The sequence below is a fragment of the Megalops cyprinoides genome, chromosome 12 (genome assembly GCF_013368585.1).
Source record: "Megalops cyprinoides isolate fMegCyp1 chromosome 12, fMegCyp1.pri, whole genome shotgun sequence".
Taxonomy (NCBI): domain Eukaryota; kingdom Metazoa; phylum Chordata; class Actinopteri; order Elopiformes; family Megalopidae; genus Megalops; species Megalops cyprinoides.
The window spans coordinates 23,519,861-23,591,949 of record NC_050594.1 but is presented as its reverse complement, the minus strand read 5'-3'; the positions used below and the strand labels follow the sequence as shown (position 1 = coordinate 23,591,949).

At 39.0% G+C, this 72,089-nt stretch overlaps 1 protein-coding gene across 1 annotated transcript; it reads right to left on the bottom strand.

The window, feature by feature from the left end:
* Positions 1 to 49,779: 49,779 nt before the first annotated feature.
* Positions 49,780 to 69,232, bottom strand: vrk1 (VRK serine/threonine kinase 1). The gene is made up of 13 exons (XM_036542578.1): positions 69,124 to 69,232; positions 68,007 to 68,166; positions 64,562 to 64,617; positions 64,286 to 64,355; positions 63,677 to 63,764; positions 63,487 to 63,595; positions 63,205 to 63,297; positions 61,692 to 61,824; positions 60,749 to 60,869; positions 60,111 to 60,169; positions 58,721 to 58,893; positions 51,179 to 51,272; positions 49,780 to 51,009 (listed from the first exon to the last, which is right to left on the bottom strand). Exons 2-13 carry the CDS (start codon positions 68,164 to 68,166, stop codon positions 50,894 to 50,896), a joined length of 1,272 nt encoding a protein of 423 aa, XP_036398471.1. The 5' UTR covers positions 69,124 to 69,232; the 3' UTR covers positions 49,780 to 50,893.
* Between the last annotated feature and the right edge of the window lie 2,857 nt (positions 69,233 to 72,089).

The following is a 72,089-nucleotide window of genomic DNA, read 5'->3' as shown; positions in this document are numbered from 1 at the left end:
CAGTTGTGATGGGTAGCTCTTTTTTTTTTCCTTCCACCTCTTCACCATCCAGCATCAAGTGAGGTCTACACACGTGTAACCAGGGAGCATTGTACCCAGAGATACGCATCTGGTTTCTGTAGCGGGGTGCGCAATGTGACACAAACTGAGGGGAGCAGGGGGCTTTGAACTTGGGGGGGGGGGTTGGTAAACAGGCCGGTGCGGTATGCGTCTCGTTCACGCCTCGTCGGTTGGTATGTAGGCCAGCGGGGGGGTGGATAAGGAAGCTTCCTGGCATCCGGTGCGCCAAACCCCTGTAGGCTTCGGCGCTGGCACAGGTGGGCACAGCCCCTGCGTTCAAGAAGACAGCGCGAGGGGTGTGGGTGTGCGCGCACAGGCATGGCAGGGGCAGGCCGGGCAGGAAGCAGGGGAGAAGCCACAGGGCGGCCCGCGTGGGCGTGGCGTGGTGTAGCGCCCGCCCGCCCGCTCCCTCCGCGCGTGTTCCGCGCAGACGCGAGTATCGCAAAAGGCACTTTAGCAGTCCCCACAGGCAGCCCGCGTGTGCCGTCCCAATTAAGCAGCCCCTATAAACAAGGGGGGAAGCGTCACCGCACCAGGAGTCTCTCTCGTTCTTCCTCCTCCCCGCGAAAGATTTCCCCCCATAATGCCATCTGATATCAGACACACAAATGCGCCGCAGCCCTTTTGATAGCGTGAGGTGTCGCGTATGAAAGGGCCGCTCCCTGCTGAATATGCGAGCGTCTTTGAAAAGGATGGCAAACTTTGGTTTATGCATACAGCAGTGATTTTTACTCTTCTTTTATTCATTTCAATTACAGCTGCTCCTCTGCAGGCTCTAGGTCTTTTATATAGCACTGTGTACCCACTGGAGAAGGAAAAAAATCTAGGGCTACATGTAGCAAATATTGCAGTCATGGACAAAGTATTTCCTCAGAAAAACAAATCCTGAGGACGTTCTTTGTCCCAATGTTCAGTGGAGTCACTGCAGGTAGTTACTTTATGTTACCCTTTCCGTCTATCTCGCTGTGCGAATTCATGCCCTACACTTTGTTTTGCTGTAGTGTGAGCCATTACAACTAATCTAAAAGAGACTATTTGAAATTCAAGTGTTTAAATATAGATACATACGCATTTTCAATGTGTTTCTCTCTTATATTGAGCAGGGACATCAGCGATTTGAAGTGTACAGGTTTAGCACACGGCACAGACAGATTCATTAACTAACTTTATCTGTCATTCTGAAGAATCGTTTTCCCGCTTCCCATTAAAATATGCAATTGCTGATCCACCCTCACTGTTTTACAACCTGTCTCATTCTATCTGGAACCACGGATTCATCAATTGTCATTCCAATTTTTCATGTTTTTCAGGTGTTTTTGTAAGGCAGCACCAGAACCTCCCTCATTTTTTTTTTAGCCTAGAACCCATATTGTATGCTGAAAACATTTATAATGACCCACCATAGTTTAAGTCAACACATGGCAAATTACTCATTGTATAACTGCAAGGAACATCACATTTTCAGAGGTAAATCATGTATCACTCCAGACACAGAGGACATCTTTCCACGCAAAAAAAGAGTTTGTTATAATTCACAAAGAAATATTAACGCAGTTTTGCTGATGTCATAGAAATGCACGCTGTGGTTGGCTGATCCATAAAGAAAGCATGCAAATGTCAAATTTGCCTGAAGTTATCTGAATTTCTCATTTACAGTCCCTCTAGTATAGATAATAGGTTGGTAGTGTGTACCCCCCCCCCCAAAAAAAAAAAAAAAAAGAAAAGAAAAACATTTATCAGAAACAAATCAAATGTAATTAGTTTGGTCATATCAAATGTCAGAGTAGAAGAACATATGGAAAAAATACTTAATGAACGCATGAAGTAATGTAACAATGTAACTGACAGTTATTCCAATTTTCACTCAATGATTTTTTTCCCCTTTCTCATTAAGCGCTAGCTTTTGATCTGTCTGTCTCTGTCAGGTCCACTAAAAGGTCTTCTTTTGTGGAAAAAAGTACAGGCATGTTTCTCTTTTTTTTACTTTAATGGAGGGATTGCATAATATGATTTTTAAAAGATAAAAGCGACTGTGTAGGAGAAGTTTAAGTCTTTCTAATTGCTTAAAAAGACATATTAATTTACTCCCCTCCAGCAAAGAAATTAAATTGCCTCAACACCTAATCATCCAACTGAAGCTTAAAAACTAAATAATAAGGGTTTTTACAGTCACAATTTAACACAAAATTGGAAATTTGTTTATTTACTTACTTTTTTCATTTACAATGTAAGATTTCTTCCATTTATCTTTCTTGCATTTAATACCATTATCTGTTCACAACCTTTCTCAATTAGAAACTCTTTCCAAACATAGCTTGTTCCTCAGAAAAAATACTGCCGACAGCATCATCCACAACAAATCAGCAAACCCTGGCACTAGCATAGTCACACAAAGTTTATTGAGTGAGTTTGTATTTCCACTCCCAACTGCAACATTTGACAAGCTGATTTTCGGTAATATGAAATGGGACTTCATTAGGCATCCACAAGGGTTACTTTTTGAGGAAACAGATTTTGGATGTCCCTGTCATTTCAGGCCTCTTCTCGGGGGGGGGGTGTTCCAGCTGTAGCATCACCCTATCCCAGTTCAGCTCTCGTGGTGCAATATTTTGCCCCTTGCGTTAATGAAATGTGTGGGATGCTCTTAGCAAAGTGCCGTAAAGCACAGACTAAGGACCACATAAGATGCCTGCTAAAAAGCACAAATCAGAAAGGATTTATTATACTTTGATTACGCACTCCAAAGACAACAGGTTCTGTCCTGCTCCAAAGCCAAAGGGACGAGTGGATGGTGCAGTTGCATTTGAAATGATTGTGACTCTGATTAAATACTTACTATTACAATACGTGTTGGAAATGATTTAAGTGAAGATGATGATGATGATAAAATTGTTATTATTATTATTATTATTATTATTACATTGACGCATTCGTAGAAGTCGTAGTTATAGGTGTAGTGGTAGTAGCAGTATTTTTATCAATACTTTTATTCTTCATAGACATTCAGTGGAAAGCTTGTAGCAATTGACATGGCACTGAGACTAAATGTCTTTGTAAGTATCAATTTGTTTCCATAGGAGATGCTACAGTCAGGCCTCATAATTAGCATTCAAATATGAATCCTGTATTCACAGACCATTTAAACATTAGTATGCTGCTACCTTGTAACAGATCTTTTCCTCGCCTTATACAGTAAGCTGTATATTTATTGATATTAAAATTACTTCAAACATAATTATTTTCCTTTTTAAAAAAAAAAAAGATTGTCTTCAGACATTGATATGAGCAACTATACAGTGGAATGTCAGAATAGTTGAAAACAAATTCTGTTGTTGTTTTTTCAGCAGCATTCTGCAGTCCTAGATATTGTAAACAAATGAGACCAATGACCTATAAAATGAGGCTTAGATGCCTCCAAATTCCACCTATAGTGCTTCACTCTCCGCCACGTCCAAACTGACAGGCATTCTTAATTTGATTGGCATATTCTATTTCTTATCATGCAACCGGGTCTTCGCAGTTATTTGTTTTCCGATTACCCAATAAGAGGAGGACATGGCATGCTTTTACAGTGATGTCACTGATTCAGATTGAATACACAAAATGTGGTTTACCATGCTCAAAAGGCAAATGCTGCCGGGGGGCGGGTGTGAGCAGAAAACAATTTGAGGTTGAAATTTCAATTTTAACCTCCCTTTCCCCTGTCAGCTAATTTGGTTGATCTAAGTGGTGCACTTTGGGCAGCATAATGTATCAGGCCTAGACAATCGACAGTCCCCCAGGTTAGCAGTACTTGTAACCTAAGATCTCACACAGGTTCCCATACACAGATTGCCTTCTTGAGGCTAAAACGAACCTGTGCTGCTGAGACCATTCCAGACTTTTTTTTAAATAAAATGCTGCTGAATTACAAAATGTCAATAATTTGTAGAATATTTACCTTCTTTAACATAGAACTATCTGAAATAAAGAGTGAATTACAAACACACATCCAAAACAGAGAATCAAACTTTATACTTACTTATTTCCACCAGGTGACTGCACATCCTTGCTCTTGTCATTTGCAATAGAAGTGTTCTTAAAAAGTTCCTGTTGGGTTTAATGTTCCCTCAGAGGAGCTTAAAGAGAATGGTGAAGTGGAGCTTTATGGCTGTTTGATCTAACCTTAGACGGAAGATGCTTTCCCCGCTGCTACCCCCCTCGGTGTATATTGGTGTCTGTCACTGATTGGAATTATTGCCTATTTTTGAAATGGATCCTTAAAAAAACAGCACAATCGTATCAACAACATTAACAGGGTTCTTTCACTCCCTCTGCATTTTAATGAACTTTTGGTTGCTTTAATTTCTGAAATGAAATTCTGCCCTCCACTGGTACAATAAAACGTGCAGAGAGGAAAACACTGTTCCAGCTATACTACTGTCCCCAGTGAGGGAGATAGGGGGTTCCAGCACACAGCTTCTGTATGGGAATCTCGTTACATACAGGCGGAGACCGAAAATGCTATCAGAAACAGAAATTTAGTACATAATATATATTTAAATATTTTTGATTCTTCAACAAATATTTTTGATTCTTCAACTTTTAATGCACATAGTAAATCTTTACACATCTTTACAAATCTTAGCACTTCAAATCTTACAAAACTGCACTTTCTTATATATTTGTGTATGGTTTCTGAATTGGTATATATTCTTTATAATGAAAAGCTTACAACAAAATGCAGACATTTTTTTCTTTTTTTTTTTGAAATTATAGAAATTGGGAGTATGACTTCAGGTATATTGCACTGTTTACAGTTTTGCGTGTACTTCATAAACATAATGATTTACCAGCTTGTGTGAATTCCACATAAAACAAGTTTAAGAGACCTGTTTACACATACAAATTGAGAAATTCAGAAGTTTACCACTTTATTTTATTGTCTTTTTTACAGTCTCTGAACTTCTCAGGATGTAACTTGCATCAACTTGATGTATCACTGACATTTGTGTTTGAACAAAAACATTAAAGCAATTTGCAAAAGAAACCTCAAAAGAAACTCACCAGGTCATGAGATCCACCCGGCTAAATACCTAAGTAAAGCGCCCTGTGCCTAGTTGCTTTCCAGCCTGAAACGAAAGCTCAGAGCCTCAGAGCTTTGTCAGGTGGCATCATTCCCTCCCCAGAGGTGTCAGCACTGCCCGTGTCACCGCGGGTGTTGCCAGGAGCGACGGGCGAGCGCTCAGAGAGCCAGAAGACTGAGGACAAACAACAATTCCCTCTTCACTTTGACTTCCTTCAAATGTGTATATCTCTTTTAAACTCTTTCACTTCGGCTGTGATCAGATTCAAGGTGCTGCAAAGCCACACGTCGCTCCCTAGGTGACTGATTAACAATGGCTTTTTGAGGCATGTGTGCTCATCTGAGGTTATAAATAAAGTTTTCTTTTTTTGTCTGTGTTTACTCTTGGGGATTTGTGGAGTTTCTCAGTCTCACCCTAGGTGGAGTTTGCACAAGTAAGCAAACAAGGAACTTCCACACGATAATAATAAATGTCCCCGAAAAACTCAAAATCACTCTACCAAATATATAATTTTACCAGTCCTACTGATTGCACTGGTGGGGATATCAGTTGTTGGGGACTCCTGCAGAAAACTCATTTCATGTGAGTGCCAAAAAACCGCGGGTAATTACATGCAAGGAGCACCTTTTTCTAACCTGAGCGCATTTTAACGAAGGCACCTGCATTTCCAGCAGAAAGAGCAATGCTCAAAGCGGTTGTCATTTTTAATCTAATGCGCCTGCTGCGAAGGCCGGGCATTTTCTCCTGTATCGGTGGCATCTGCAGTATGCCGTGCCGACGTGGCGGGGCCCGTGTGCGTGTGCATGGCATTTCAGAGCGTGAATCTCTCTCTCTCTCTCTGAGAAGCCGAGGGAGGAGGAGTGACACACAGCCTTGGCTCAAATCTGAGCATGGCTAATTTCAAAGAGGTGTAATCTGCCCCTGAAATCCCACCATGAAGCGTTCATTAATTTAGGCAATACACTCTCTGTCACAGTTCCTGTCGTGCTGATAATAAAATCACACTTTTGAGAGCAGTAATTTACCCTTAAACAAAAATCTCCCTCCATCCATCAGGGCCGCGGCAGTCGCCACAGTTAAAGTCTTTAATGACTTCTACTTCAAACGCAGCACATCTGCACCCTGCCTCTCATGGCTTGCCATCTAATGTGACTCTTGTTTATCTGTTACAGTCATGGGTTATACTGCTTCTGGTGTGCTGTCCGTGCAGCCTCCCACAAACAAGGAAATAGAACGGTTTGTAGCAGATGTTTTATATATTTGAAGGAGCAGAGTATATTTTTGTAACTTAAGAAAATTAATGTAAATGTCTAAGCATTATTTTGATATTTCAGTTTATACCTCTATCTGTTCATAATACTTAGTGTATGAATTATGAAGACAGTTAAAACATTCAAATTAAAATGTTAATATGGTTACCATCCACTCTCCTGGAAAACAAATTCACTTTATTTTGTTTGCTTGTATCAAGCTCCTTCAGACAATTTTTTGGCAGCTTTCTTATTATGCCAGGTAGGACTTTACTCAGCAAAACCAATAACAATTTAATATTTATGACACTACATAAAATGGCACTATGTGTGTGTGTGTGTGTATATATATATATATATATATATATATATATAAAATTTGTACAATTGTTTTGATCAAACATGAATATGAATATCTAGATCAGCGCTTAAAATGTAGAAATATGTTTCTACATATCCTGTGTGGGGGTCAAGATGAGTAAGTAGACAAACACTTGCCATAAAAGTGGAAATTCTGAAACGGGCACATTGCAAATCCATGCAAATTTGTAGACGGCAGTGTGTGAGTTTCTGCATAGGCAAGCAATCTTAGCTGTTCTAACTAGTCACTCCTCTTATCTTTTGTTTGTTCTGAAGTTACACATATAGGCAGAGTTGCTATCAGAAGCCAAAGAAAGAAGACGAAGGGGAAAGCAAGAAAAAAAAATCTGAAAGCGTTTGGAGCTATTGCTGAAACAATCCAATTACAATGCCTATCAAACTAAACTTCACAGGTTATGGCTTCTAATTGCCTGACAAAAATTGACACTTCAGTCGCAACACTGTAATATAATAGAAGGCCAAATTAAATTTGATCGAGGGGCAGAAAACGACGCTATCACTCAGCCGCGCGGAAAGAGGAGATCAACTAGCATGATATAATGGATCAAAAATGAAAATTATTCATTAATCGCGTTGGTTTTCCAATAATGGAAATGACACAGTTCAGACGTCTTCGTAAAAACACTATTAATTAAAGGGATGATAGATCTAACAAGCCATGGAAGTCAGCAAAGTCTTTTTTCGTTCGCCTGTTTAGGTGAGGGATGACACAGCTCTCTGCTCGCAACTTTCAACGGGGGTACCACGCCGTTTTGCACTTCTGAGCGGCACCGACTTCAGCGGCAGCTGCCTGAACACTGACTGAAAGCATATTTAAGGGGGGTTGTTATTCCCACATTACAAAAACGCCTCGATGAACACATGGTAAACTACGTCACCTATGAGCTGATGACCACGGTAAGTCAGGACTTTTTGAATTAAAGTAATTGGATTAAAGCATTCAGATTATTAAACTATTTTGTAAATGATCACTGCAAAAACCTGACCCCTGTTTCCTACCAGACACAATAATGTTCTGTAATTCATGCAACAAATGTTGAGTGAACGTATGAGAACATAAGAAGTTTAATGATGAGAACAGGACAGCCTAGGACACCTAGGCCTCTCATTTTGCCTGAAGTGCACACCTTGCATTCTCATCTGTATGAAAAACCATAGACACCTCTGCATCTTGATCCATGTTTTTTTTTTTAAAAAAAAAGAGATGATCCATGTCCCCGCCTCAGCATTTCTTTCCCCCATTTTAAATTCTTACACAACAGTGTACATAAACTTGTCTGAGCTGAATACATATCAAAATTTTTTAGATAAAAGTTGCGCTGTACCAAGCATTTCTGTGTAGTAGTAAATCCTCTCAGATCCTTGGTCCTACCTTCTGTTGCCCACCTTGAAATTGTCTGGGTATGTTACAGCAGACTAATGGAGAAGAGCTTTAATATTGTCTGCTTCCAGAATAAGTCCTAATTGAGCTAGCCTATGTCCATTAATACTTCCTGGTGTTAAAGTGAAATTTAACTAACCCACCTGGGCCCCACTGGTCTAATGTCAGAGCCCCAATTAAAATAACTTCCAAAGTCCACTTTACAAATGCCCTTTAAAATAATAATAATAATAGTAGAAAAAAAAACAATCACATCCTTTTGAGTGTCTCTTTGCTAAGACTAAAGAGATCAAGTGTCTTACGTCTCTCTGTTATAACTTGCATATTTGATACCCAGAACCAGTCTTGTTACCTTTTGTTTTGCATACTTCTTCAAAAGCATCTGTGTCCATGTTATAATGTGGTGCAGATGTAATGTGGTGCACAACAAGTTGCACAGTGCGTGACAGCAGCAAGGTGAGCAGACTCTGCACACATACCAGAGCCAGCACAAGGCCAGTGTGTTCCTCCACCATGGACTTCTGGTCATTGCTGGTTGATGTCTGGGATCAAATCCAGGCCATAGTGCACAGCCTGTGCTTGGATCTGAAATACTCAAGAGCACCATTCCCCCAGTAATGTAATCCAGATATCCCAAGATTGCTGAAATTCACATTGATGTCTTGAATCTACATTTCCATCCAGGTTCTTCTCAATGCAGATTCCACACAGTCCCACTTACTGTACAAACAAGGATGAAGCAGTAACAATAACAGTGAACATGCCACCTAAATAATTTAGAATCACAAGATCTGCTGAACGAGACAGCTGCTAAACCATACATTGCAGCTGTTGTCTGAACGCAGTTGAAAACATGTCCTTTTTGTCTTTGTAAATAATATGTAACAAACATTAGTGAGTTGAGTTGCAACATTAAAAACCGTTTTCTGGCAAGATGTATAATTTCATCCTAACAGGTGATGAAGCAGAGGGGTCACAAATCTGTGTCTGTGATATAGTCTTACTATATGCAATTAACTGCATTACTGTAGGACTGTTGTATATCAAAGGTTTTGAACAGGTAAAACAAGGCCACAGAGAGTCCCTCTACCTCTGATCTGCCAATGAGAAAAGCATTCATTACAACCTGACCCTCTCCTACAGGACACCCATACAGAGTGCTACTCTTTAGCTTTCTCACTAAATTTTCACAGGTGATTTGTTCACAACTTGACAGATAGGACCTCTGTCCTTCAAATACAATTTGAACTAAAAAAGACAGAGATGGGAATGACATCCTATGACAGCATAGAGGAGAATCACTCAATGGTATTAATGTCTGGATTTTATAATTGAGTATTGATGACCGTTTTTTTCTGTCCATTTAATCCCTTTCTACCTGGGTGAGTTTATGTAATTCTCCGGGCACCTAATCAAAACACCTGCTGTGAAGGTTGGATCTGCACTGAAGAAATAGGTCTGATCCGAGAATCTATTGTTTCTGTATTCATAACCCCATGCTGCAGAACGAATATCAGGTTTTTAAAGAAAGCATCATTGCCAAGCCTGATGTTTCTTAAAAATATCCAACAAACCACCTCTTCCTCAATTATCCATCGTTAAGAAAGTGAGCTGTGCTGTTTTTGGCTCATCTTTTGATTCTTTGACTCTGTGTAATTGTCTTAATCTTTTCAATAGAATGAATGTTGTCAGGAAGCATGTTAACAGAAATACCGAAATAAATACAGTAATTTTGCAATTATGGACCATAACACCCCTGTGTCCTGTCAAACGGAGTATCACTTCAGATACTTTTGCTTGTTATTTCAGTCAGCACAAATAGTCCTGTTCTTTTTTCTTTTCAGCCTTTGCTTTTTCTGTCAAATCCATGGCATTCCTGCTCAGTTTTCAGCATCTTTTGTGTGCTGCCCCTTCTCTTTTTCACTGTTCTGTTGAGTTGGAACCGAAAGCTAAAAAAAAAATACCGTAATACACTACCCTACCAAAAGTCATAGGATATATATAGTGATATTCCAAGTAATTAATGCATGTTGGCCCACCTTCAGCCTTAATGACTGCTTCAGTGTCTTATGGAAGATTGTCTACTAATTTCTGGTAGAAAGCTGTAGGAGTAAGACTCAAAACCGGAAGGCTGCTGGTTTGATTCCCTGCTGGGGCACTGCTGTTGTACCCTTGGGAAAGGTACTTCACCCAGAACTGCCACAGTAAATATCCAGCTGTATACATGGGGTAACTTGAAAAACTGTAACCGATGTAAGTCGCTCTGGAAAAGATGGTCTGCTAAATGCCGATAATGTAATTTAATGTTGAGGTCAGGGCTCTGTGCAGGCCACTGCAATGTTCCAATGTTATTCTCTTCAAACCATGCGTAGTCACATCTACAGACACATCCATTTTCCTGCAATCACACGGCATGTCCCGTGACTCTTGATGGGATAATATAGCTGTGCAGTTCCTCAGTCATTCAAGTTGTCAGCCATATTAAACCTACATGCAGTGATCTGGACTATTCCCTGCTTCCACTTCAGCACACGGGCTCTTCATCAAAGCATCGCATCACAGAGAAAATGAGAAGCAAAAAAATCAATGAGGGCTTTGGTCATTACACGCTTCTACCACACAAGGCTTTGCTTTGACCACTGGTCATAACAAAAAGAGGTTGGGCAAAGTGGAAGTAAGCCATCATGGTTCAAACTCAATTCGGTTTTAGGCCGAGATTGATTTTTTCCAGATTTTTTTTTTTCTCCCCAGAACGAAATAGTGATCAATGACCTAGTGCTGCTGGCATTTTTCCCCCCCTTCTCCAATGCATGGTTGGAGGGGGATTTCAAATGGAAGATCAGGTGGACACCAGCCAGTAGAAATGTTTAGCCAGCCTGCCCACAAACAGGGGTCAGACAGGGCCAGACATCACATAAATCAATCTGACAGATGCACTCAGGCCTACATGAGCATAGGCCTACCCGCAACCTGTGCCTCGCGCCCACTGCGCTGCTGGCAATGGTACTATTTTGATGCATGGTTCAAGGGTGAATTTGGATAGGGTCAGCTGACTTCATTCCAGGGCCTGGTTGGACGGCTTCGAGTGCCTTCTGGTTGCACGGTTACAGTGCCAGTGTTGCGGTTCTTTCGCATTGGCTTAGGCAACTTTGAAAAAACACCGGTGTGTAACATATTAGAGATTATAATAAGGTATGTTTTCTAGCCGTCATGTCTATTATTTTAGATGGTATATTAGTATTGTGTATAGTTTTAGATGTTGTATGTGCTAATAGGATATAACATTCAACATTTTAATGATTTTATAGAAAACCTTTTTTGAAAAAGCAAACAATGAAAGCTATTGGTTTTGTAGCTTCACTGGCAAACAGCTTTTCTGCTAGCTGTAAGTCACTTCTCTCTGACTAAAAAGCTACTGTTCTATTGCAAGGATCACAAGCAACAAGTGCACACAATTCCATCACTCTTCAGAGTAACGTAGTTGTATTTCTCAACACAGACAGAGAGAGAGAGGGTAGTTGTATATGTATAGCCACACATTACAAGTTTAATACACACATTATGTAGATATAACTTTATTCTTTGATCATAGGTTGAAGTTTTTTCTTCTAAACATGCTCAAAACAACATTCTAATCTGCAGCTGGATATATTTCTTCACTTTCATATCTGTTTTATTTTCCAAATATACCAGGTATTTTTATGTGTTTGAAAGTAATTTGTTGTATAAATTAGTAAGGAATATACTCACTCCTCTGTTTCCTGGTGCTAATTTCCACAACCAAGGAGATTTACAAAAAGGTTTACTCTCTGTCCCTTTCAGTACTTCTCTTTGTTCAAACTAAATCAAGCACTGAAGCAAACATTTTGAAAAGGCAGACCTAAGATATCAATCATTTGATTTCCCCATAATAATGCTTACACTTTGATAAAAAATGAATAAAAGGCCAGTTATTCCAGGGATAAGATGTCAGTCTGCATATTTATTGGGTAAAGCTTTTGTCTTTCAATTTAAAGAGTTCATCTTAGGCATCAGCTTGATGAGAGAGGGTGAAAAGCCTTTGGGAGCAGGCTATTATGTCCTGAAACATCATAGATCTCAAGAGCACATGTTTTAAATCATTGAGTATTATATTAAGATCACCTTATAGTGGCCATGTTGGGTCACTATCCCATAACATATAGCTAGTAAGGTAACATTAGGATCACACACCACTTCCATTCTATGGCCATCACTACCATTGCTACCGATTCAAATGAAGTATGCCATGCACTCTTGGAACAGAATGGTTCAGTTTCTTTGTAGCCTCCATAGCCTTTTTGGTCTTAAATAAACCATTAATAACCAAAGAAGAAAACATTTTGTCGAAGAACCTTACGTAATATCAATTACAACATTAATGGCAACCTGTACACATTTCTTGTAATAGCACTTTTCTGATAAATAAAAGGGTGATCATTTGTTATGAACTGGAAGTTATAGGGCCATTAACTATTAGGCAAGCACACTAATAGTAAGATGTTGCCTCTTTATTGAGCTTTGATCAGTCACAATCGCCCATTCTAGGGTTTCATTGACTATGCAATGGCTACCGACGGATGGCATTTGGTGAACAGAGATTTCGCCGCTCAAATGAATACTGTGACAAAGAGACAAAACAGAAAAAGATGATTATTATTATTATTATTTCCGTCACTTTTCTGGTTTAAAAGTGGACCTCAGAACTGAGCTGCATCCGTGGGTTTCATAAAGAGGGGTTTTATGGATCGTAATACTTGGCACCTTGCTTCCTCTGCCTTCATGTGCTCTTTTGGCAGGCAGTGAATGACTTCTTCCAACTGTTCCGACATGCAGTGTTTGTTGATTTAAACAAGGGAATAGTCAAATGTTTAAACAGACTTCCATTTTAAAGAACAAAGCATAATTCATTGAACACATCTAGAAAAAAAAATTGTTTTCCTAAGAGAAAAATCATGCTATGTGTTTAAATGAAACCAAAAAATACACCAAAGAACATGTGTACACCAAAGATCCAATTAAATGTGCTCTGCTAATTAGAATATTTCAAATTGGCTGCCAGCACTCCTGAAAAATGTAGAGAAATAGATACAATGTCCTTTGGCTTCCTGTAACTGGCTACTATTCTGAGACTGGCTATGAATTTAGTGTTTTTCATTGTCTTTGTCTTACAGTAAAGTAGTTACACCCAGATAATCTGTATAACACAAAATGCATAATCAATACCATCTATGAGGATTCAAGTTGACATATTGTATCATATTGTGAGTGTTGCCAAGCTGAGCATGTACATGGTCCACTACAGATGGTAACATCACTCCCTGAAGTCAAGACAAGAGCTCAATTAGTTTGGCTGTTACCTGTTGTTGGAAATTGTCATGTGGTTACAAAGGTCTCAGACACAATCCCTACTCAGACTACACTGGCTATATTAGCATTGTCCTTATTAAACAGTGTAGAATTTACAAAGCCTGTACACATATACACATTATGTTTCTACAGTATGTTTTCTAAAGAAAAAAAAAAATCAGAAAACACAGATAAAATGTAATACAATCCATCAAACATCTATCAATAAATTACAGCAACTTGAATAGACTTCTTTTTTACGGGTCACTCCACTGCAACAACATTGTATTGGATAAGAGAATCCAGATTTCAGAATTAGGCAGTTAAAGTTATTAGTAATGTATTTATTTTAAATAGAAGTTAAAGATTATGTACTGCTAAGATGAACTCTCCCAGTTCCCAGACAGGCAAACTTCATGTTTGAAGTTGTCAAGGAGTGATGAGAAGAAGAAAGTATGCTGGAAGGAGCAGAGGAGTCACACTGTAAGACAATATGCAAGATGCTTGGTTCTGTGTGAAAACTGGAAAATGAACCATTTGGCTGGAAAAGGAGTGTTTTCTTTGGAGGATTCATCTTCGGTTAATTTAAGTTCAGATGCATTTGCAAACAGACTCCAGCTTTAAGCTCTGCAGCTGGACAAATAAAGCAAATTAATTACCACTCTGATTTCTCTTTCAGATAGAGTCATATAAAGCTGATAGTCATTAGTCAATTAGATTGTTAATCCTGCCAGACAATCACCTCATTTGGGCTTTTGAAGGTGCAATAACCCTTTTGCTTTCCTGTCTAGCTTCCATTAATTAAGACCTTCTTTTTTCTAGTGATAAAATGACTTTTTTTTCCTAATAATTTTCACGTCAGCGGTAAAATAAGACACATTAAATGGAAAAAGCACCTTGCCTATGACAGCTTAGATGTTGTTTGGACTATGCTAGTATCACAAAACTAAATGACATTAGAATAAGGTGCTGTCACCATTTCAAAATGAGTTGGTTATTTACACAGAAGGAGAAACAAAACTGAAATTGATACTAGTAAGTGTCTGCTTATATAGACTTGACATGCTAAGCACTGAATTACAGCTATGAGTTTTGTGAAGGCTACTCAAACAGCAATGCATAGAATGTATTTTTCACATTACTAAAGTGCAAAACTCAAAGAAATACAAAAGTCACAGACAATGAAGTAAAATGAATAAGTAGACAGAGTGATAACCAAGTATGAGATTCTTATACTTTGACAGCTATTAAGCCATGAATATACACATTGGTCAATGCCTCTTAATACCTGTTCACTAAGAAACTTCATATGAAGTATAACAAAATGGCAGAATGAAAGTGATGTAATGATATATTCTGGCATATATATTTTTATTTATAGCCTAAATATAGAGATAGTGTCATAATAAGTGAATTCTTAAGGGTCTTTTATTAATTTCAAGACTAATCATCTTATTTAAGTTTTCATTACAGCGTTTCAGATTTTAATACAATTCATTATGGTCCACTAATCTCTAAAATGGATGAAATGACTTAATTCCTCATAATTCATTTTCACCAAATGCCATTGAAATAAACCCTTGTTACATTAATATTTTTTGCTCATTTATTCTTGATATCTTACTTTTCAAAGTTGCTGTGACACCTGGGATATCTACAAAAAATGAGGGGAAGGGAGAATTCCTCAAAGAGGAGAAAATTACATCGCTGCACAAAACTCTTCTGTTTAGGATTAAAAGTAAATTCTAATTTCTGTTTGGAGTCCCAAACCATAGTTTTAGTGGCAGTGTTGTCTGTGAAGAAGTGATAGAATACTCAAAGCACTGGATTTCTTAATTAGAATACCAGATATATTAATTTTGCCACTTTCGTCCCTCTACGGGACAAAGTGACTTATAACTTAGTTCCAAACAGGTCAGTCAAATCACAAAACATTAACTTCACAGCCAGTTTAGGTTCTGTCCAACAGTTGGCATATTATCTTAAGCAGGCAGTTATGCTGTCAGGGCAACAAAACAAAGTAAAAAAGCAGAAATTCAAGAAGAGAAAAATGTAGTGGGAATAAATGTATTTTGGTCATTTTCAGTAGTGGTGGTGCAGTCTGTTTTCTTATTATTCATCTCATCAATCCTGTCCAGAAGTTACACACACACATACAGGCACACACACACATAAACATACATAGTCTGTACAGTGCATATGCACAGTTCCACTGATTTCAAGCATGTGTTCCTGACTTTGAAAACTCAGTGAGACGATTCCCTGCGGGCGTTTGATTCCATGACACTGACCTTATTCTGGCCTCTGTGCGAGTGTGCCCATACCATTAGCGCGGTGGAAAGGCTTTTAAATGAAATCTAATCTTGTCTGCATCTGATCTGTCCACTGCACTGCGGTGGGACCCGGCCTGGATTAGCAACAAACATCCCCCCCACCATAGTATCTTTTTCTTCTGCGTTCAATATCCCCTGGCTGCAGGACCCATTTCTGTAATGCAGTCCCCGCAACAGGTACCCCCGGCAGCTGTAATTTCACTCAACACCGCTGCCCTCTAACCTAAAGAGTACAGTCCTTTATTGCTCAACTACATTATTTCACTCCCAATGATTCCACTTTGGAAAACATTAAACATTAGATAGAAACTGTCTCATTTCATCAGCTTGAGGTGTATATGTTTTGGTTGATATCTAGGACTATTTGATTACCTCTGAATCAGCATGTTTTTTATGCAGTTTAAATGTCAAACCAGTGTACCATAATGAATATAATCAAGCTGTAATTCTGCCAAATCATTACCACTGTATACAAATGTTTTCTTCCATCACATCCCTACATATAAAGGCAATAAAACTTTGACCCAAAGCACATGCACCCAACTTTTATTGTCATGTCCTCAGTTATTAAGAGATACAATGATGCTTTCATCATATCTCTTACGCCGAACCTGAACTACAATCAAGAGAGAGATCCATTTATTCTCAAAATGTATGATAATTAAATGCATAAATATATGATGTAATGTATGTGACTGATCACATATGCAGTCTTTGCTTTCAAATATCTACAAAACTTATTACATTACTAATTTCAAAAGAACTGCTCCAGCCATTAAATCACAATTTACATAATAAGGATCCGAATCAAGCAATCACTTATGAATTTCTAATTTTCTATACCTCCCATGACACTGAATATTTAATTCTATTTGTGAGTTGTGCATTGTTCAGTGTTCAAATACACAACAAAGATATGGGAGGTTTAACTGAATATGTAGATTACACCAATAACAAACAAACACATTATTCCTTCGGGGAAGAATCTGGTCCTAGCTGACCTGTTGCCATTCATTTTATTACTGTGGCTTGCGCATGGAGTCTATAAAGGTCGGTATAATACCAGTTTTATTGATCTGTCTTGGTGATAACACTGAAGATAAGAATGGTTAAAAAGTACCTCACTTAATGCTAATTTGGTCATTTATCTCATATTTGGGATAAAATAACAGATGTTAAATGCCTGCACTGATTATGGTCTCTCCATTTGGATGCGCTTCCTTTTTATTGAGAGGACAAAAAAAGGAGTGCTTCTCAGATCCAACTTTGCGAAGAGCTTTTCATTCTGTGACTAATTAAAATGTAATATTCTGGAGGGATCGATTGGCAGTGACCAGAATCGATGGGAAGGAGAGCAGCTGAGTGACACTGGGATGGATCTGTCTGACAGGATATAGGAGGTCATCTCACACGAGGAAAAGTGGCCCTCGTGTTTAACCACATGCAGGACAGGGAAGAATGTGAGTACACCCCAGGCAATTCTGGTCTGGCTGCAGAGAGTAGGATGCAAATTAAAGAAAGACAAATGGAAAAACTGGATCGTGTGTCCTGATTTCCTTTGAGAATCTGCACGCAGGATGTTGACAACATTTGTCTTGCTTTGGCCTGGGCAGGAGACTGAGAAGGATTTTAACACATAAGGAAAATTAATTTATGTTCTTTTTATAAGAATTTGTAATCAGTGATGAACGAATTACTTGTTGATATCCTCAAATCTCAGATTCCAACATGCAATCTACCATTTGATGAATACACTACCAGTGCAATACCCTACCCAAAAGTCATGAGACATGGGTAGTTATGAAGAAGCATTTCTTTATTCCAAAAAAAATGTATAGTGTGTGGGCCCACCTTTGGCCTTAATGCGTGCTTCATTGTTTTGAGGAAGATTCTACTAATTTATGGTTGTTTGTTGTTTTTACTTTCTCTCCTTTAGAACATTAGTAAGCTCCACTACTAACAAGGGCCATCTTGGCCTTGTCCTAATTCTCTGTTCCAAGACATTCCAAAGATGCTCTGTCAGGTTGAGGTCATGGCTCTTTGCCAGCCTCTGCAATGTTCTGATGCTATTCTCTTCAAACTACACATAGCATTACACATATTCACACCCATTCTCCTGTAATCAGATGGGGTGTCCCAGGACTTTTCAGAATAGTGTTTGCAGTGCCCTCCCTAAATATTGGGACAGTAAATAAACATTTTTATTCACTGACTGTAAAGAAAAGCAAGCAAATTGGAAGCTGAAAAAAACATGAATTCTAAAATAACCATAGCACAGACACTGGGCAAATCAAAATCAACAATTTGGAAAGTCTTGAAAAAAGAGACTATTGGTGTAGTCACCAACCAGCAGCCAATGACCAAGCTGCGCAAGGAAAACAACTGTAAAAGATGCATGAAAAATGATCAGAGCTGTTAAGAAAAGTCCTCCAGCAACTGTCAGTGACATCACAAAAAACCTCTAGAGTGCAAGGGTGAAATTTTCACAACCTTCTGTTTGCACCAAGAACAGATATGCTGGATTTGCTAAGCACAGAAATGAGCCAGTAGAGTTCTGGAAGTTGTATGGACAGGTGAGTGAAAAAAACCTTTGTGGTGGGAGGTGTGAAAAGCAGAAGTATCCAATGTACACTGTGTCACATGTTATGCATATTGGAGGTCGTGTCGTGGCTTAGACTTGCATGGCTGCTGTTGGAACTGGCTCACTCCGCTTTACTGATAATGACGGTAATGACTTCAGCGGCAGAATGAATTCAGTGTGCAGAAACATCTTGTCTACCTAAGAAAATGCTTCCAGACTTATTGGGCAGCACTTAGCTACACAGCAAGACAGTGACCCACAACACACTGCCAATTTAACCATGAAGTTTGTCATGGGAAAAATGTGGAAAGTTATAGGCCAAGCCAATCTCCTGAATTTAAATCCAATTAACCACGTATTTTACTTGCTGAAGAAAAGACTGCAGTCAGAACCCCCACCTCCTTCATAAAACAAACATCAACTGTGAAAAGAAGCTGTAAATTCTTTGGCAAAGCATCCAAAAAATGCCAAGAGTTTGGTGAAGTCAATGGCTCACAGGCATGATGTAGTTATTAAGGTGCAGTTGTACAGGATATACAACCAAATACTAACTTTCACACTACCTTATTTTACTTTAAGTTAATTTGCCCAATACATATGGACTGTATTTTTAATTATTATTATTGTTACCTTTTTTTTTGGTACTTACATGGTTAATGTCATGAAAACATTCCAGGGGTACTCTCCATTAGCCAATTAAAATATAGGACTTCATTCATGTAATTATAACAGAGACAATGTACATTTTCGCAAAAAAAAATTAATCATACATCGTTTTTATTTTGCTCTGTTAGATTCTCTCCTTGCTGCTCCTCCTGCCACCTCCTTGACCTGCACCAGCAACACTCCTATATTCAAAGCCCCCTCATTTATAAACCATTATTCAGTTCTGCTCAGATGGACCACATCCATATATTCTTAAAGGGATGGTTTAATTTAATCATTAGGTTAACAAGCTCCCTACTTTCCAAATGATGATCCGCTGAATTCTAGGGATTTGTTCTGGAAGGTGAACCCATAACTGGCTGGGCACAATAGGCAAGAGCAGACGCTTACTGATTCGAACTGGGATGGAATAATCATGAAAATTGCTTTGCATATTTAATCACTGTGAAGAGAGCAAGAAAAACACAGACACAAACACACACACACACACACACACACACACACACACACGCACACACACACACACACACACACACGCACACACACACACACACTCAGACAAAATGCTTTCCCCCTTTTTCAAGAGATTAATGTTTGACAAGAAAGAGGTACTTTGGTACCCGCATGCCAATTGGACTGTTTTGAAAAGGTTAACAGTGTTTTAGGTGGGGAAAATATCAGTGTCAGACCAATTTAAAAAGCACAAGTGAGTGTTTGTGGTGGACCCTTGAATACATTTTCCAGCAGTGATGCTCGCTAATGTATTCAGGTTAAGGAGGCCCTGGAATCAAATGCTTAATTGTGTTTATTTTATTCAATTTTCTCACCATGATGTTATATGAATTAATAGTGCCGTTTCTGCGTAATCTTTTCAAATGTTGCAGTGTGAATTAACATCTTCCTCTTTTTTAAAGCCCATCTGCTGTACATGTATGACCTGCAATGAAATGTATGTATGAATTAATTAATTAGAATAACTTAAGAAGCAATTATGCCAGTGTTTGTTCGTCTCAAGGGTGCTTCAGAGCACTTCATTAGAGGTGTGGTGCGTGAGAGTGCAAGGGTAACAGAAGGGTCTCTCTCCACATCTGTCCTGTGGTTCCAGCAGTGCTGTGGCTCGAGTTGGGTGGGATGGCGCGCTCGGAGGCCGAGAGAACCTTTACAGTCACCTGAACATGGCACCCGCTGTAAAGCGTCGCTCAGCACAATGGTCTCAGTCCCAAAAGGAGAACCAAGTGACGGTCACCTCGTCAAATACATGCATTTCATCAATCGCATGAACCAAAGTGTAAAATTACTTTTGAAAACACAGGTTCAAGTCTGACCCATCTATGGTTTTCAATCCTAAAATGACCCTCCAGTCTACATAGAAATGTATCTCATCCAGCAACCAAAGGGCCACGTATGTATACAGTATGTAAATGAAGGTATATTTATTGGAAAGACTATACAGACATAATCCACCACTGGTCACCAGTGGTCTGCTTTTTTGGGGTTTCTGACCATCGCTCAAGTTGCTCTCAAGTATAGTCCGGGAGGGGCACAAAAACTTATGGGGAAGTGCGTTCGGTTATATCTCCCTTCGCCTCGCAGTTGAACAAACAATGGCACATTTTTAATGTGGTACCTTGCTCCCCATGCATATTCATGAAGCCCACTCTTGGCAGTGACACGGGTACAGCGGGACGAGGCGTGCTTGTCGGAGTGTGTCACGTTTCCAGACCAGCGAATTTTTTTGATTAAAGTCCCTTATCCGTTTTATCATGCATATCCTCTCTCTGATTAAAGTGATCTGAGGCTGACACTCACAATGTCAGAGTGAACTGAGAAGCCCTCCTTCGGAGCATGTCTAGAATTCCTAATCCTCGCAGATGCGTTTGTCTGTTTGTATGTATGGCACAAGCCATATAGATATTGGTTTTAATTGCCATTTTAATTGTTTAATAGTGGGAAAAGAGTCTGCATCTTCCTTGAAGGCCAAGTGAATATGGTGTGGTTCTACAGAACTATGAGAAACATAAACAAAACAACTAAGCCTGGGGGTATTAATTATATCGAAATCATAACATTTAAAAGAGCCTGAGTGTTGGGGATAAAATCTACATAAAACAATTGCTTTTTTCCTTTATGAGTACTTCTCTCTTTTGTCTTTTTTTGAATACCAGATCTTAAAAATATATGATTTTTATATTATCAGTCTTTAAGTTGTCATCAACTGAACTCAGCCACCCCAACCAAAACAAGCTTTAAAATGACAGTAAGAGTAAATAAAGCCACAGAAGAAGAACAATTCAAACAGGAGTGACTCAGCACTCCTACTCAGCCTTTGTTTTGACTATGTATTCCAGCATGCACTGCTTCACCAAATGGTACTGTACATGACTTGGATGTATCACTATGGTGCAAAAACATATATAAGAAATGTGTTTGGTTAAATTCTGTCCATTTATCCATTGCAAGATATGTGACATTGGTTATGCACTGAACTAGTTCCCTACACCAGCCAGCCTATGTTTTTTTTCCCCCATTTCATGAGTATGCAATAAAAAATACCCTTTATTGATCGATGATTAGTATGATCAATAATTCACATTACAATTAGAAACAAAGCTTGCATGCGTTTGATACAGAAATTGTTTACCAATTTCCCTTTGGGAAGAATGCAAGTCAAAATTCAAATGCTTTCAGTTCACTCAGGGTTCACACTAGTCCCAGTATTCACATTCTAAGCCCAAATGGAACCCCATTTGAATTCTGATGATGAAAGCGCCACCAGAGACTTCATATATGCCATTCATACTGTGGCCTATTGCTTTCTGATGAAAAACCTGGGTGTAAAAATGGGTGTGACTTCTTTGGGAAAGTTTGGGAAAATTTGTTTGGTTGAATTTTGGTTGAATTATATTAATTCAAGTCTAATTTATTATCATGCCATTAAGATACATGTATCTCTTGAATGTGTATGCGCGTATGTTTTAACTGCATGCCAGGAATTTATAGTAAAGTAGGTTTTTCTCTGTTCTCATCTCATATTAGAGATGTTCAAACCCATGAACAGACAAGTCAGTCAAAGTTTTACAAATGAGAGTCAATTGTTCCAAACAAATTAGAACCAGTCACATAAACTGCACTTATATTAACTCTCATAGTTCAATGTACAGCATATAACAGTTGTTTTCTGTGAGCAAAAGGATCTCTTCCAGTGAGTTCATCCTTATCGTGTAATATGCTTGTTCTGGTTAATAGTTTTCAGAGTGTTTTGTTTGAGCTTTGTAAAGATCTGTAGTCAGACACCCAGAGTAGTTTAATTCTATGTCTGCCCACTTTGTGATCAACATCAAGGCTAAATCATGGCTTAAGACATTGATCTAAAGATTTATTCATGCTTTTAAACACACAAAAATAGCGATTCTATATCAATTCAATGTAAGGGAGCCATCTGTCAAATCGTTCTTGGCAAAAATTTTACAATTTGCCGTTGCCATGCTAGGATCCATTTCAAAAAGCTGCCAACATGTCAGCAGTCTGGTGACATTGGTGGTGACCAGGGCAACGTACAAGCAACAGCTGTTGCTGCCACATTGCAGTTGCCTGTCCTCCAAGCCTTTAATGATTCATAACTCTCACTTTTTATAATACAATTTACATTAATGCATTACACAAGAAACCGGGTACAAGATTTGAAATGCTCTTTCAGTAACTTATCGGTTATTTGAAGATAATTAGAGCAAGGATTCATCTTTTATTAAGTTGATTGTATTTGTTATAAACTTGAGACAGCAGAAGTATATAAATTTCCATATCAGACAGTGGGTAACTGGATATTTTTCTTATTTCTGAGTTTCAAAAATTCTTTATCAACAGAATGCAACGAGTGTTTTCTTGGTGGAGATGGGATGAGGTGACAAGACATTGAGTCATTGAGTCATTTTTAATTAGCAGGTTGGGCAGTTTTATTTGTACCCTTTGGCTGTGATTAAAGCACAACTTTTACCAATCTGTACATCAAAATCATAAATGGGGTGCAAACAATCTTTTCATTTTTGATACATTGGAAACACCTACCACAGAATATGAGATGCTTTGTTTACTGGTTCATCGCTTTTCATGAGGAGGTTGCCAGCATGTGCATATATTATTTTATGTAACATTCCTATGCAGGTTGGCTAATGGAGGGTGCAGATCCAGGTGGAATGTCTATCATGTGTGATTGTGTGGTGTGCTGCGAGTCTGTGAGTAGGTGTCTTTCCCAGTGAAATACCATTCTAATGAAACAGCTGGGGCAGACACAGTTGAGACTATCCAATCAGAAATTTTAATTAATGGAATTAGGAAATCACTGCAGTTTGGCACCATTCAGGGATTACATGACTTTTAAATCTGAAGTGTAAAAACTTATCTGACCTTTTCATGTTTTTTTTCCCCCTTCTTTTCCACAATTTCTTTGAATGTATTAACTGATGCTACAGTTGAAATAACATGTATATGAAAACAAGACTGGTTGTTACTCTTAGCAATACATAAGTAGGACTTTTCCAAAACCACTGAACACATTTGCTAATAAATGACGTCTGCCGTCTATGATTGTGGGTGCAATATGCCCAGACAACAAAGGCTGATGGAAGGACTGGTGTTGTGTATTTGATAAAACATACAGTAAAGGACTGTTTTACAATTTAATCATGTAGCGTGTTTGCATATGTTCCTTACCAGCATCTGAAATAGCAAAAGATGTAGTACTTGAATGAGTACTTTACACAGCATACTTTTATTTTTTGCTTGTAGATGGTAAAAAATATTTTCAAGAAAAGAAAAACTAAAGAGTCTGACCCTTAAGCAATTCAAGAATACGCTTGGCATGTTTTACCAAACAAGACAATAAATCATGGGATTTTCATAACTAATAATGAAAAAAAACAAAAAAAAAAACAGAAATCCACAAAAGGGGTCTAACTCCAAAACTGGAGAAAAAGGATCTGGAGTCAGTATTAGTTGTCAGCCTATGATCAAATGGTACAGACAGGAGGCAACTACAGAGTGCTCGCTGGCAAAGAAATATAAAGTCCAGATTTAATTCTGATACCAAGAAATAGAATTTCAAAGCTGGATGTCTTATCGTTGGCATGTCCCTTTGCAGGACTGATTTCCCTAGCAAAAGCCTGTCACCACCATTATGTCGTACATGGAACCAATTTACTGCAACAGCTAAACAGGGTTACTAGAGCTCTTGTACCCCTAAATGTTTGAAGTTATCAAAGGGGAAAAAATAGCATTTTGAATGTTTGGGGAATGGAAGACTGTAATTGAAAAGTATCAATCAAAAACAAGGCAAGGGCCAGGAGGGGAAGCTATTATGTTAACCCACTCCTGATGCCGCTGAGCCAAAATGCATTCCTTTGTATTAGTAATGCACTCATGCTCTCCAGACCTAAGCCTTAAGCCCAGGGTTCTGCAAATGTATCTCTGGACCAGGCTTTTGGATTATCAAATGGAGCATACAGCCATTACAGGACTGTTTTGTGATGGTATCTGGAAAAAGAGATAAAGGTTTAGTGGTCAGGTGTTTGCAATTTCTATACATGAGAAATGAAGACCTTTTCGTACAGTCCCCTCTTTTTCTTTTTTGGATTTCCACTGTCTGCTTTCTGTTCATTTCCCACGCAGCTCACTCACCACAGTCTGCCCTTTTTTCATACTTCTCATAGTTGTAATGCAACTGTATATAAAATCCAGGGAAGTCATTTCACTCATGTTGTGCAAATGTAGGTATCATTAAGGTACTACATAGGTACTGCATTTGTACAAAGCTAACAAAGAACTTTAAGTCCTTGGTGCTTGGCAGGGTACAGCAGATTGGCGGTTTCATATACAATACACCACTACGGTATGTCCTCAGCTTATTACATAACATTTAATCTTTATGCATAAAGCTTTGGTTTGATCTTCCATATGCATGCAAACCCAGAGACATCTTAACAAATACACAGAGGACTCATATGCAGTCACAGCGCTACCCTGGCTGTTTTGAATAGCCAACCCCAGGCCACAGACATATTCAAGTATACTTTTAAGGGTCAGCATTTTATTTCCGCTGTTCATGGAACAAGAATATTGTGCAGCTCCTGAAATCCTCTCATGTTCCTACCTTTCATCAGATTTTTTTTTTCACGGCCTTAGAATGAATTCAGAAATGTATTAGCATGTAAAGAGTAGAAATGACATATAGCCATTGGTTTGAGAAAATAGCCCTTAGTTAGGAATGCCCTTATATCAAGGTCAAACAACTGGCCTACAATTATGTATTCCCTTTGTCTGACACAAACTGTGGGTTTCCATATATTAAAATAAATTTTTTTAAGATTTTTTTTTTTTTTTATCTCCTGGAATTGAGCCACCACTGAGCTCAGAGACAACTGTTAAGCCACTTTCCCTAATACTGTAGTGCAAAAGCCTTACACTAAATCTCATATTTCTATATTTGAACTGACATTTACAAAAGAAAAAAAAAACTTTCAATGCACTTTACTTTTCCAAATAACACAACAGGTTTTCTTTTTAAAAAATATTTTCAGAGAAGTTCACTTTTCTTCTCTTTTAATCTATGTGCTTGTTTTTCCAAATCCTATCAGTTATTAACAAAGTGCAATGCCATCAGAGCTTGCTGGTTAGTTACAGTTCAATCGGCAAGGAGAAAGTTGCCATTGAACATTGCAGCAAAACATCTGCTTCACCAAAGTCCTCAGAGGCCTGACTGAATCAGAGGGTTTATATTTAGCTGCATAAGTAATATGTCTGCTTCAACTTGAAGAAATTCTCTGAAAATTGAAAATTAAGAAGAACTGAATGTTGGCTGCTGATTTGTAGGCAAAAATAGTAGCCAGTCAAATATTCCGGGTACATCACCCATCAATTGTATGGGCTTATAGATTTATGGATTATGGATTTATAATGTGCAATGAAAAGGCAGCACAATAAACACAAAAGATACCCTTTTCCTTCCTTGTTTTTCTCTACATGTGAACATACATAAGAAACAGTGACATCACTGCAGCACATACTAGAGGCACTATACATGTCTTAACCCCCCCCCAATTGCTCAAATCAAAAAACCGTGCCCCATGCAAATAACACATTCATCTTCCTCTTGATCAGTCAATATTCGCCCCCTCTCGCATCCGGACGGCTGTCCGTCTAGCCTTCCGTCCACTCGTTTACCCATCTTTCCCTTTAGGCCCTATCTATCTGTCTTTCCGTTCAATGCCTAGGCGCTTCCATAGCAGCCCCCCATTTCCACCCTCGCACAAAAAAACAGCACCGGCAAGGTTTTTAATTCAAATTTCATTTCCACTGCTCCGGCCCGTAAGCTCACTCAGCAGCCACTGGAGTCTAAAGTGACTCTGGGGAGCCCTCTCACAGTTCTATATGCAAATATCTGTGCACCTGGGCAGTGGAGCGGGCCTGCTGAGAGGTTACTTATGCAAATCTGATTGACTGAGAGCATATTGCTGGAGAACACACGCGGGCCTGAGACACCAGCAGTTATATTTCACAGGGCAGCCTCGTTCCTGCTTAAGGAAAGGGGGGGGAGAGAGAGAGAAGGAGAAAGGAGGGAAAGGAGGGAGAGAGAGGAAGAAGAAACGCAAGCCATTTTAAATGCCAGCAGGTTTGATGAACATCCTCGTCCCTGTTTCGGGCTCGTATTCCCACCACGCCCTGCTTGCTTTTACAGCGGCGGGCAGACGGGCAGACAAATGACACAGGCTCCGTAATTTTCTATGCACACTATGTAATGGGTTGAAATCTCAATATGTCCAATGTCTTACCTTCCTTTGAATGTGGCATTAACCCTGTGATTAAGTGGTAAAGGTTGGCTGGAACTCAATCACCAAACTGGTGCTGGGGGTGAATGTAGATAAATGACTGAAAAAAGGTCCAGCCTTAGTCCCTACAGATTTATTTGTTTTGTACATGAATTAAGATTTGCCAGGCAACTGTGATATGTTGTGATGAGTATTTTTTTTATTTAAGCATCTATTTTGCCTTGGCACTTCCTCAACCAGGATTATTTGGTCTGAGATCACAACATACACTATACTATTTCATGAGTATTTGCAACCAGAGACATTTTACTGTTCCTTTTATTTTACTATTGTCGTGTGTGCGTAAGTACTGTGTCCTACTAAGAAAGGACCTGAGAGTTGGAGATGTCAAAAATCACAGGTGAATGACCTTTTCCCTCATTTTTTTGACAATGTGAGTGATTTCATGATGCATGTCGAAATCTACACCAAAATTAAGCAAAGCACATGAAATGCTTTTATCTGACATTTAGTGTGCTCATTTCCACTCCTGTGTCCTTCTCTTATGATTTGAATGCACTTCAATCCTCATAAAAAATTTATATTGCAACCCTGATTCATAATCCAATCCCTAAACCAGTAAGTGATGCAGATGAAGGTAACTTATTATAAACTCACTTCATATGCCAATAGACTAGTCGCAATACTTATGCCATAGGTTTCTGTGTTAAATTCTGTTATTATCACCACCCACTTAATATCACTTATTTTCAACATGCATGAGAATGGGGTTATTAACAGGGTTTATCTATAACTTAGGCTGCAAGAAATATATTGTTTCTTTCTGCTCAAGCATTTTAACTTTGTTTTCCGTATGTTTAATAGCTGCGCTAGCAGACAATGTATAATAAATTGATTTCTTTGTGACCAATATATGAATTTTTTTGAGTTTAACTGTTGTTGGCTTGCTTTATATGGCAACCAGCTGTTGATTAGATTAGACATATATACATATATAATTTAATGTGTACAAATCAGTCCTAACCAAATAGGAAGAAAGAGTCTCAGACTCATTGGCAAAGTTGTCTTGGTGCTATGTGACAGTAATCTTGTCACATGGTGTTCAGTATCAGCTTTGGTTGAATTAATTTTTCTAACACATGTCATGGTGTCTGGCATCATTCATACAGTCTGAAGTATATTTTGTTTAATTAATTGTTTTCAATGTTACAACAGATACCTGTCTACAGTATGAGTGCTAACATGTCAATTTGGTCTTAAATGTGTCATGTGAAGTGGTAAATTGATTTTGACAAATTAATTTGATGGTGGGGGGTTACCTCTATGCACATATTAAGACCCAAACAAATCATTTTGAAAATGCATTTAAGTAGGCATGAAATATAAAATAGAGAAAATAAACAAACTGTTTTGATTATCTTAAACATGATAGTGAGACTGCTTGGAGGGGACAATCTCAGTTTTGGGGGGAAAAAATTTCCCAGTGGTTCCAGTGGTGAATGCAATATGTAAGCCCCTTTTGAAATGTGTTATGTTCCATCACTGCAAAACAAGGGAGGGCTGATGTTTGTAACACAAAGACAGACTGAAAGGGCTTGCAGAGGAAATGAGAAACAAAAGGGAAATGGAGAGAAAAATATATTCTTCCCAATGGTCCTGCTAATAATAAAATATTCCCCTCATTTATCTATGCCTCATGCACTTATAATAGCCCAATTAAGGGGAGAAAACGCTTGCCATCTTAAGGTGTGTCAGAAATTGATTATCTCACCATGAGTAGACACCACAATGTTCAAAGATTACCACTGTTAGCTGAATCAGACCGCTTATTCACACTGTCAAGGACTTTCAGGCCTAAATTACGCTAATAAGTGATCATTTTCACACTTGTTTAGTTTTAAAGTGCTCATGCAAAACACAATAGCAATAGAAAAAAGTGGGGGAGAGGATTGAGAAGCATGCGTCCCTCCCGTTTAATAAGGGCATGTGTGTCATCTTCGGCAGTCATTTTTTTCTGACGGTATTCCCGCTCAGACGAGTCCACGCGGCCCTGTGCTGCAATATCATTTGATGAGATTAGGAGATTTGTCCCTCACTGCAGTTTGACTTTACAATTGCTAGCAGCCCTTTAATGATGAGTCTGCCTGTAAGGCGCTGCGCTATCTTCCTATTTCACCCTCCCTCCCTCCCTTCTGCCCTCTCTTTCCTGCACTGACCCCCCCCCCCACCTCCCCGCCCCTTCCAAAAATGGAACAGTGGCCATATGACAGTCAGAGAGTAGCCGAAGGGGTCACATATGTGGACCCTGGGAAAGGTCATCTCTAATCCCGCCCCATAATGCCCCACTGCATCCTTACCCAGACAGCTGAGCAACAAAAGGGTCTCTGGTTCAGTGACTGACAGAATTTCTAATTGTATCCACTCATTCATGACAATTTGATTAAAATATTACGCCAAAGTCTCGCCCCCTGTTTGTTTCGTTCCTCCAAATCTAATTTTGATTTAAAAAAGAGAGATTACCTCCACAAGCATGACTGAGGATGCTATTAACTTCTACTTAATCTTTATTACTGATGTGATTTTAACATATGTATAGCTTTCGTCTCGCTCCCATTGTTTTGCTCCTTTTTTCTGGGGTAACGTGGACTAAAACATGGAAGAAGCATCCATTTACTGGAGTTTGATGCGCTGTCACAGAGAACTATGGATCTGAACAGGAGAAGACATGTGAGAGGGATTCCGAATCTTTTTAATAATCTTTAAGCACAAGCGTATTTTGTGATCTTCTGCTTAAAGGTTCTAAACGCTGTTAACTGACTGATTAATAAAATTGACTTCAAAGAACACAACTAAAAGTTACTAAAAGCACATCCAAACTGTATTTTTTTCTGTGAGTACTGGATATTCTTATTTCACATACAAATCATTTAAAATGTCAGATTTTATCATGTCAGATTATTTCAGCAAAGGTTTATATTGGTGTATGCCATAATTCTATGGCATCCATTCCTTGACATGACTTGTGACATGTTGAGATAAGCCCAAAATGCAATGGTGAATACTGGCAGCTCAGCGAGGTGGACCACTACAAACAAAGACATAGGTTCCATCTTAGCAAAATACTGTGGGAACATACTGATAGGTATTTGTATCTTAACCGGAATTAGAACTTACAAAGTCTCTTAATTTTGGATAGGGTATAAGTAGCAGCCTGGCTACCCACATAAATCGAATGTCTCTCCGTAGTAAAGGGAAATAACACTGCAGGTTCTAAGTATCAGAATATATGCTGATAAAATACTGGCCGCCAACATTATTACTGAGATTTAATGCATGTCCTCTGAGTTTCCTCAGTAATTTTGGAAAAATAAGGATGTTCGTCCTTGTTTTAGGTCATCAATTCAATTAGTTCATTCACCTTTAAAATGACAATAAATCTGTGAAGGTGCACGCTCTTCCTAACTGCCAAAGCACCCCCTTTATTACCCAAAAAACCCTCCTAAAGCCTGCCTAGCCTCTGAGCAAGGGTGAAAAAAAGAGAAAAAAATCCATTGTAATATGATAGCAGCGCGGGTGGGGGGTGGGGTGGGGTAAAGGGGTCTCAGCACTGAGGATTTGAAAAAATACATGTATCATTCACCTGATTTGAATTGTAGCTCCCTTTTTGAACCTCTGCCAATTCATTTTGTACATTAAAAATTGGTCAGGGATGATAAGATTCCATTTTCATGGTTGGCAATGCAGAACTGGCGAAAGAATACAATTACAGACCCCAGAGTAAACTCTCCGAATGTCAACTTGATGTAAATGATCAAGAACCGACACACAAAAGAACAGGCTTCAACTTCCTTCAGTCTCTTTCTTCTCACAGAGGGACCCTTTAACCTTAGCAGTCATGCTCTTGCAGTGCCATTACAAGTGCCGGTTATGTAAACTGGGAATCCAGAATCAGCTCAGTCTGAAAAGGAATTACTGCTATCAAACATGGGTCATTTTCACCCCAGTATGTAGTCGCATGTTGAAATACATCTGTTCCCTGTGACGATTTAAATGTGAATCTGATTTAAAAAAAATCCCTCACCATCAGCTTTCTGGAACAACATGCATGAATATTCACACGTAAAGATATGAGCCAGAGATAGGCTTCTATACAAACAGATGTTCCTGACTGCATCCAGGTGTTTATATTACGTTCAGACAAATATTTTTATAATGGAAACGATTTGTCTTTATAATGCACATCCATTTACACATCTATTTACAACTTATCACTAAGACCTTCAAAAAGGAAATAACTTGTATACAGTAGAATGAAAATACCTGTGGTGTATTAAAAGAACAGTGTCTCAAATAAATCCCAAGCCAGTCATCACTGTAAGGCTTTATATACTAAAATGTGTAGTCACTCCAAAATATACGGTCTGGCACCAATATATTACTAATGTACAATATGCATTCTTCAATATACAAAGCTTCTGTAATCATATAGTGTTTTTTTTCAGTACAATCTACTCTGCAATAAATTTCTCTGTCATCATAGCCCCTGCCTAACATCTAAAAAAACCTGAAGTTCAGTCACGCGCTATCTGAACAATGATACTGAACCACGGCTCGATGATTCATATTTTTCCCTGCTTGTACTATATGCACTTATATGTGTTGTTTGAATATACAAGCGCATGGATTGGTGTGTTGCTTGAGCTGTCTGTATCAAGCGGATCATGTAAATGTCCTAATACATTTGAATTCAGATGTCATCCCCTTTGACTCCAGTGCCATTTCAGAGGCCTGTTTGTGCCATCCGCTCTCTGGTGTCACCTCGCCGTGCCAGGCGAAGGAGGGAGCAGCTGGATGGTTCGACACCTTGTAATTAAGGGTTGTGGCAGCGGCACACTATGAGACATTATCAGTCTTTATCTCCCGCTCACCTCTTGCTCTCCTCTCTCAGTGGTCTCCGCTTTCAGCTCCACCTTTGTTTTGTTTTTCCCTCGTCCGACGCGCGAGACAAAGAGGCCGGAGGATAACATTTATGATAGAGTCACCTAACCGATGCCTCATCATTTTTTTATTAGGACACTGACGCATAAATTACATCTGTTTGTTGACTTGTCCTCTCAAAATAAAGAAGGTGCTGTTTACTTAAAATGGTTCAAGTCGGTGCGGTTGTAACCTGCGTGATGAGTGTGAAAGTTATGTAACAAAAGTTGCAGTGCTTTCCTCTCGTCGATAACCATGCATTTAATACCTCTAATTCCTGCTTTGTGAAAATGAATGAAACTTCTTATTCCCTTAGACTATGGCATTTAGCTAAGAGAACACAGCTATCAGCAGAGTGTGCTGCGAGAAAGCAACAGGGTGTCTAATTGAATAAGTTAACAACCAGATACAACTTTATGCATCCATTTAGCTGATGTGTGACTGACTCACTGGCAGGGCCTAAAAAGACAACAGGACCCAGAATAGAACTTTGGGGTACTCCAGTGGAGAGAAGATAATAAGTTCAACTGATGTGAAAAATCAGAGTAGAAATGTAAGAGAATAATGAAGCATGTGCAGAACTACAAATGGCCAGATCAGCAAAAGCAAAAAGAAAACATTGGTGTTCTAAAGTATGAAAAGCAACAGGGAGATCAAGGGGAATTAAAGACAGAGGAGAGAGAAGTTGCACAAGTTAAGGGAAGAGAGTTATTTACAGATGGAAAACAGCCTCAGCCAAGAGAAAAGATTGAAAAGAGGTTAAAAAATCCTCACTGAGCAGAAAATACAAGTCCACATGATAGCAATACAATAGGAAACGAGGACTTGGCCAACAGAGACCAGCACAATAGAAGAGAAGTCTCTCTGCCTGACAGACAGTCTGACAGAGTGGTCTGAAACAAGAGGTTCCTATCCATACAGGCAGAACACATTCTACTGTATTATGGTCTGTCTGGGATTTCATGCTTCATTTCTTATTCATTGGCAAATGTACCTGCTATTATAAATTTATCAAAACAAATATCAGATGAACCTGGTTACTGTCTACTACCCACTAAATATATGTCTGTCTCTATCAATATTTAGAGATAGTTATTTATACTATAAAAACTATATAATTACTATAATTATATAGTTTTTACTAGTTGTTTCCTAATTTTACTAATAATAGTTTTTAGAATACAATTTATTAAGAATATACCTTTCTGTGTAAAAAAAGGAAATATTAGTATTTATTACTTTGCTACTTATTACTACTTTATTACTAAGCTTCAAGCTTCATCTTGAAAACAGACAGCGGATGCAGGTCCTTTTTTCTGCTAATCTTGTTATCATATGTACAGCATACCTTGCTTTATCTTGTCCAGTCTTACCACAATATTACATTATTGACTACAGATGACAGACTACTATCATATATAGTATAGCCATAGTATTGGAGGGGAATGGTAAATGATGAATGAATAAAGGCGACATTAAGTGACACATTTGTGAAAGAAACAATTGTCTCAACTGAAACAAATAAGCAAAACTGACAAAAAATAATGATTAAAAAATCTGGTCTTTCTGGTATGTGTAGCATACAGTGGCATCAAGTACTGACGCTCAGTAACATAATTTGCCACCCAACCCGACAAATAGGTTTTCCGGACAGTGAAGTATCGTCATTTACTGTATTCTGCGTCATAATTTATTGTTTTTATTTGGCTTTAAGTAAGGAATGAATACTAAGCAAAGGAATCACGTTTAATGGCCAACCAGCGTATGATAACATACAAAATGGGTATAACTCATCGGGTTGTGTGTTATGTTGCTAGCAAGCTAGCTGTACATCTGTACATCTGCCCTAACACCCAAATGGAATCCGAGGATTTACATTCACTTCAATTTCAAATAATGTAACATTGATAGATAATCATGCAGCATACATACTGAAATATAGCTAATTAGCTAGCCATGTAACCTATCGACTGTAGTCGATCTAGAATAACTACCAAGCTCACAAATACCTAATAATATCTAGCTAACTGGCTAGCATACCAGCATGCTGTGTGCACTTATTTGTAAGTTGCTCTGCGTAAGAGAATGGAATGCATTGAGCTACCACAAGTCTAATCCCCAAAACCCTGCAGCCTGTGATGCTCTGAAAAGAGACATTATTTACATCTGTAGTTTGTGTTGTTTTTGCAATTTTAGGTTACAATTTTCTGTTGTCAAACATATAAGTGTGTGCCCTAAGCTTTTGCATTATTCCTTGCCACTTGCCTGCAATTTCATATACACTGGGTTCTGACCTCCCTTCTACAAACCAGGCCGTGCCCACGCCCATGCCATGTGACACTCTGAAGAACCAAATCCTTCTTAGAGCAAGATACATTTTAAAATTCAAAAATCATGAAAAAAACATCTCAAAAATCTCCAAAATCATGATGTTCTTTTTTATGATGAACAACAGAAACTAATTGTTCAGCAAAGTCGTGCTTGGGATAGTTGTAAAAATTGTAATTGTAAAAAAATTCTATTGGTTTAATTTGCTGTCAGTCACAAGAGAAGCCACCTGATACAGCAAATTGGAAATCTAATTAGTTTGGAAAGTATAGTATTGTCAAGCAAAGGAAAAGACCAATGAAGTATTGCAAATATTTCAAAATGAATTCCAGAGAATATATTTTGTTGAATAGTTAAATGACTTTTTTTTTCTTTATAGAACCACTTGATGTGCTTTTGAACCAACTGTATAGTATTACAAACTGTCACACAGTAGTATTCTAAAAAATAGCAAATGGTAATTAAAATATACAATCAATATAAACAAATACATTTGTAAACCTGAATTAGCATTTAATTATATAGGCCTTTTCATACAATGGTGAACACAATGTTCTGATGATACTTTCCAAGTTGTTAGATAATGTGGTACCAAAATTACAGTAGAGGAAACACACACAAAGTTAGTTACAACTCAATTAAAAAGCAGGCCTGAAAGCAAAAGTAAAGTCAGGACTGGCTGACTGATATGCAGCTAATGTTATAGCTCAGATGTAAAAGTTTCAGCTACATCAGTGTGCCTGCATTTGTATTCACATTGCAACAGTGTAAACATTAGTGTGTGTGTAATTGTCAAAGGGTAAATAAAACCTCTGAGATGGTTATACAAATATTGAAATGCAACCATGGACAAGTTCTCCATCCAGTTCAATTAAAAAAAACACTAATAAATCATGTCTTACTATTCTGATGACAGTTTTTTCTTTCCAAAAAACTTGGTCAACATGTATACTCATGAGAGCCAGCATACACATAAAAATGATAATCCATTTAAACATTTAATATTCTTTCTTTTTCATTCTCTGGTGTGATATTAACTGCTACCTGTGATACCTTGCACTTCGGTATAAACACCCTATCATACATTCAGCCAGTTCAAATAATTCAGAATGGATTTTGGTTCAAGTGTAAAAGGGCCTCTAGGCAGATCAACCTCTCTTGATACTTGCAGTCATTAATTCCTCTATAGTAGCTCCAGTTTCCAGTCAACTTTGTATTTGTGGCGCAACAAAATACTATACATTAAAAAGGTGTAAATATGTCTTTAAATATTTTCATCAACTGCCTGAACACGTTGTACATATTCAAACACATTTGCGCTGGACATACGTAACTACTAGGAAATTACACAGTTGTATATTGGCGGTGTGCAGACATCATGTAAATGGGAGTTGACACCATTTGCAGAGTGGAAATGAGGTTAGGCAAGGAGAGGCAGAGCCCAGCAGAGCCGGAGTCGTTGCCAGAAAACTGACGATCTCTCACCCCGAGTTGTGAAACAGCCTCTGACACACATGTAGCATCGCTGCCTCTAATGACCACATGGCCATTTCTGGGAAATAAAGAAATACACTCCGACAACCGTCTGATAGGGCTAAAGCCGCAGCCTGGAAGGAAATGGATCGGAAAGGGTTACTTCATTATGCAGCAAATTAGAAAAATTCATAATTTATCATTACACCCAGCCGAAATGCCACCCAACTGAGCCTCACCCCTGTGAAAAACATCACGCGGAAAAAAAAAAAAAAAAAAAACTGTCAGAGGCCTGCAGCAGCCAACGGGCAAAATTAATATGCAAATGTATGCAAGAAATTAAAAAGCAGAATTACACAGGCAAATGAGGTAGCTACACTTGAATTGTTAGGATTATGAATAATTACTGCGAATTTCCTGCTCCTAATATAACTTGTTTTTTGATAAACAAAGACTTAATTATCGAGATGCGCTGGAGAATTTCCGTGGTACTCATTAATCTTGCAGAAAAAACAAGTCCCCGGTGGCCGGCAGTAATGAAGAGAGCGTGCCCTGAATCGGCAGAAAGATCAGAGGCACCGGGGTGCCAGGGTAGCAGGAATAAAACGACAGTGCCACTGTCCCTCACGCGTACCCAAGAGTGTCATAACTTCTTCCGCTAACTATCAAAGGGACTTATTTATGCTGGCAACTGAGCCATAAGTCCAATTTACGAGGCCTGGAGCGCTTGAGGAATGATCTGTTGATGTGCTCTGGAAATGCCATTTTGTCGGTTCCCCAGCTTGGTCCCCACTGATAGCGAGCGGTAATGGACCCGAAGGTGGCTGGCGGAGGAAGGGGGTTGGCACGCCGCAGAGCCGACTGGGGGGAAAGCTGGCACTTTGGGGACCTATGCCATAGGTCCTACAGTGAGCCTGAGTCCAGTACTGACACTGGGAAAGCTCCCGGAGGAATGCGGCGCAGATAAACAGGGATGCGAGGTGCAGATGGCTTTAATGGGGCCTGTAGGTACTGTTTGTTCATCAGGGAAATCACTAATCTTCCAACCTTTAAAATGAGCGGGAGACAGACAGGACTGGCAGAGGAGAGAATAAACAAAAAAAAAAACCTGGAGTCAAGGGCACACTTCCTTTTGCCGGTTTTGATTATCATCTGATCATCCCTGTTGGTCCCAAATGTGTATTATGAACTCTGAATAGAGTTAAATTCAGAACAAGCCCCTGCTACTACTTTTGTCACATAAACATAATTCTAAATTGTATGACAAGGATTCTGACCAAGAGCATGCTTGCCTGACAGAGGGAGAATTGTATGATATGAATCAAGAAATATGCTCCAGACGTTTTTGCAAATGAACCGGGTATTTCGTGGCAAATGAATCCTCAAAAATGTTACGCTGCAGAAAGCTGTGCCTTGCTTAATTGCTCTTAACATGAAATATTGACAAGGAGAAGTGCATGACTGTATACTCAAATATCTCCAAGTATAAAAATAGTAAATACTGAAGACCCAGTTAAATTTGGTTGCAATAACAAGTGCAATATTTCAAAAAAGGAAATCACTTGCATAGAGAATTAGACTGATTCCTGATCAATAAAGGCCCCGCTTATGCAGTTTTCTATTGTTATAGGCAAATATTAGGTGCTGTGATCATAATAGTCATAACTGATGACCTAGAAATACCATATTGTACATTATTTTAATAGATTTTAAGGTAGGGTGTAGCACAAGCTTAGCGCTTACTGTAAATCTCACTAAGTTTCAACAGGAATCTAGCACTTCCCTTTCCTAAGACTGGAATGAAGGATTAAATGAATATACAATAAAAAAAGAGATTACAGCTTGCCTCCCGGTAATGGCAATATATAGACAACTTTTTTAGGTCAACATGACATGCTCCTCCATTAATTAGACACTACCACTGCCATTTTCCAGCTACATTTCAAAACTGAAATCCATCTTCCCTGCTATAATCTACCTTTATGCTGACAGGTTCCTTTGATGCAGTGATCATTTCCTTTCAGGAAGCACTTCCTCTGAGCAGTTGCCTCTTTCTCCACACTGGATGATGTCTGAAGAAGGTCTGATCAACATGAAAAGGAAAATATAAGTTGGGGTGCCATGCCACATATTTTGATAAAAATATGATAACAAATCTTTCCTCTAATGTCAAAATAGTGCCTTTCAAATGGGAGAAAGTGTGGAAATTAAATGAAAGGAGGAAGTACTGCTTTGTTAGTGGGAGGGAAGAGGCCATCGTTAAACCTTCAATGTCTGACAGGCCTTGGAATTTTTCATTTGGTCTAGAAGAAGCAGCTCTTTTATTTGCACTGAGACTTGGGCAGCCTAAACAATGTGCATCCTTGATTAAGGCCTGTTGCCATGAAAAATAATGGCCATCGTGTCAACAGAAGCCTAATGTGGACCTTGAGGACACAGAGAGGTCCCTCTTGTTTTGCACCGCCCAATGCAAAATGTCAGTTTAGTGATTGTAAAGTAGCCACAAGAGGTCATGGAGCCTCCAACATTAATAGGCTACTAAGACCCAATTAAAAATGGGTGACCCAGAGGAGCATGGCCCTCTTTCTCCTCTCTCAGTGGGGCTTCATTAACAGGAAGACGTACAGAATTGGTCTCCGAGGACACCTTGGACACACAGGCATAAACACAGGTCTTCTTCTTCACACAATTACTGCGCCACCAGCGTGCATAGCCAAGGCAAAAACGAACACACATTAAGCTTTTAAAAAACACAGGTAGTTTCTTGGAAAGTTTGGGGTCAGCATTTTGCACCCTATAATATGACACATTTGAATACAACTGTGGACCAAGTATCAAGGGTCATCATGAAAAAAAAAAAAAAACTGAAGGATATCAAAATGATTTGCAAAAAAGCAATAAACAGTTCTATTGTGCAAGTGAAAAAAAAAAATATTTCTAATGCCATTGACTAGAATGGCACACTGTGCTGGAGTGAAGCTACAAACAAGAACACAGTTGAAGTTGTATGTACATTAGTGTATTTTGCATAGCCAGGAGCTTGTACCTGGGCAACTTCCATAGACTCCCCCTTTAGAGGGAGGCTCATTTAGGGATAAAAGGGGAAAAACAGTGAAGAGTGTAAAAATACTTTAGAGCCTGGAGACCCTTGAATTGCAGCAAATCTTGTTACTGCATAACGTCTTTGAACAAGCCAAGGCTTGAAAAATCAAAGTTGGTTGTGTAGTGGCACTTGCCAAGACCTAAGATTTCCATCTAAAATGGTTGGCCAGCACTTTTGTCCTCCTTGTTTCCTGGCAGACACTAAACAAAGCTTAATGAAGAGCCCTGTAGACATGCCTTGAGGCAGTCTGGCAGTAAAGTGCTTTGGCAATTTATATGTTTGACCAAGGCTCTGGGACCACAGGGCCCTGGTAATGCTGTTTTAATTGGGGCCCGGGCTTCCATCGGTAGGCCAGGTTTTCTAACACATGTTCAGGTTATGTATGAGATGCTCAATGAGTTATAAATGGGATTTATGGCTTCTTGCATAGCAGAAATATGTCCCTTGGATAGTTAAAGGGGATAATATACAGCCACAGTCCAGATGTGGGCACCTTTCCCTTTTTATTTATTTTTCTTTAGATGTGACGGTTTTAATGTGGGCCACACAGTTACGGTCCACAGCAACACAATGCTGTGGTCAGGAAAAAGGCTCTGTGTGACAAACCTGTGGTTCAGAGTACAACACCTTCAAAGTTAGATGTAAGCTTTGAATCTCCACCTTCCTGCAGTGTGAGGGAAAACTCAGTGGTGCTTCTGCAGTCAGATGTGGTTCTACAATTAGCACAATATGTGGAAGATGATTAACGGCATCGCCATATCACACGTGAAAGTGTTGTGGAGCTGAGCGCTTTTGTGTGTGTGTGTGTGTGTGTGTGTGTGTTGACAGACTCCCAGGGAGAAAGAATCAGCTGGCTGTTGACTCCGAGTCACAGCGGGTGGTTGAGGAAATACAGACGCTCCCTGTGCCTGTGGCTGACCACCACTCCTAAAACACATTACACTGCTACTGTGGTTACACTTCTTCCAGGGAATTCTCAGGCAGTGATCCCTCCTAACACTGTTTAAATTCATGTAATAGTTTCATCAGCATGTCAGAGATGGGAAAAAAATGGATTTAGTAGTCTTGCATATTTCAGAGGATAGCATACAGTTCTTGTTTTGTCCTGTGCGGGGAGATGGTGACAGTTTGTGAACTCTTGTTAGGAAGCGCCATTAGCTAGCGTGCAGCATTTGAGAAGCACTTATAACTTGCTTCCACTGAAAATGGCAGGATGTAAAGCCAATGCTTGCAAATGGACTTGTATGATGTGCGCATTTAGTATGCATGTGTTTCTTGAGAAATAACCATACATTCAATCATAACCACACCGTGTTAGTTAAACCCAATGCTGGCTGTCTCTCAGAATTAAAAAAAAAAGTTCCCTACCATCAATCTATTCAGGTTTAAGGCCACAGGAAAACGAACATGTCCTAGCTCAAGGGAGGTGTCTCACTTCACAATAACTCCCAGACGATGGGCACCGGAGTCAGGAATACAGAAGATTACAAAAACAGCTCAGGCTCATTGGATGAGCGGGGAGAATGGCTCCATCGCGTCCTCTGAGAGAGCTCCCTCCAGGGTAGACTGCGGGCGAGCTTCAGGACAACATCAACACGCTATCACCACTCCATGGATAAACAGTCTGGAGAGGACCTCACTATCCGCTGTTAAGAGCCCATCTAATTGTAAATTTATGGTCCTATTAAAAGTTAAACTTCCCCTAAATAACCATTTCCTTACCAAGACAGACGCTCGGGAAAATAAGCATCCAGTCCATCGACGGGTATTTGAAACCCGCCAAAATCAGTACAAAAACAAATGGGAGTGTTTAGAATAAAAGAAATCAATATGCAATATTGAATATTTGCAACAATATGCAATGTGCTTCATCCCAGATTACCATAGCTGGAAAATACCTTGTTGCTTCTTGTGAGTTTCTCAACATATGTGTTGTGCATATTATCATCATTTTCATTGAGACTCTAGTTTTAAATAAATATAACATGTTTGGGGGGTGGGCAGGGCAGTGTGATTAGGCTGTCTGTCATTCTCTATGGCAGGAACATTACAAAATCAACTTCATTAAAGGGTAAGGCTGCTATTATGAAGTGGTGTCCATGTCCTACTTAAGCTACAACAGAGACACAAGTCACAAATCATCATGTACAACTTTTCTAACCGATGAGTAAACAGTAGATTGGAGGACGGACATACTAACAGACAAGAGGCTGTATTTCCACTTATGGAGAACAAGCGCAAACATATAACACAAATGCATGCTCTCCACGATTGTGTACAATATGTTTGACTCAGCTAATATTATTCATTGCAAATGCATATTGATTCTATTAATGAATTCCAAATATTTTACAGGGCTAAAACAAAAGCACCCAATGATTTGCAATTAACTTTTTTTTTTCCATTTCTCCCCTTGCTGGATCCCCTTTGCTTTCCCTGTGTGTTATTGTGTTTGTGTGTTCCCATTTCCCTAAGGAAGCCCCCACCCCCTCTCAACATACACACACACACACACACACGCGCGCGCACACACATGCACACAAACTCCTCACCATCCGCCTAATGAAGTCCCTAAGAAAGGAGTGCAAAATGGCCTTGTTTTTTCATGGTAGCCTTTTGGGCCGTGGACTTAATTGGGGGCTGAATATCCAATTAATGCAGGAGGTAGAAGGAGCTCATGTGGACAACATAAGGTGACAAAACTGATGTTGTTTAGTGGTCTGCTGGGGGGTGCTGGGGGGTGGGGGGGTGCAGCTTTAGGAAGTGTCTCAATGGGTGCGTCAATCAGCCAAGTGGCTGAGGGGTATTCATTAAACGGTAGACCCTGATAGTTTGGGCCTGCTTCCCCTGCCTGATTGTGCCCATTTTGCCTGTAAAATACACACTCACGGCTGTTTACAGAGTAGAGTTCGGGATGTGTTCGTGCCTCACCCAAACAAGAGTCCTTCTTGGACCAGCAACTAGGTCACAAACAAACATGAGGACAGGCAGCGGCTTCTTTGGAGAGGAGAAATCACATTAATGCCACAGGGAGGGAGTCCCTCAATCCCAACTTCATTAAAACTAAATAAAAAAGTGAGGTCATTCATCTCTTTCCCTATGAACCTATAAACACAAATAGGTTAAGTCTCCTTTTTTTTTGCTTGCAATTCTTTTTATGTGCTATATTTCATTCCAAATTAAAGTCCAGTTCTAGTGATGTGGTGTATTGAATTGGAATGTAAAGAAATTTTAAATTAAACATGAAACAGGGCGGTACGTGACTCGGTTTAAATATTGAGAAGAGGAGAACTATCTTGCATTGCAAAACGTCAACAACAAAAAAAATGTAAACCTCACCTACTTCACCACTTCAAATCAGATCTAATTGCTTATTGATCAAATGCCCATTATAAAAGCTGTACCTTATGTCAGTTGATAATGTAAGATGATTTAGTTCACAATGAATGGGGGGAGAAGGGCACAAAAAGGCTTTCTGCTGGGGCCCCAAATAACACGCAGGCTCTAGATCATTGTGTCTGTTATTAATTGGATAACAATTAGCCAGGTTTAACCCTTATTAATGAACTCTCTGTTAAGATGACGGCACCCTTGATGGCGCCCCCCTACAGTACGCCACACAACCCTCTTGTGATAGAAACGGCACCATGAGGCCGACAGTGACAAATCGGCACTAAATTACAATACAACTCCACACAAAATAGGAGGAGAAAGAGAAAGAGGGCTGAATAGCAGCTTTAGTTTCTCATTGAAGTACAGGTTTTGGTACAGGTGGGCTTTTCGTAGAGGTGGCGACTGGGAGAGAAGTGATATCATTCACAGTCCCCACAGCCCATACGGAAATTAAATATAGTGCAATATACCGAGGAACATGTTGTTCAGGTCAAGAATATTTTGCAGATACAATTAAAATCTGTTAATGCAAATCAGAAATATATCAATATACTAAAATGGCAATAATGAATATATTTGAAATATATTCTCAATATACATATATATATATATATTTTTTTTTCTCATATGGGATATAGCGCTATCCTTCCCACCGGAGGAGAGAGGTGGGTGAGGTCGTCAGAGAAACGACAGGTCATAATTAAGCGCCGTGCTTACACTTGTATACATCACATGATAAAATGCTTCGTAAAGCATAAAGCCACACCAGCTAATGACTTCCGCGGGTCTCCGAGTCAGCGACTAATTGAAACCTATGTTTGAGAGTGTTTGCATTTCAGAAGATGCCAAGAGCCGCACGAATGCGGAGAGGAGGCATATTTTGTTCCATGTGAATGACACTAAAAAGACAGCCCTAGCTGCAATACCATAAGTGCTCCTGTTAGTAGTGTACATAGTCGATCACAGCATTATCAAGTCAGTAGTGGGGATAATGCACACATTTAATAATTGTGTTTGATGCTGGTAACAAAATTCAGCCATATAGGCTCTTTGTTTTCTGGGTAGCCACACACAGTCAATTATTTCCAGTAAACAGCAGAAGTGCCATTTGAGCGTAACTCTGCAGTCTTTACAACAGGCGCCATCTATTAGTTTGAGTTGCTAACTCTGATTTTTGGTTATGCTCACAAGATGAAACTCTCTCCCGCATGAATAATTATTTTATCTGATAATGCATCCTTCCTGCAGAGAAGGCACTCATACGTTTATATATACCACGTTGAGCTGAATTCCCAGGCTAATTCACATATAGTGACCTACTGATGTACGTGTGGTTTTAAAAGTTACAAAATGAAACTACATGTGCAGGAAACATCCACCCATTTTCCTCACAAAGTGATGTTACATTTATAGGGTAGTTTTGTATCTCCGTAATTCTGGGGGATTGTTTTATGGTTTAATGACATCTTGTAGCGTCTTTTCCATTTATGATTCTTTGTCTCCTGTAAGACTTCACTGTAATGTGCATGAAGAGAGAGAGACTTAAGAGAACACTTTCTGAATCACAGGATGCGTTTCCAAGGGTACAGTAACCAGGGCTGGGTCACTATGACGAGGAGAGGGGGGACAACCAAGCTGAGGTGTCATTGTTCAAAATGTGTGATCTGGGAATAGCAGGAAATGACACCGAAACACACAGGGAGAATATTAGTGCCAGGAATATTATCAATTTTAAATCCTCATTAGATATTGTTAGATACTCAGACAAATATAGAACACACGGAAATGTATTTACCTCTTTAGAACTGAGTATCTGGATTTAACTTTTGAGATCACTGTCAAACGATATGCCTTTTGTGTACAATTTACAGCATTATGTCCTTAAAGTATGAAATATGTTTTGAATATTGCAGCGATTGAGGTCCCCTTATGAAGGGACGCACATTTGAATGGCCTTCCAGTAGTTTTTCTTATGCTCTTGACCCATGTTACAGCATGCACTTTTGATATTGAATCTATCACTCAGTACTGCACACTTTCTGGAGGCCCCCCAACCTCTTTCTCACCCCGACCCCTTTGCATGCTGCTCCTGGTATGTATAAATAGGTTACCTCTTCACCCTGGCTACCATCTTGTATATATATATCATATCTGCTCTGCTGCAATTTTTCCATGCGGGTCTGAAAAGTTAGGAACACCCTATTTTGAATTACATCCATATTATTTTGGTGGAGAAGCAGCAGTCCTTTAGACTTGAACTTCAACTTGACCTGATCCCAGATCGGATATCAAAACACAGCACCATCTGGCCCTGCCTGCCCTGCTGTGGCTCCAGAGCACAAGGTTAATATCATACGGTTAGGAGCGGAATAGAGACTGTAATTATCTTCAATTCCAAGACAGAAAATCCTATTATTTGATCCCTGTCTGACAGATGGAAAGGCAGCCATATCCACTCCCATTCCTCAACAAGCCAATCTGGTGGCTATAGCCAACACTGGGAGACAATGGTGGGAGAGTGCAGTGGTAGTGTGGGGTTTTTCTTTTTGGTGAACTACGCTGGTGAAACCTGAACCACAGCTGACAGCTAATTACCCCCGCGGCCAAAAAAAAAAAAACACATCCATGGCTGTTTGATGCTCAGCGAGCAGGGAAAGATGTTCAGAAGGAAGGGACAGATGAAGACATCCAGAGAAATGCTCCTGATGTGAACACATCAGTCATCGGAAAACCCAATCCTAATTCAGCAAAGTGTTTCATGGTACGATTGTGCTATTTCACAATAATTTCTGCATTTCCCAAATGTGCTGTTTTCACATTATCTGAATTACTTTTGCTATACATATAGCTTACTGGATGCGAATAGGCTTCCTTAAAAACTGTTAAGACACTACAGCATTAATTTGCATCAGAGGCAAGGAGAGGCAGTACGCTCAAAAACCCGCTACTGTATACCTGGAAAATATTCATTTTTTTAAGGAACTAATTTTTAATATAAATCTAGAAACTCACTTTTAGATTTGCAATACAAATGTACATCCATTCACACAAAATTTACTTCAACAAATTGAATGGCATGAAAAAAAAAACATTACAAGCGCAGCGTCATGTTTTTTTGAAAACTGTTTCAAGGTTACTTGAACCAAGAGAAATGCCTTAATTAGCTGGCCCTTCTTATGTATTGTCTGATACTCATAATGTGATACAGTTACACTGATTTACAGGGCCTGACATCAAGCTAGAATGTACCATGTATAGACTGCATCTTGACACCGCAGATACTATTCCCATTCACCATGGGCAATGCGAATGCATGTTTCCCAAATAGACTGCAGAAACTGAAGTCACTGAGCTGAATTTTCATGTACTATCAGACCCCTGAGATTTTCTTTACAGAGCAAGAACCAGCAAAAGCTTATTTAATTACAGTCTATCAGGCACATCAAATGTGTATCTTGGTTTCAAAAGAAAGTGGGACAAATCAAGTACTTGTACTGGAAGCTCAAATTAAATATATAAAGCTAATGGTGTCACGTTTTAAGGCTCTGTCATAACAGTGGTTTATTATCATTGTTGTAATTGCTGAAATAAATATTAAGGAAACGTTAGATAGGGGATACCCTAGATTTTGCCACCCACCACACAGTCAATTGGAATGATATCCCTACATCAGAAACCGAGGGTGGCTGTCCTCAAAGTACAGGGAAAAAATAATAATAGTCAAATAACACTGGTTACATTAACATTTGCCATTTGCCACACAGGCATGTCAAATATGGCATCTTCATGGTGAGTATGGTAATATGGTAATATACTTAAATATATAATTACATAAATATACATGGTAATATAAGTATTATGTATACCAGAATCAGATACAATATACTGAATGGAATTCGTACTTTGTTTATCTAAACTAAGAGTTCTTGAAAGAACAGCTTTTTGTGGTGCCAGGTGCCACTCTGAGCTGGCCAGGCATTCCTCCGCAGAACACACAGACTGACCGCAACCATCTTGTCGTGGAACAAAAAAGCCACCACAACATTGTTCTGCAGGCCGCAGGGCAGGACAGTGCCCCAAGCTTGCCATCAGCCAAGTGTTGAGTGAGTGAACACAACTCCCCAATGGTCTGCAGCCTTGAGCTACAGGAGCGAAGCACAGTCCGGGAAGGTTGTTGCTTTGGGGGATTCCACGAGCTGGACCTTGTCATGCTCTAAGTATCGGGGGCAACATGCAATCCCTTCCACACCTCTTTCAGCACTGATCATGTGAAGGTCTGAATTGTTTCAGCGAGGTTAAAAGCAAAGAAACAAAGGGAATAAAGTTCACATTGTGCCCAAGCTGTAGTGAAGAGGCACAGTAAGCAAACACAACATAAGTAAGATTGAACGACTGCTAATAAGAGCACTCCAAGAACACTACCTCTGTTAATACATTTATTAACATTCAAAACGTCATCTATTCGCATATTTGCAATGCCACGGTTCACTGTACGTGGAGCTGTGACATAATTCGAGATGAGGTTGCTCGCGCTCATTTGAGCCGATATTTGTTGTGTCACTTCCACTTGATGAAAGAACAATTAGAGGGAGGCGGTTGGTAACGGAGGAGGAACGCAACTTTGAGTGTCCTCTTTAGGACCCTTTCAGTGTTCATTAGAACATCCACCGACACTTCATTAGACATCTCTCTGTATACACGAGATATGTGTTGATGTCACATTAATTAAGACCGCAGTCTATTTGTTACCACAGCGATGTCAAACGGCGGTTGTCTCGCCCATGTTTGGCGCTCCCCGCTTGTCCGAATGAAGAAAGCCTTCGTACACAACGAGCGGCGTGAGCGAACGGGGGGGGGGGGGAACGTTTAGCACGAACAGCTCAAAGTGAGGGGCCGCCCAGGCGCATCCGCAGCCTTACCGCTGATAAACATGTCTTTTTGATGACCACTAAATCCACTCGATGCCGCCAGGGGTAAATCGAATTAGTCTCTCAATTTGGCCCGCGGACTTGCTTTGGCAGTTTCGTCTTGGAGAGGTCGGGCCCGGAGGATGAGAAACAGAAGTCGCTCCTCCGCCGTTTTCCCAAGCACACGCCCATGGCAAGAACCGAGCGTCTCTCGCCCTCCTTGGAAAAACAGGGCCCGAAAACCTGTTTACTTCTGTGTGTTTTTCCACTGTTTCACCTAAAACAGAAATTAAATGTGTATCTACATTTTATCATGTCTGGTATCGCGTTTGAAAATAGTAGGTAGTGGAGTGTTTAACATTCTCTTGTCAAGCGTCCCCCTGCTGCGACAATAAATGCCTGTCCAGTTTTGTTCGCAGCGGCGCTCGCAGATTAGAAACAGCGGGAGGACGGTGTAGTGTGAATACAATACCGATAAGAACGCATGTCTTAGCCCCACTGCTCCACCGCTTCTCGGAATGTGAGAACCTGCTGTTTTCTAATATTTACACACAACTAGAATCACAAATGCACCATAACTGAATTGAAAAAGGCTTTTTTTTCCACCTAAAATCTGTTTTGTGGGAGAGAATAAATAAGAACATAATAACAGTGAAATTTATGTTACTTCCATTCTCTTCTCCAAACTCCCGGAGAATAGGTGTAGAAAATGGCAGAGACTGAAGTTTTTAAAAATCAAAGGGGCCATAACAAAAAGAAACAAAAACTCGAGAGAAAACACGACTCCCTAAGCACTTCCTGTGCAATTACATTATGAGTCAAAGATACATCAGCCAGCAGGTGTAAATTAGAGCAAATTAAAGAATTCACTTCTTGTTCTCCAGTGTGCGTGTAGGCTTTATTTCTAACACTTTTCTCATAGACTGACCAACTTCCAAACAACAAAAAATATGATTGTTTACTTCTTAAAAACTAACTTTAAATGCTACCTTATCTGAAGACTAGAAGTACTTACTCAAAATTAAACGTGTACAACAAGCTTGTCCTAAGCTGTTTTAATTAGCTAAATTATTGTTTAACCTCAGCAAGGATTTGAACCCTCTTAAATTACTTTAATCTGCTCTATAGTAATCTACGATGGTGTGCCATTAAAGAGTGAATAGTGGTCTTACTATACAAGCAAACATGATCATTTTGAACTATACAAGCTTCTTTTACTGAACAATATTTACCAGTCCCGCAAAGCACTAATAGAGAAGCAAGACCAGCACTGCTTTGTGCTTCTCATATTCTCAGGATATTTAGGACCTGAGAGCAGAGCTCTAGGACAACTTTGTCTTTCCCCTTTACATGCACCGGATATTCAACTATTAAATAATTAATTTCTTAGACATTCCCTTTATATTGTTTTAAATCAATTACTTAGACACACCTGCTAACTGATCCTAGACCTGACTTGAGTTCATGATTCTGATTAAATTTCAAGTGTGGTGGAACATGATCACCAAAACACCTTTCACAGATGTGGTTTTAAATAAAATGGTAATACAATTAATACATGCATTTTTCACAATGTGCAAAAAACAATATATAAATATTCATATAATTATAATGCATCTATCATATACACAGGAGTGTGAAACCCTGTACATGAGTTATTTAAGATCATTTCAGCAATTTTCCCTTTACCACCCTTTACTACTGGAAGGAAAGAAAATATATATCCCTAAATTCCCTAGAGTGTATTTTAGCTTGCCTGGCTGAGTTCAAACCTGTAAGATTTAGCATCTGAACGGTTGGATCATTCCCCCCCTTTCAGAGTACACAAAGGGCAAATGAACAAGGTAACGGCAAGAGACAGCCCTTACAATACAACATGCACAGGGATTTATCTTCTATAGACAGATGTTCAATAGCAGTGTACACTCACATGCAAATAATAACCCTTCAAGCACAGAAGCAAACAATTACCAACAGAGGTTCTTCCACTTCAGTTGCACTGGACTTGGGGGAGGTACTGCATGCTGTTATCAATTTTAGTACTGATAACTGCTTATGCCACTTCCTTTGTTTAAAATGCCAACTTGGTTTCAAAACACGTTACTGCCCAGAAACACCAGTGCAAGTTTGAGGTTGTCACCTACACTTCCTATGGAAGAGCTGAGGACAGAGCTTACAACAGCACTGAGGGAAAAGTCACAGTTACTGCAGGTCCACTTCTAATCCCAGGAGTGGGACTGAAAGTTAAAGCAAGCACTAGATAAAAATGCAGGTCAATCAATGGCCACAACCGGGCACATCAAATTGTGAGCCACAGCGCAAGCCGCGAGGAAACAGGTGGCACTGTTGTGTTTAAGTGCTGTCCCCCCTCTGCAATCATTATGTGCTACTGCCCCCTACTGAGGAGTGATGACTATGGGCCTCCAGGTCAGGGCCAAGGAGGGAAGCACACACTGAGATGCACTTAAATACTGCTGTATCAATCCATTCCACTGTCGCTGATAGGCTCCTGCCGCTTGAGTGTAGAAACATATTTAGAGAAACATCTTCCACAGCCCTGTTCTTGTTGGGAGACCTGTTCTTAACAAGAGCTAAAGAGACACTGTTTCCAAGAACAGAATCACATTTGTGATCTGTAATGGGACGGGAGGAAAAAAAAGAAGATCGAAAGTATTTATTTAAAAATGCCCATCTACTGAACAATACAGAGTGTTGGGATACAAGTACAAAACAGGAACATGCCACCAATACTTATATCTACTACACAAGCAAGAACAATTTTCGTGTGACAACCCTGTAAGAATATACATCAACATTTTACAAAATGAAAGCATTTCAAAATGGCCGTAGTCCCCCACTCCCTTTAGATTTATGCATGTTATTCATCTTGACCCTGAATACACCCATGTCACATTTACATGTTAAAGTTTGACAAACCGTTCTAATTTGTAATGCTTTCACAAATTACGTCTGTTAATTTAGGTTCTGCAAATCAGTTTTAATTATTTTCCCCCGGACAGAATTTGGAAACACTGAGGAATTGGGCACGAGCTGTCAGCCCGGTTCACGGCAGTGTCAAACACGCAGACAAACTGGAGTCTGACACTTCAAATTCAGATCACTGATCTCTGCTAATTTGGGTCTACTGCTTTAATAGTGGCAGAAAAACGACACTGATTGGGAACATTCCTCACTATTTATTGATCTTGAACTGGTTATGATCAGAATAATAATAAAAAAAGATTCTAAGACTCTAAACCAGTAAAACTGCAATTTGTGGAAAATGTGGCAGCAATTTCTTTTGAGTTTTAATGATTGAATTGCTTTAGCAGATATTCCGACAGGGAGAACGCTCGGGTGAAATGTGACAGACCCAAACGCTTCTTTGTCTGCTTTTGATCAAATACTGGAGGAGATACAACACAAGCCACAGACCTGGTGCGTGCTCAGTGGCACCTGCAACATGTCTGCCTGCTTCAGTGCAGGCATCAAAGCCCAACTTGCCTCTCCTAGAGAAGTGGAAATTGGAGCTCATGACTGCTTTCATGCAAAACAACAAGGAAAGGATATGGCGAGGGACAAGAAGTGGGGGGGGAAAAAAGATTTCTACATCGCAAAGCAATCCCCACCGGCCTTCTTCCCACATCCAGATGAGCCGTTATGGGAGAGAAAAGTACGTATGATTCCAAAGATATTATTTATTATGTTACAGAAAGGCTATTGCAAAGAACAACAAAAAAAAAAAGAATTTAAAAAATAATGAACAGAAATTGCAGCTGAAACTAGAGGTGGCACATGGTGGTGTTTTCAGGCATTCTTCTTAGGCCTGCCTCTGCCCCTTTTCAGTGCCAGACCCGGGGAGGTCTGAGTCCCCATTTCCACACTTTTCTTCTTTGGAGAACTCTTCTTCACTCCTTTCGGTTCTGTGGAGATATCAATTAAAGAGTGTACTTCCACAGTAAGACAACTGAGCCACCTTCAAGCCCCGACAGTGCCCTTGAGTGTCATAGTGTTATAGACGCAAATATGCTGGCAAGTATTTCGAGAGAAACATGAAACATGCATTTTTCTCAGCAATGAAAAACGCCTCACCTTTCTTTGGGGATCGACTTTTCTTTGCAGGAGCACTGTCCGTTTCATCTCCAGACTCCACTCTCACATCTGCCTTCTTTCGTTTTGCTGTCTTCTGAAATAAATGTCACATACACAAACTGTCAGTTCAACACTAAATATACCATACAAAAATTTATCATCAAAGGCAATACTACACAGAGACAGTATTTTAAATATATGTAGTAGTTATAAGAATATAACAGATATCAGTATTACAATCACAAATCTACATTTAAAACAAAAAAATAACAGGCCATAACGCACATTTCTGATCGTTGATTAGTTGACTAATGGATGAATTGGATTTGATAAGATTTTGCTAGCAAAAATACACATAAAAATACATAAAATATGCAAATATATGAAAGTCTTCAAGATAAATATAAAATGCATTTGTCAAGTTTGATGGCTGGCAACTCAGCTAGATCCTAACAGTCTGCATGTGTATGTACGTGTATTTGTAAGCTACTTGTAGCTGACTTGCTGAATGTGATCTGGATGCCCGAGAAACAATGTTCTGGGTTTTCTTCATAGCAGATTTGATTCAACTAACCTAGGTAACGAGCCAACATTAACCTGCATTTTCACCAGCACTGCTAGCCTTTTAGCTATATAAATGTGATCGCTGGTGAGAGAGCAACCAGTAAACTTGCATGATTACGTTAGTAAACTAACATAACATTGCTGCTGGCAGCTAGTTCTTGTAAAAAATGCACACACAACTCTGTTTAATCAGCCCTTGTTGATCATAAAGTGATTTATATTTATATTGTTATTTATACATACAAACTTGGCCGTGCTGTGTTCTTGTCTCGTGGATGTATGGACCAGTTTAGACTGACTTTAAAGGCACATTATGTTAAAGAATCTGCCACTGCAACAATATATTTATGTAACTAAATTAATAAACCTCCCATTATTACACAGTACTGGATAGAACAGCAATGCCTGATTTTAATCCAAGTCATTTCTGTGTTAAAGCTGGACTACCGTTTGTGTGTTAATGGCGGAACTATGGTTTGTTTGTTAAAGTTATTTATATGCAGGCCACTTCATCAGCAACAGCAGGGGCAAAGCCTGAGGTAGATTAGGCTAAAAATCAAAACATGCAAGTATAACAGATAAGTCTCTAGCTAGCTATCATTCTCATGGTAAAAAGAGACATGTTATAGTGTAATAGTGTTAGTGATTTATAGTTTGAGTGCAATAGTGTTATACTTGCCATTCTAATTCATGTCCTACTTAAGTTCTTTTAAAAAATAAAAAGTACTAATCTCTACCTTTATCCAATGTATATGTGGATATAACTGTGCAGGGGTGAGCATGGCCCCACACAAGATCTTGCTACTGGACTACTGGAGCAAATCCTGCATAACAGGAGCAACTCAGGAAAAGAGGAGCAGTATAATATGTATGCTCATTCCTGCACCTTATCTTACACTGAGACTTGGGTTTCAGCATGAGATGTGTCATTCTGCTTACTTAGATTAATCAGATCTGTCAGATTAAAAGCATGTACACTAAATAACACTCTGCATAGTTAGATTAAAATGAATATGTATGGAAAGGAGTATAACATGCATCTCATGATCCACCTTATTGCTTCTCACAATACACTAGTGGGCCATGACCAACAGTTTTGGAGCCACTGATACAGAGCGCCACAAAATGTTTCACAGACAGGCTTCTGAGAGGTGACGTCCAGAACTCATTAAACACTGATCATACTCTGCTACCACTCAAACCTTACCAATGAGTCCTTCTGCAAAATATTTTGTGGCACTCCAATTGTGTGGCTCCCCAGCAGCATAAGACAGTCCCAAAAAAAAACACTGCCATTATTACAGCACCAGCTAGCCACAGGTAAACTGATTTCCATTTTCTGAAACCACAACCCAGTCCCACCCTTGTTTCAATCTGGGAGAGAACAGGCCTGTACAGGTCTACTGTAAGTTAACTGACTTTGGATTGTCAATTTTGATTTACAGCATAATTGAGCAGTGTTAAAAGATAGTCCAAACACTGATGGTGGTCGAGAGATTGACTTGGTGAGGAAGTAAGAACGGTGCACAGAGGAGTATCATATGGAATTATACAATTCCATATGATACTTCAATACTATATAATAGTATATCTCAAAGTAATTCTCTCACTCCCTCCCTCTCTCATATATATATATATATATATATATATATATATATATACACACACACATACACATAGTAGGCACTCTTATCCAGAGTGACTTTACATAGATTACACTTTTACATGTTATACATTTATAGAGGTGGATATGTACTTAGGCTTGTACTTGTAGGTACCTTGCACAAAGTAACAGTAGATGTGCCCCAAGGGGGAACTGAGCCAGCAACCTTTGGGTTACAAGCCCTGCTCCCTACCACTACCACTACACCACACTACTGCATCCTACAACCAATGTTCTAAAACAATGCACTGCATCATGAGGCCTGTTTAAAATGTGACCAAATGATAAAGCCTAACACACACACACACACACGCGCACACACACACACACACACACACACACACACACACACACACACACACACACACACACACACACACACACACACACACACACACACACGCACACACACACACGCACACACACACACGCACACACACACACACACATATACACATACACACACACACACATTCCCCAGCTTGTGTTTTTTAAGCAGTTGCTGAGTAATTGAAATCTCTGAGGGGGTTTTTGGTTATTGAGCTCAATAGTTTGACAGTCAGTTTTTTTTCGTCTTGGACTCAGTGCCAATTTGGATTTGAACCATATGAATTTCAGCCATTTCCCCACACTTGAAACTTCTGTACCTTCATATCTTGGCTGTTAAATGCTGAATCAGCAATATTACGTTCAACTAACACCTTTGCCTTATACATTTGCAGTACTGCAATCTTGCATTGTTTTAGAGCTTAAAGGGATTACTACTCAAAGACTCCAATTGAATTTCTGAATGGATGCAATTTACAGTCAAAACAACTCACAGTTGAGCTTCTTGGGATTGAAACTATTTGACCATGTGTTTGTGGGATACATTAATTATTTAGCAAAATAATGAAATTCAGTTACATTAATGAATATACTTCTTTCTGGGGGGGGGGGGGGGGGGGGGGGCGACAACATATTTCTGAAACAATGCCTACCCCATCATTCAAAATTCATGTTACACACACACAAAACATGCAAGCTCTGCTCTGCCTACAGAAACTTCAATACAATAAAACAATGTGAATATTCTCATAATTAGGTAACGGTATCAAACCTTTACGAATATGTGGACTCAGGTGTGTCAGTTTAGCCATCTATGAGAACAAGAGACAGCTAAGCATGGACTTTTCACACACTGCATTCCTTCCAGTTTCAGTTAAGGTATTCCAGCCACAGGTTTTTGAGGAGAGTGCAATTTTTAGCTCAGACTTCATTCATAGCACATCACTGGGGGCGAGACTTGTTGAAATCGTGCAATGGCTTTTAGTGGGTCAGGTGCTTACAAGCTATGTTAAATGCTCTTGAAGGCACGTACGAGCCAATTCCATTTTGTGTCAAGTCATATTTTTGCAAGGATCTCACCAAGCATTAGGTTTAGCAGGCCGAATTTATAAGGAGGACAGAAAAAAATGCAGCATGGTTTCTATGGAACCATACAAATAAATAATCAGCCAGACAGTCGTTGAAGACCAAACACAACCAAAATGTGATTCAAGTTTATGGCAAGCCGGAACATTTCTGCAAGGATCTGAGAGGGTATCAGGTTTCACTAACTGAGCTTATGAGAACTGCTGGCAGCTAACAACAAAATCACCACTGATCATAATGATGTTCCTGCAGCAGTTTCCTGTGAAATCATAACAAAGAGGCAGCAAGAAAGCCATGGAATAAGACCGACCACATTACCTCTCAAAAACACACTTCAGACAGAACCAGGGAAGAGCATCATGAAATTATTACATATGTTCTAGGTATTACTGAGTTCTGTTAAATATGAAAGGAGATCATTTCTGTTTACTGCATGTCATTCGTGGCACCAAATTCAAATTTCACTTATTTCACTGTCGGATTTATACCCCATTCCGTCACAGTGAAGTCCCATTACTCTGCATAAGTGTTCCCTTGTCAATGACGTTATTTGGGCCTTTTTAAAAAAAGGAATACCTACTACTGGGAAAAAAGCAACCAAAATGAACTACAAACACAAATTTTAAGGTAGGTTTCCACACAGAGACTGAAGCTGGTGGGTCAAACTTGTGATTTCAATTTAAACATACAAACGAAAATGAAAGCACTGCCTTTCTCCATTTTAATTTTAATCAATTTTATGATCTGTAATTTGTTGTTTCAGTAGAAATAGCAGAATGGAGAATAATTCTGGCAATGAAATCATCCTACCTCAACGAGATGACGAGGAAGATACACTTAATGACAGCAATCAAACCCTCTCTCGGTCTTCCCCCCTCCCCTTCCTTCTCTCCTAGACTATATAATGAACACCCCCCCCCCCCTTCTCTGACTTGAACTATCATGGTTACTTCTTTTTTCCCTCCTCTCTTCTCCCTTCCATTTCGCCAATTGCTGCCTCATGATTACCATCCAGACCCCGCTGAGCTGAACAGATTGGCTCGATAATTACATACAATAACTGCAGTGGGCAGGTAACCCTCAGCTGGCACAGGCCAGCTCCCCAGTGGCACCTTCCATATGCAAACTGCATTGTGGGAGTGCGACGAGTCCGTCCCTCCCTGCTGCAGCGCGGCTTGCTGATTGCCGGCCCGCGCCGACTCCAAGGTTACCGTGTCAGCAAATTTGTGATACATTAGCAGGGAATAAACACAGACACTCAGACCTGTCGCAGAAGAGGAAAAAAGGGGGGAAAAGAATAAAATATTGAGGAGGAGGAGGAGGAAAGAAAAAAAAAACTGCAAGGTTTTGTGTAGGAAGCTGTTGTCGTTTTGGTACAGTTTTGACATTTTTGATGGAGCTTGTTGAAGGAAGATGTTTTACAAAGAGGTTTTCAAAGCCACTGCATTACTGGCTTGGATGATGCAAAATGGAAATATTCATAAATTAACATGACCGGTGTGAATACTTTCATTTCATCTCAAAGATCACAGCATACTTAGTGAGCATTGCGGATAAATGATGAGCCAATGACTGATGTTACATGATACTCCATGTGGAGGTAGTAAAGGTCTCATTAGCAAAATGGAATGATTTAGAGTCCATAAAAACAATAACAGGGTCTAACAGAAACATCTTGTAACTGGAGATTTTGTCCTTTCATTTTCTTAACAAACAGTGCAACATTTTCCCATATTTTCCTTAAAGTTCATGCACTCATTCACAAACTGTTTTAAGAGGAAAAAGAGGGTGCAAAAACCCCAGAAGATAAAAGATTGTAAAATAGTACAATTAAATATGAGAGCCACTGTTCTTGGCTTGAAGCAACTTCTAACAAGGATTTCCAGCATGCACTGCTAACTGAAGAGGTACCGAATATTCATTTATTTACCTCAAACAATTTTCTTCAGGTATATAAAGAATTTCCATTTGTCCTGATGTCTGTAATGTACTTTTCTGTGTGAGGCTGATATTTCATTTTATTTATTATATATTCATCATCATTTCTGTATTTAAGTGGAAAGCATTATTTTAATTTTAGATTATATATTTATGAATTGCAGAACTGACTGGTTTGATTAATTTGATCAATTTTTCAACCATCACTGAACTGAACTGAAAAGCCTGTCTTGGAAGGCACTGAGAGTTAGATAACAAAATCTGTGTTTAAAATGCACTGGGAAGGCTAATTACTCAAACTTAACCATAGACAAATTGTCTACAAAACCTTGTTGTCCACACTACAGATATAAACATCAGTGAATGCAGCTTGAACAGCATCTGAATTCCTAAGTGTTTATAGTAAGTTCTAAGCTATGCAAGTTTTGATAAAAAATGAAAGAAAATTATACCAAGACAGAGAATCAAAGGGAATTTTTTTTAAAATTACACACTTTCAGCAAGTAAACACTTCTTAAGCACTACAAGCTCATACCACTAATAAAAGGTATCTACATAAATTGCAATATCATAAATTCTTTTAGATATTTATCTTTATAGCCTACTTAACACATTATCAAGATGACATGTGATCATTAATATTCATTGTATTATCTATTTGGCTGCATATATTTAATGAATGAGGCTTAGACTGTAAAGACGTTGGGTAATTACATGCTTGCCAGAAAATTTACATCATTTGAATGGTTTCCCAAGATCCATTTTATATGTTTATACATACAACAGGAAAACCTCCACTACATTGATAGGTACACCAAAGAATTACTACACTACAAGCAGCAAATATGTTTTGATGAGGTTTCTGTGACCTGGCAAACTCTTAAATATATACATTTGTTTCAATAGAAAAACATTATGCAAATCCTATTTAAGTGACCGAAAGAATGGTGACTGTAATCTCACATGAGACAGGAGAAGCTATATTTCCACAAAGACCTGCAAAGTTCCTTCAGGGAAATTCAAATGAAACATCCCACTCATAAATTGTCATCAACCTTTGAGGATGAATTATGGAACACACAAAGACAAACAGACCGGAGAACAATTTGACACACAGCCTGTTATGATAAAACATCTGAGAATTTGTAGAGACTGGGTCAGTATATGCAACCTGAAGCATGTGTGCCTGTTTTGCACCAATTTCAAGTAGTTCTGGAAAGTGTAGAGGCAGTTTATCTCCCCCATGGTTTTCAACAGGTAAACAAATAAATGGGCTCATTTTAAAGGCTGAACATTAAAAGGGACCCTCTCTCCAATACACTTTTTTAAAATGTGGTACTCTTTAATACCAGGGCATGTTAGAGGTTGCACTGGGTGGCCATTTTAAGTCTAAATGTTCAGCCTCAGGTCAGGTTCAGGTCAAAATACTTTATATTACTTGATGTTATCATAAAATCATGAATTAGAATAGTCATAATTTATTATACTCTGAAGTTCACATCTTTCCTCTTCGACACATGTAATTGGGTGGGCGACACAGGTATCCAAGTTGAGTGCTATCAGCACAGCTAGTTAGCAAAATGGATGTTGATGCAATCAACTAAAAGTTCTTATTGGGGAGTGTCATAGCGAATCAGGTGAATAAATCATCAGATTAGAAGTTTATTTGACTTCATTCAAGTTATTGTTAGCTCACTAAGCTGAACCAAAGAGTAACATTAAAGAAAGGACAGACTGAGATTGTACCACCATTCATGAGAAATGGAATCTCAATAACAGTGGTTATTCCGGATTTGGTGTTTCCAAACAAATTTGAAAGACGTATTACTTCTTACACATAAATATCTCAGGTATAATCAGGCATAAAATGGGCCTGGATGAGTTTCAGTCTTAAAATTCATACCCAAGCAGTCCTCTGCCTTGAATACAGAGATTTTGTTTTTTCTGGTATGAGGTTCACTGACCTTAACTGAGGACGCTGCAGCACCATTGACTGGCACAGAGAAGTCCAGCTTGTCATCGTCTGAGACACCGATAGACTTAAGTCCTGCCTGCAGGATGTTGCGCAGCTTCTGATAGTTAGGCTTGTCCGTGTAGCCTAACAATTTCACCTCCTCCATGAACTTCACCATTTCATCTGGAATTTAGACAATAAAGGTTTATTACTGAAAGGTGGTTTAACAAAGATATTAAACCAGAATCATTAAACAGTGAGACTTTTCAAACCTTGCAAAAGTAGTTAAACCTCATTGAAGCAGACACATTTGAGAAGTTAAGCGGAAAGGATGACACTCCTCGGCGAAATTCATTGCACATAGCTCACAGCTCTTTCTGCGTCGCTACTTTATAATGCGTGTTTACAATTAAGGCACTGAAATAGTCACACTAAACAGAATTAGTTGTGATGGCCAAAATAACAGTGCCATCTTGCATTAATGTATTGCCATGATGCCCAATGTTTGCATAAGACAACAGCCTGAAGAGAAATACTTTCTTCTGTTGCACTGCTGCCAGGGAACTTAAAAATTGCCATGATATCAACAGTCTTTCAAATGTTTGACTCTGGAGTTTGCTCTCTGACTGCTGTGATTTTTTTCAAAGTTAAACACGGAATACTATGTCCTAAAGTCCATCAAAGGGGTACAGGGGTACAGCTTTAGAATGATCTGTGGCAATTAGAGTGCATTAAGAAAAATAATGTGGCTCTCCAGTTAATCACATTTATTATGATGAAAGAACAGCCATTAAAGCATGAACCAATCAAGTTTTGTTTGAGACTTTTAAAACAACAACAAAAAAAAAAAACACACTGCTTTCCAAACTTATTATTATTCTGAAACAAAATGACCTAATGTTTTTTCCCCTCTTTCTTTTAAACAAATGAACCTACCTCAAACTGTCAGTCTCTCAAAAAGTTAAAGTGAAAAGTTTGGTGGAAAATTAGCATAGTGCTAATGAATTAGCTCTCATTATCTGTGAATCAACAGGTTTGTGCTCATTACAGAGAGAAAGGGCTCTCCACGCTGTTTGTGAGGCGGATCAGGAAGTGCTTCAGTTCAATTACCACTTGGATTGTAAACAGACTGGGTAGCATTTCTGAAATCACAGGTGTTTTCAAGGACCGCTGTGTGCCCGTGGAATAGTGAACAACAGTCTCACAGGACGATACCAAAAGCATTATGATTTATTTGATTAATCTAGTCTCAACTGAATTGCTGTCCATCCCCCAAAATGAAACTGCAACCCTTGTCATATTGTCTGTGTTCAAGCAAATACTGACTATTTCAAACAGCAATGTTTCAGTAACTTGTGTGAATGTAACTCTTCCAATCACTTAAACTGTCTTTGTCTCACCTGGCTTATTTCCTGAGGAGAAACACTTCAACATGAATCCTGAGATGTTGTCTCTGCACCTGGAAAAAGGTCAAATGCCAAATTCAAAATCCTGCAGTTACAAAAGGGCACTAAACCTCAAAACACGCCACTTTTCATGTTTTTCTTTTCAAACCACCTTCCATTTTATATGGCATGTAATAGAAATCAACTAAATCATCTGAGGAAGAGAACCTGATGACATCATTTCAACAAGCCCTCAAAGAATCTTCAGGTGGCTGTTTTGGACCAATTAATTCATTTACATTTTCACACATTTTGGTATGATTTCAGCTAAAATTGACACTGGTTCCTTCAACATTAATGCTCTTTCTTTCCAGTTCGCAGCAAGGAAAGCAAGGTAGTTTATTTGTTTAATTGTGTAATAAACTTTTCACTGAGACTGCTGACAATATTTCTCAAACTGAATTTACGCACTGAAGTAATATTCTGTTGAATCAAGATGGACTGAACTGTGTCAGACTCTGTCAATTGACTGGTATAGTCTCCCCTCATTTCATAAGGAAGCCAATCTATCAATAAATGTATTGGAATCCTGCTAAGCTGATGGTTTATGTCACTAACGTTGAATGAAAAACAAGCGGAAACGTGATGCTTACGTGATTTTTGAATCTCTGACATAGAGGGGGTCTTGGAGCTTGTCCTCCCAGGGAAGACGCCCACAGAGCCACTGGACCATACAGTAACCCAGGATCTCCAGGTCTCCTCTTCTGGAAGGAGCTAGGAAAAACACAACAAGCTGGTCCTGACAAATTCCACAGGTAATGTCTCATGATACTGTGTGCCTCATTAACAACAGGAGGTAAGGTTTGTGATACTGAAGCTCTTTTTTCTCTTAGACATCACCATGTCCCTAATATCATCAAAATAATTGTTTTGCCTTCATATCACCAGAAAAAAATGAATGCTACTCAAAGCATGTTTTCCTCTGCCAGTCTACATGTCTGATGGCCCATCTACAACCTTTTAATCTCTATACCAGGGACAATGTACAATAAAACACAGTCATGACACTTCATGTGCCACAAGCAAAATCTGTAAGAAACACTCAGGAAAACAAACCCATTATTATAGTGCATGTCAAATAAAACTATGTATGATTTCACAGTAATCCGGTTTTAAATAGATGAGAAAATTTGCCCTATAGTCCCACGTTTGTCATTTAGTTGAAACGTATTTCTTTTTCTTACATGTTTTTTTAGGTAATTCTATGGTCCTTATATCATAGAATTATCATAGAATTACCTAAAAATTACCTATTTCCATCTAGTGCAACAAAATATTAGGTACAGCCATATACTGTACAAAATTATTTAAAATCAAAATTCACAAAACAAAGATTATTTGCAGGATAGGTACACACACACACACACACACACACACACTTGCACAAGCACACTCGTTTGTTTCTGTATTAATCTGCTATTCCCAAACTCGCACCCTAGGCTTTCTCCAAGAACACCCTGTCAATGATGCTGCAATCGGTGGTGACTGTTGTACTTACAGTACAGTACAGTAACTTCTTGATAACGGACTACTTACACACTCCTTTGTGTGCATCGATACTGGTGAACTCAATGGTACCATCATGACATCTCTTTGGGTCCTCTTTGTATTCCTTCTGTACACCTTCTGGTGAGTACCTATAGGCCAGTCCATAATCTACTAAGTAAACCTGGGTTTGCAGATAAGACAAATAAATACATGCATGCAAATACACTGAAAAGCATTCAACATATAAATGTACAGCATTCACATTATTTCTAGATCACTGGATTAAAATGCATTATTGTTAACAATCTGAATTTTCTCTGTGCAATACCATTAAGATTCAACTATAATATTAACAAATAAGGTGAAAAATGATCCAATAAAAATTTTTGTTCCTATTCAGTCTGGGATATGAAAAAAAAAATGGAGGACAGTGTAAATGTGATCAAGTTAACATATACATATTCTCAGCATACAACACTGCCTGAGAAGTAACTCAAAGACAGAACAATGACTCACTGTACTAAGATCACAAAGCCGGTTTCTAAATTATATTTTAAAAATAGTTTATAATACGCCACTGATACATTATGAATCCCCTAACTTGAACAATTTCCTCACCCCAAACTTATTTATTTAAAACTGTTGTCTGGAGCTATTTAAACTTGTCATTTTTCCCAAACAGGTTAAAGAGGATTGCAGAACATTGTTCAATGCTATTTCACTGAATTCAAATAAGTAGTGTCAGCACTATAGGTATTTAACCATGCCATTCCATGCATTCTCTCAATCTATATTCACAGCTGGGGGTGGTGATGTAGCCAAAGCTGATGCCAAGGGCCAGTACCATCCCCAGAAAGGATGTTTCAGTTTCAACAAATAAAGTAAGACATGTTAGGATGGGTGTGTATGGGAAAAAATTGAATTTATTAGCCACATCACTGCTGTTAACAAGATTGACCAAATGGTAGTATAGTTCCTCAGGTTAACTTTGAAAGATCTGGTAGAATAAAAATATGAAAATATTTATCTTTTGAGTAGCTATTTGGTAACTACATAAGTAGCTAATGTGAGTTTTTACCAACTTGCTACAATTAACAATACAATTAGCCTCTTCGCAAAAAGGATTCACCTGGCTTGCTACCATTTCACATCTAATCAACTTGATGGAACTCATTACAGAAGTTGGATATGTTCGGCACTGTATGCAGCTGGCAAGCTATATTTCTGAGGAAAGTCCATCTCAATTGGCACAGGGCAAAAAAATTATTTTGTCATCTGAACACCAAAAAAGTTATGATTCACTCCTCTGATAGTGACATAGAGTAGTATTAAAGGGATTTCCTGGTGATATTTCAAAACTGAAGCCAATCAGGACACTTTGTACTAAAATGTGACATTAAGGGCATTGCACTCTGATTCATATTTTAGATATACTGTATACATACATACACATACACATACATACACATACACATATATGCACATCACAGAAGAGTGTTCAGACATTTTACATAAAACCCTACAACATGACCTGCAGTATGCTCCATGACAGGACACTGACCTGATTGGGAGTCTTGTAAGAAAGGAGAAGATTTGAGGCTTTGATGTCAGCATGCACGTACTCATGTCCATGGATGTACTCCAGAATGTCAAGCTAGAAAGAAGAGGAAAAGCTCACCTCAGATTCCAAAACTCCAAATGCGTGAGATGCAAAAGATAAACAGTAAACAGTTTGTGTGTTAGTATGTGCCATTTTAATTGTGTTGCAGCATTAAATATATGCAATTAAACAGCAAGTTGGGAGGTTTTCTGAGATAGCAATGGTCTATATGACTGAACTCACAAGCCTCAGGCCGAGCTGCAGAACGAGTTTTCGAGGAAATCTTTTGCCATTTTCCTCAAATATTTTCTGCAGGTCTGTTCCAAATCGGTCCATGACCATGAATCTATACCTGAAAACAGAGGTAAATGGGTGTCAAACTTTTGAGAAAGGCATTACTGGTAATTATGACATCAGAAACACTAAAACTCACCTTTTTCCTGCTTTCTCATGAAGTCCTGACCCCCAGTACATTGGCACTCCTAAATACTTCAACTTGTGAGACTTTATCCAGCTCTGAACTGAAACAAAAGAGTAAAGTAGCTACATACACCACAGAAGGCAAAGATTCTCAATAATAACACCAAGTAATACAACAAAGTGGTGAGAATTATCATTTTATAGGGTTAAACTAATGCATAGAACAATCAAGGGATGACAACCATTTAATTTACGGTACACAATTCTCATAAAACTTGAGCTTTAATGTAAAAATAATAAAATTCCATGGAGACAGCTGTGAACTGCTGCAGGTACAAATATTTACCAACAACATGAAATCCTAATGAATAAAATATGATCATTCACTGGTGATACAACAGTTTATTGTCAAGGGAGATCAACTTAGATTGGATTATATTAAGTGGGAAGCCACGGAAAGCCATGGCCCCAGGGCCACCGCAGCCACAAAAGTTCTTCTGTTAAAGTCCATGTGGGGAAGTGCATTATTATTATTATTATTAATTAATTCCTTAAGAGTGGTTTTCTTTGTTTGTTCCAGTGTTATTGACAGTCAAAGACAGTTAAAGTCAGAATTACATACTTAAATCAGGTTTGGCAGCTCTCATGTAAAACTTCAGCTCAGAAAAGAGAGGTCCATTGTCACTTGGCTCCTATACAAAAAGGAGTGGGTTGAGGAAAAAAAATACAATTCATGTCACAAGATTCAACAGATGGAGCACCACAAATACTATTGGCTCAAAAATGGTCAGATTTGTGTGTTATTTCAGAAAGGCAATTTATATTGTTTAATTCACAAATCTAATCATAAAAATAACTAGAATAATTGTTAGACACAGGGGTAGAGCAGTGTTCTTACCACTTTGATGACATATGGGGCATCATCTTGTACTGGTTTAGAGGAATCTTCATTTGCTAAAGAATAAATAAAATAAAAAAAAAATAAATAATACATCTTACCAGTTTGCTTCTAGCATGAGTAAAAGGACTTCCTTTGTGTATGCAAGGATATGGCTTTGTAGGCTGGCTACTCAAGTGTCAGTAGTGTTCATAAGGAAGTAATGACATTGTGACCAAAGTACAAATTTGTACAATTAGTACAGTATATTTTAAATGTACAGGCAACTGTCAAAATAAAAGAAACACCAACATAAACTGTCTTAATAGGAAGCCGGGCCACCAGATCAGCTTCAATGCATAGTGTCACTAACTCTGCTGTAGGAATGCCACTGCATTCTTTCATGTAAAATTCTAGCACAGTGTTTTGTTGATGGTAGTGGAAAATGCTTAGGCACCACTCCAGAATCTCCAATAAGTGTTCAACTGGACTGAGATGGCATATTGTTTATATCATTTTCATGCTTATCAGACTATTTCAGTGACCTCCTGTGCCCTGTCTACAAGCCAGGGTGGCTGGTAGATGAAAAAAATCACCAATCAATTGGATTTTTCATAATTGAAAATAATTTATTGCATAAAAACCTAGAATTGTACAGAGCCGGTGTGCAACACTGTAACTATTATTTCAGTTTACCTTAAATTCATATTCACAGTCCAGGTAATAACACTTAATTCAACACACTTCTATTTGAACTTCTTTGTTAAAAAACGTATCATTAAACAGTAAATTAAAGAAAACTACAGATTTATGAACAAGCTTGGGTATTATTGTGGATCAACTCTACATGAGATTCACATATTCTCGAACTGACATTTATCTTCCTCAATGATCAATGTTTTCATTCTTGTAAGTGTTCCAGTGACATGCCTTTCTCTTTACCCACTCTACAAAGATTAAGTTATTCTATTATTGTCAATTTTGAGTTGAACTCATTGATAATTTGCAGTAACCCTTCTTTATGTGGTAGTTATAGTAACCCAGCTATTGTCTGGACAAGCTGAAACTCCTAAAGCGTTCTCTTAATTAACAAACTGCAAGAAATTAAAAATAAATTCATCAGAAGCAAAGTGTTATAGACCAAACCAAGCAACATTTTAACTGGATCCTGAGATGCAAATGTATGTATGGTAACATTAGCAACATCATATATTATTAACTATTGCTAAAAGAGTTTAGCTAGCTACCTCGCTAGCAAGCAGGATAACATTACAGCTAAAGCTAACAACTAAAACACAGTAACTACTAGCTACTTCTCCAGCTGACTAGGCATGCATTACCTGAGTACTGCTCACATACTAAGTACAGTTCTCAAGAAACCTACGCTTGTTTGCTGTCCTTGTCATGTTGCTCCTCATCAGGCTGCTGCTCATTAGCTTTAGGCTTCTTAGGAGGCCAGACACCCAGAATGTCCTTCCACTTTTTAAACTGACAGTAGAGCCAGCTATCAAAATATGCAATGTGACAGGCACAGTAAAGGCAACTACATCTCAGACCGAAATAAGTCAGTTAATTGTAGAATCTAGCTGAATCTTCTGTCACACATAGCTTGTGATCACACAAGAGACTGTACAGAGATGACCAGCACAAGGTGGGAACTCAGCCTACAGTTCAACGTAACAAAAAAGGGTTCTGTGCTAATACAGTAGGCTGTGATAATTTACATTACAGTACATTTACATTTATCTATGTACAGAAGGACCCACTAAAGTGGCTAGTGACCCTGAGGCCTTAACCTGCCAAAGAGAAAATACAGCCACATTGGCTGGCAGTGTTCATTTCGGACCCTGCCATAGGATGAGGGTGATCACTCAGAATGGCTTTGTATTTATTGCCATTTACCTTGCCCTCTATGGGGGCTGAGTAGACCTAAACCATGCCAAGAGACTGCACCCCACACTATAGCTGAACTGCCAGACCCCTTCACCGTGAGAAAACAAGCACTCCGGCCTGTGGGTTTGTTTTGGATTGCGCCGCATATCCACTTGTCTGCTTGTTGAGAACAGGGAGAAGGATGACTCATCTGACCATATGTTTTTCCACTCAGCAGACCACTACTTATGTTCTTTGCACCACCTCACTTGCAAACATGTGTTTTTTAGGTATAATAATGGGTTTATGCACTGCAATCTGACCATATCATCCCTTTCTGTGAAGTCCTCTACAGACTGTTCTTGATAAAGCTGCCTGCTCCCGCCCTAGATTGATATTTGCAGACATTTGATTCAGATTTACCCGACTGTTATGCCTTCAGTCTCAAACCAATGCATGGACATCACGGTTGAAGAGTATGCGCCTTCAACCACTGTTGCCCCTAGCAGATGATGTCTTCCACTCAGACTTCCACGACAGCATTACCTTAGCCACTGTTCCTCGTGAAACATCAGGTTGAGCAGTCAATCGCTAAAGCCCCTTCCAAACATGCCCCAGTAACCACCCCCTCACAGTCACGGTCTTCTTTTAGCCATGGGAGCCAAAGTAATGGGCAGCTAGGCCTGCACAGCTTTAGTATAAATGACCCTAAACATAATGGGATATTAACTGCTTAATTAAGTCAGGACCCACACCTGCGTGGAAGCTCCTGCTTTCAATATACTTTGTATCCTTCACTTGCTCAAGTGTTTCCTTTCTTATGGCAGTTACCTGTATGATTCGTTTTCACTCAATTCAGGACATATTGTAATATAGATTTGCATACACCTGTCCTGACATGTCATGGTGTGAGATTTTGATGATTCATTCTGTATATTCATGTAATCCTAAAATGGGATTCAGTTACAAAATCCTAACTTAATATTTTTAACTTTTACTCATCTTAGTGTGTGGAAGGGAGGTATACAACATAATGCATTGGTACATTCATTTTTTTTCCCATAATTAACTTCCCCTCATAAAAGATTTGAGTGAAGTGACAAATTGACATGACTGTACAGCTGAAATTGCGCAAAGTTCTCAGTTCAAGAGCTTCTGCCACTAATACAAAGAAATAACCATCTTTATTATCAATTTTAGGTACAGTTAAAGTGGTGCTTGCAAAAAAGTGCCTGAATTGGTACACCCATGCTTGACCACTGCAGTTTTTAAAAATTATTCTATAGTCCACACACAATCTGCTAAGAACTACCCTCCAAATAAACAACACTCTCACACACACACACAAACACACACACACACACACACACACACACAAACTTAACCACTAGTATCCTGCCCTATAAGCTTTACTTCTATATTCCTTTACTTCTATTTTTACCACCAGCTAGCATCTCTACTTGCAATCAGAATGTCAACAGATCGGAAATACTTCAAGTTACAATATAATAGTTTACATTACAAACGTAACAAAAAATCAGTACAGTTAAACAGGAAAAACTTGGTTAATACTAATCTAGCAAAGGGCACTTACCCAAATACAGCACCCCAAAGCCACCTTGGCCAATGGGCTGTCCTAGTTTCCAGCGTTTCTTTGCAGTGTCAGTCAGGACCTCCCCTGCAGGAAATTCCTCTGCCAGTTTCCTCTTTGCTGGCCCTTTTCCCTTCCCAGCTGCAGTGCGTTTAGGGGGCATCTATACAGTATAAGAAACAGAAACAAAACCTGCAGCATAACTTTATCATTACTAACTGCCACCGGGCCAGCCAGTCACCTAGCTAAAAGCCCACAGTTCATGTCTACTATGCCATATCACCGCATGTTTTTTTTTTTTTCTATATTCTAGGCCTGTTAAATTGACACACGACATGGATGGTGTTTTCAGATAGAACAATATGTCGGTATAAGACATTTCACCTAAATAACTTGACAGACTATAACCAATGTCTATCAAGCTGCGTAGTGATGCACTTGCCCTCAAGCTGTTGCTTTGACGTTAACCAGGTAACGTAAGCTAGCTAGTTAGAGTAGACAGCTATCTAACTATTGGTAATAATTATATACAACAAACAAGAACGGAAAAAGGTCTTTGCTGATTCAGGGGGCTTACTGTGCAAGCCTTGTAGCAGAAATGTCATTAATTGCTGACCAAATCTGGTTAATTTATAATTTGTATTGACAAGCTACAACACAGATTCCCTAGCAAGCTAGCTAACTCAGTTTCACTTTCTAGCTGGCTAACGTTAGCTAGCCAGTCACGCATTTTCACCACAGAAGGACCGCCTGCGTTCTTGATGGATAGATGGCTAACGTTAGTTTAATTAACCAGCAAGACATTTCATCATTTCAGACACCAGCTAAGTTGTGTGTTGCGACAGCTTGCAAGTTAGCTACGCAGCTAGCTAACTACCTAGTTTAACTGTGCCGCAAGATAGCTTCAGCTGTGAATCGATTACAATTAACAAGACGGCTAGCCTGATAACTAACTTTGAATGAAAGTTTCAGTTGCGTTAGCTAACGTTAGATAGCTTGCTAGCAAGTTCACCTCTGTGGGGGTGGCCTAGAGCTCAATAGCTAGCCGGCTTCCATGTTTGATGCCATTGTAATGTTTCCACATAAATACTGGACGCTTTCTCTGCGATTCTGATCTTACCTTTACTCGATGTGTCTCAGAGGTAAATGTGTCCCTTCTGTATTATTAATTTGACTAATACCCCACTCCAAACTTCCCGCACTGTCCAGAACACGATGCTCAACCGCCTTAGCGATCTTACACCCCATTGGTTAAAAATTAGAGAGGCGGGACGTCGGACGTCTTGCGGGTGTTTTCTGGTACTTGTAGTTTACATCTCAGCGTTGCACGAGAGTCTGTTGCCCATTGCCTTTTCTGTGACTTTGTGGACCATATAAATTATAAAACACAGCATAATATATTTAAAAACATCTCTGCTTTCAGTGTGACCAAGTGTACCACTGTTGTGGCCCAACGAAACGTTTAAGCAGCTCCTGCCTGAATCTATTGCTGGATTTCAAATTTTTGTATTGTCAGATACAAGGCAAATCTAATCTTGGGTTGACTCCATAGACAGTGAGTTTGTGTAGCAGCAATCAAATCTTTGTAAAACTCAACAGGTAGACTTAACATGGCTAGTAGAAGGAACTGGATTTATTAAAGCTAAGGAACTGTATTTATTAACAGGAGGCTGTAAGTTAGGTTGGGTACAGCTGTAATATCCCTGAACCAGGAACATAGTCAGGAATGCTTTAATAGATATTCACCTGTAAATGTCAAAATATATAAATGTTAGCTATGTAATTTTCCCCAGATAAGGGCATCAGAAAATGAATAATGTAATGCAAAGAGTATTATGTTTGGTGTTAACCCCAAAGTGACATTAATTCTGTATTCCAGTTGTTCTTTTTTTTTCTTCCATTTTTGAATAAAGACAGTTGAAGCTTATCTGCTGATTTGACTGTAGTGTTCAGGAAGGAACACAGAAAGAACACCTTCAGTGTGATTGTTCAAGTTGATTTTACACTGGACTTCCCAGTAGCTTCCATACAAATGTGTAATGGCACCCTGGTTGGGATCTCACTCCACACTCCTCACTCTTTTGAGGTCAACCCAAAACATGGGTCATTTTTATTACTTGAGATCTTATTATCCAAATATACAGCACTGCCTGTCTCATCACCTATTATGCTGGTGGGCTGGGAAGTGTCATATTAATCACTACAGTGTTTTAAAATTTAATATGACTGGAATAATTTAGTTGCATTTTTTATGTTTAATGTAAACATATTGCCGTAGGTGTCATTTACGCTGGGGACGCCGGGGACGCCGGGGACGCCGGGGACATGTCCCCACCACTTTTTGTGATGGCCCATTTCGTCCCCACCACTTTTTGAAAGCCTTTAGTTGAACCCGTCGTTGTCCCCAGCACTTTTCAAAACAAACTGATGCCCATGCATATTGCTGTGCAGTCCTGAAACAGTATTTAACTGGGATGCTCTCGTCCATTCCACACCTTCCCTGTGCTAACACAGAATGTCACGATAGGTCCATAGCAGACTACATCACCATTTTTTTTACTATGATATTATGCTGTTATGGCTATTATGACGGTTTCATGAGCCCTATTATTTCATCACCCAACTACTCAGAAAACCACAAAATATTTTAAGAAACAGGTTCAGTAGGTGAGAAGAATAGAACAAAATTGCTTGGCTAACTGACAGCTACAATGTTCCATAGGCAGTGATGAGATGCAGAGTTACCATCTCACTTAAACTGAGAATGATCTGGCAGGGAGGACAGTCCTCATGTCAGATGCCACAACACTGATACAGATTACAAACTAAGAACACATTGTGCATTGGTTTGGTCATCAGGTATTGGATACTGTTGTTTTCCTTGCCTAATGAGAGCTATAATGTCACTAATAATTTGAATAGAAGTCAAAATACAATATACTTTGTAGTGTATCTATCTGATCTTTATAAAGAAATGTTCCCAAAATTCTGTTTACACTGAAGGGATAATTTTGTGTGATGCACATTAGTGGTGGAAATTGTGTAATATGAACAAAAATAGTGATCACTTATGGACCAAAATCACATCCTGAATGATCTTCAGTGTCATTAAGTTATGTACTTAGGGTTCCTTTTTATGTTTAAGCTGTTTGAATCACATTTTCCCACATTTTATCCTAAACTCTAAACTAGAACAGAGGCTTTTTTCCATGTCTCATTAGTTGACCATTTTATCATACCACACAAAATGCATATGGAATCAAAACATCACAATTAAAATGATTCAGTGTTTAGTTCTGTATGTTGCAGTTCCATACCCACTGACATTTTACAGGTGTATAAAGAAATGCTGTGGTTAAGAGGGGTTAATAGCAGATTATATCTCCAGCAGCTAACACATTGGTTACCAGGGCCATGTCAGATGATAGAAACTACAACAGGCATCAATAGGAGGATGAAGGGAAAGGAGAAATATAATTAGGTCATGCATCGAGGGATCCTCTGCAGAGTCAAAAGCTGATCTGCATGTTACTTGTTCAGGCCAAGTACCTGGATGCTGATTAAAATATAATAGTTCTGTAATAGGTGTTTAACATGAGAAGGTGAAAGGATCAAATTCTATACATCCCTCAGGGTAGGTGAGAACACTGTGAATTGCAGTCTGACAGTATGTGCTGTGTTCTTCTGCTCCCACACATGAAAACAATTAAATATATTTTTGCAGAAACTTATTTGTGAGTATAGTGTGCTTTTGCTGCTAGCATCATGGGCAATTTTGGATTCATTTGACGTGAACAAGAAAGGTTAAAAAAATTCCAAAATGTTAAGATATTTTTTTTCCCCCTTTCTTTTTATTTCAAAGTCAGAGAAGATTGGACATGAGACATTTCTCTTCCCTTTACTCACCCTGTTGATGTCTGATCAGCATATTGCACATAATGTATTCAATACTGACACTGCACCCGTAGGGGCAATTAACAATACTTTGAAGAGTTTGTTTGTGTCCTCATATTAATAATTAGTACTTGGTGCCTATGAACCCTTTCCCAGAAATCTCCACAGTGCATACCCAGGGCACACTTAGAG

What these genes read in the sequence shown, in the direction of transcription:
- vrk1 (XM_036542578.1), bottom strand. Translation starts at nt 68,166, where the DNA reads ATGCCCCCTAAACGCACTGCAGCTGGGAAGGGAAAAGGGCCAGCAAAG. An exon ending in AGCTGCCAAACCTGATTTAA is followed by an intron (nt 63,765 to 64,285) that starts GTATGTAATTCT and finishes CTTTTGTTTCAG; the next exon opens with TTCAGAGCTGGATAAAGTCT. An exon ending in CATGAGAAAGCAGGAAAAAG is followed by an intron (nt 63,596 to 63,676) that starts GTGAGTTTTAGT and finishes CTCTGTTTTCAG; the next exon opens with GTATAGATTCATGGTCATGG.